The sequence below is a fragment of the Solanum dulcamara genome, chromosome 3 (genome assembly GCF_947179165.1).
Source record: "Solanum dulcamara chromosome 3, daSolDulc1.2, whole genome shotgun sequence".
NCBI classification, from domain to species: Eukaryota; Viridiplantae; Streptophyta; class Magnoliopsida; order Solanales; family Solanaceae; genus Solanum; species Solanum dulcamara.
This window is the reverse complement of record NC_077239.1, coordinates 65,787,253-65,859,341: the sequence shown is the minus strand read 5'-3', so window position 1 is coordinate 65,859,341 and position 72,089 is coordinate 65,787,253. Positions and strand designations below refer to the sequence as shown.

The following is a 72,089-nucleotide window of genomic DNA, read 5'->3' as shown; positions in this document are numbered from 1 at the left end:
AGAGTCAAGGAACACACCTGAAATTCAATCCAACAACTTATTAATGGGAAGAAGGCATCATAAGAGTCTACTAATAAAAATACAGTGGTAACTGACAAGTCTAACCACATAATCACCTACGACTATTCTGACTGAGCCCAGCAGGAATTACATAATCTGACCAAATTCCACATAAACCATCTATCAATACAACCAAAGGTACTAGCTACAAGTATAATAAGAGATAAGAGAAAGTATAATCAGACAATAACCGACCGGATGACCATACCCCAAGATGGTACAAATAATGATAAACATACCCCCAGCGCCTATAAAAATAGGGGACCACACCATAAAAATATGCTAGTGATAGGAGTAAAATCTAGTGACATCATCGATGTCTCTCAGAGATCAACAACCACAAATGTATAGACCCACCCCAGCCCCTGGCCTGCCAGGTGGTACCCATGCGACTCCCTCATCCAGTTCAGTGGTGCATTGGCAGAGGGGACCATAGGAGATGCAAAAAGATCATGTATACTGCCTGGCTCGAACCAGGTCTTACATAAACAAATAAAATCTCTATAATGGTACCGCCGATGAAGAAAGCCAGTAAACTCCCAAGGGAATGGCCTAGCTAGCAAGAGTAAACTCGAGGGCATCGGTGGGATAAGAAAGGGCATTGACATACCAAATAGCCAAGTAAAACTGAGCACATACCAGATGCCTCTAATGTAAGCATGGTATCACCGTCATCCAAACAAGATACACATAGCCATAAGGAAATACCATGTCCTAGCACATAACAAGTCAAGGGACTAATCTGGGATCCAATAGCTCCTCGAAGACCGCCTCAGGCCCAATAATAGTTAATATATAAGATGGCATCATAAGCCTACCGCTAAATAAATCAAAACAATTGAGACATGGCTATAAATCATAAAGGGGGAGAAATATCTCTAGGTACGATGCCTTACCCCAAAATAAGACATCTCAACTCCAAACCAGCAATGCTAAGACAAACCTACGACGAGCCCCAGGGTCTCAGGCACTAGCATAAAAGAGGGGTATCCTATCCATAATAAGCCCAAACGAAAGCTACGCCTAGTTAAGAGGTCAATTACCACATGATAAGGCGCCTTAGGCCCAAAGTACATAGGCACTACACTAATCAACTTAGCATAAGAACTACTAAAATAAGGGGGATTTAGGGAAATTTACCTTAAACAAAGTCTTTACTCTTAATTCTGGACACACCACTGGGTTCCCCTCGAAAACCCATGTGAAATAGCCTTTGAATTCACTCAAATCGCCTCAAAATTGAGAGAGAAATCGATCTTGAAAGTTGAAGAAATAACTGAAAATTGAACCTTAAAATGACCCTCAGGTTTTGCTTAAGTGAACACCCTCTCGTCACTTAAGCGATCACCCCAAAGAGGCGGGCTTCACTTAATGGAGGACCTAGTCGCTTTAGCGCCAACCACCCATGAAGGCCTGGTAACTTTAGCGACCTCCTGGCCATTTTAGCGGCCCTTGCTTTAGCGTACAGGAGTCACTTTAGCGACGGTACCAGACCCAGCTGGTGAAAAATAGACTTTGGCATTTCTAATTCTCTGATGGGGTGCTCGGAATTCGTTCGGAACCCCGTGCACCCAAATAAGATATGCTACCCCACTAAATTTGATATTCCAGACTCAATGGCATAGTCAAAATTTCTATACGAGGTCGTTACGACTGAAAATGGGTCCCACACCTAACAGCCATTTTGACTAAAATTCTACAACGGGCCTCGGGATTAGACCGAAAGCCTCAACAAGTAAGAGAAGGATTATTATAGACTAAACTCGATATTTCAAAACTAACGATGGTGTTAGGATTTTCATTTGAGCGTGTCTTCTAAGAATGTTGACCAAAGTCAACTATAGGCCAAATTTCAAAGGCAAAAATGCCAAATGGTCCTAAACTCGTATCGATCATCTTGGTACTCATGTATACCATGCTACTAGCCTAATTTGGCCATTTCAAGCTGTTGGAATCGTCAAAATTTCGTTTTGAGGTCATTTTCCTAAAGTTATGGACGAAGTCAACTTTTCAAGTTATAAAAGCTCTAAAACAGGAAAACGGGCATAAAACTCAAACTTACCACCGAACGGTCGAATTGTTAGTGCCATTAAGTCATAAATGACTTGGGGTCGCTGCAGGAAAGCTCTAAATGCTAAAAAGATCGGAGAATGAAGAAAATGACTGGAGGGGCATTATAATTGAATCCCCTTTTTCTGAAATGTATAGAGGGGTGACATATGTGGGTTAATTCACCCTTCATGAGGACCATTTAAATATTATATGAGCTTGATAAAAGCATCTACAAGATGGTCACATATGTGTTTTGTCACACTCCGAGTCTACATCCTGGATGTGGTCGGCACTCGAAAATTATTATTGGTCACAAGCGAACCCTTGGCATAGCTAACTCACTCAATGGAAGACTCAATTCAATAAAAGAGTAATTCAAGTGGGTGATTATAAAACATTCTCATCAATTTTTTAATAGTAATTGAAAAAATTCAATTAAAAGTATAACTCAAATCATCACTCAATAGTAAAAGTTGTAGTTTAAAACAGACACCTGAAAGACTCATAATGACTCCATTCTACTCAGTATATGAAGCCTCTACTAACTATTAAGAATTTGTTGAGACAAGCCCATGACTATCTCACAAGAACTAGCATAATAAAATAAAATTGAAAGTGAAGGAGCTCCTCTGAATACAAAGATACCTCATCAAAAGCTATAGAAGATAAATCCTTAATTGTACGCCTGTTGATGATCTCTAACACATGTATGTGCATTATAAAATGATACAAGTCGAATAATGTTAGTACATGAAATGTACGATATGTAAAATGACCGACAACTCAAAGAACTCAACTCTTAAAATAGCTCAACATCAATAAGGTATGCAATATAATAAAAAAATGCTTTAAAAGATATGCAATGGTAAGTGTAACTCACTATATTAACATATAATACTTTACTTTTTGGGAGTTTCTCTAACTGACAACCATCACCTATGAGCTAGTGATGATACAATGAAGTGGTGTCATTTCCACAACCGTTCGATATCTTACCAGGGTAGGGATATCACATCATTAGATCCATATAAAAATTCCTCTTTTGGGACTATGAGGAGTCGCCCAAATAAGAGACACGATCCTATCCTACGTTGGCTACATAGTTTATGGGGATTGATTTATCTAAACTCTTATTCAAGTCGCTTCTCAATACTACTCCCAAAATATTATTATGCTCATATACATAAAGTGAGTGAAATACTCAAAATACATCTCATCTAGTCTCATTGGACTTTTACATCAACTTTTCTTATTTCATATCTTCTCTTAAATATAGGTAACATCTCATCTCAATGATGCATCTTAAAAAAATACATCAACTTCTCAACTCAATCTCAAAATAGACATTTAAAATATATTAATACTCATGCTTGAAAGTAGACATCAAGGGGCTTCTTCAACTCAACTCTTTCTCAATTAATAATGACAATAATCATTCTTTTAACATCAATAATGCATAAATTATTTAATGCAAAATCTAACTATGGTTCATGTAAATGCAAGAATAAATCCATAACCTCAAAATTAACTCATAAAGTATAATATAATACACATACTATAATTCGATAAGTAGCTAAAGAGATACATCATGAATTTACTTTATCGAAATTGAAACTCAAACTCATGGCTTAACTTGACTATATAAACATGTAGGACACGAGGATGAACTTAATCCAGCATTTGAATAGCCTTACATACCTGGAATAATGATTATCTAGTCAAAATTTGAAGACCTTGCGCGAAAACTTTAAACCATAACTCTTCTTCTCTCCAATTTTTTCTCTCAAAAGTTCTAAGTATTAATGAGAGGAAAAACTCCTTTGGGTACTAATAAGGGACTAATTCTAGTCCCAAAATGGGTGGGGTTTAGTTTGAGAAAGATGGAGAAAATATTAGAATGCCCCTCATTAAAATAGACTAGGTCATCTACGGGCCCCTTCCTACAGATCGTATAAGTTCCTACAAACCGCAGAGGTTCCTATGGACTGTATGGTTCTCCTTGTAGGATTTGGGGCCCAAATCATGGACTTTATAGAAATTTCATAAAGGGTCTATGACCACCATTCTACGGGTCGTAGGCCCAAGGATATGTCACAGCGATAGAGGTCATAGGAAATTAGGGCACTTGCTTGAGAATATGATGTTGGGCCTATGAACCCGTTTCTATGGGTCGTAGGACTGACTAAGGACCATCCTACTAACTCGTAGGTAGGGTCCTGCACACAAGAGATGTTGAGTCTATGAGCCTCACCACGAGCCTCTCTTATGGTCCGTAGGAACTCTTATGGTCTGTAGACACCACTCGTAGGAAGGGTTGAAGAAATTAAAATATTTTGAAGTGTTGGGGTAAACTAAAAATGGCCACCTATGACCCTTAGGCTCTTATATGGACCGTAGGTGCCATTCGTGGGCATTGGGCAGACCTTTTTCTCAGGTTTCCTCTTGGTTCTTGAACTTAATCTAGGATAGAATAGCCCAGGATGTTACATCTTATTATCAATTCGCAACATACCTTTTGCGAGATTGTTAGCTCAAATTATAAGGTTAAGAGCATAATTTTCAGATTATGCAATAAAGACAATTCATCTTGATATTACTAGTGAATTTACATCTCAGTTCTTTAATGATTATTATATGTCAATTGGAATAACAGTTGAGAATTTGATTGCTTATGTTCACACTCAAAATGGTCTATTAGAATCATTGATTAAAACCATTATTAATAAGGATAAAACTTTCTCTTTCGGTATGGGGGCATGCTGTTTTGCATGCAGTAGCAATTGTGCGCATAAGGCCAATCAATTTTCATGAATTCTCCCTATTACAGTTAGCTTTTGGAAAGGAAACAAATATTTCCCATCCTATAATTTTTGAATGTGCGGTATGTGTTCCAATTGCTCCACCGCATCTCATAAAGATGGATCCCCAAAAAAGGTTGAAAATATATGTTGGGTATGAATCTCCTTCCATTAGGAACCTATGACTAGAGATTTATTTACGACAAGATTAGATGATTGTCATTTTGATGAATATGAATACCCAACATTAGAGGAAAAATATAAGTAATGGAAAAAAGAGATAGATTGAAATGCATTATCACTTCTCATTTAGATCCTCGAATAGATCAATGTGAAAAAGAGGTTGAAAAGATGATTTATCTGCAAAATATTGCAAATTAATTGTTAGATGCATTTAGTAACCGTTTAAAGGTTACTAAATCTCATGTGCAATAGCAAATGCTCCAATTTAATTTGATGTTCTGATAAAATAAACTATTAGTGCAAATGAGTCTAAACCACGTCTGAAGCATGGTAGACCAATTAGTTCTAATGATAATAATCCTCGTAAAAAAGAGGAAAAATTGATCATAATATGAAAATGGTGCTCAAGGAAAGCCTCGAAGCATAAAAAATGATGAGACTACAAGAGAGGTTCAAATACCTGAAAATAATGAGAATGAAGAGATCTCAATAAGTTATGTCTCGATAGAAAAAAGTGGAATCGAAGTGATATTGTGGTCGATAATATTTTTTCTTATAATGTTGCTATTGAAATAATGCAATAAGATAAGGATCTTGAATCAAAATATGTCAATGAATGTAAACAGAGAAATAGTTGGCCAAAATGGAAAGATGCAATTCAAGCAGAGTTGACTTCACTTGAAAAACATGAAGTTTTCGGATTAATAATTCAATCACTTGAAGGTGTTAAGACAGTGGGGTATAAATGAATTTTTGTACGTGAACAACATGAAAATGTGAAATTATAAGATATAAAGCACGACTTGTGGCCTAAGGATTTTTGGAAATTGGCATTGACTATATGAAAACATATTCTCCTGTGGTGGATGCAATTTCCTTCAGATATCTAATGAATTTGACAATTCATGAAAAACTTGAAATACGCTTAATGGATGTGGTCACTGCCTATTTATATGGCTCATTAGACCACATAATTTTATGAAAATTCCTGAAGGATTCAAAGTACCTGAAGCATACATTGATTCTCAAGAAACTTGTTCAATAAAGTTTCAGGAATCCTTATATGGATTAAAACAATTAGGACGAATGTGATACAATCGTCTTAGCGAATATTTGATAAAAGAAGAATTTAAAAATGATCCAACTTGCCCTTGTGTCTTTATGAAAAAGTCTTGATTTGAATTTGTTATAATAGATGTATATATTGATGATTTGAATATCATTGGAACTCCTGAAGATCTTTCAAAGATAGTAAAATGTATGAAAAAGGATTTTGAAATAAAAGAGCTTGGAAAGACAAAAAATTATCTTATTCTACAAATTAAACATTTTGCAAATAGTATATTTTTCCAACTTGACTGAAAATATTTTAAAGAGATTTTACATGGATAAAGCACATTCATTGAGTATCCTAATGGTTGTGAGATCTCTTGATATTAATAAAGATCTATTTCGACTTCATGAAAATTATGAAGAGCTTGCCAGTGTTGAAATATCATATTTTGGTGTTATTGGTTCATTAATATATCTTGCCAAAAATTCTAGATCAGATATAGCTTTCTCCGTAAGCTTGTTAGCAAGGTTTAGTTCTTCTCGAATACGAAGATACTGGAATGGAATTAAGCATATATTCAGATACCTCTGAGGGTCCACTAATATGCAATTATTTTGCTCAAATGAATCTATGTCACAATTGATTGGTTATGGAGATGCAAGATATTTGAATCGATAGTAGACAGACTTCTTATTTATATGTGGTAGTACATCTATATCATGACATTCAACAAAAAAGTTATGATTGCCATTTCTTCAAATCACAAAGAGATAATACCCATTTATGGAGCAAGTCGAGGATACATTTGGTTAAGATTAATAACTCAACACATTGAAGAAACATGTGGTCTTTGTTTTAAAAGAGATATTCCAATAATATTGTATGAAGGAATTGATGTATGTATAACTCAACTAAAAGGAGGATACATTAAAGGAGACCGAACAAATAAATTTCACCAAAATTCTTTTTTACTCATGAACTTCAAAATACGGGTGAAATAGATGTTCAACAAGTTCGTTGAACATCTATTTCACCTGTATTTTGAAGTTCATGAGTAAAAATGAATTTTGGTAACGACCAACAGATCACTTGCGAGGTGAAACACGTAGAGCATCAAAATGCATTTCTTATGACATTTGTTTATGAAAAATGCAAAGATACTCTTAGAAGGCCGCTCTGGGATAGGCTCCTTCACCACGCTCCCACTAACCTTCCTTGGTGCACAGTTGGAGACTTCAGTGTCATTACCTCCACTAATGAGAAACTAGGTGGAATCCCTTATAACATGCGAAAAAGCTTCGAGTTTATCAGCGTTATTGAAGCTTGTGCCCTTACAGATTTAGGGTATCATGGCTCAGACTACACTTGGTGTAATCAACAAGATATGCATAAAAGAATTTGGAAGCGACTCGATAGAGCTATGGTGTCCGATAATTGGTTAGCCGTTATGCCTCACACTTCAATTACCCATCTTCCCTCTATTGGTTCTGACCATAACCCTTTACTAATAGAGATGAATGCTAGGCGGGATTCCGCGATTAAATATTTTAAATTCTTGAATTGTTGGGTGGATAACCCTACTTTTCTCGAAACTGTAGAGTCCTGCTGGGGCAGACCCATGACATGGAATCCAATGTTGTCCTTCCACCAAAAAATGAAAAGACTTTCCTCCACCCTTAGCAAATGGTCGCGAGTGGAATTTGGCGACATTTTTGCCAAGGTTAAGGAATATGAAGAATTGGTGAAAAGTGCCGAAGAAAATCTGATAGTGTCCAATAATGAAAAGAACAGGATGTAATTGCATGCACTCAACACCGAATACATTAGATTTTTTAAAATTGAAGAGAACATTCTCAAACAAAAAAGTCAGCTACATTGGTTCAAGGATGGAGATGCTAACACCAAGTATTTCCATGCTCTAATCCGTGGTAGGAGAAGGAGACTATTCATTCACAAGGTTACCAATGAAGAGGGGGATTGGATTCAAGGTGACGAACACATTGCTAGAGCAGCATGCGATCATTTTCAGAAAATATTTACAGGCGATGAGTCTCTAATTCCAGAGAATATCTTGAATTACGTTCCTAAAATGATCACAGATGCTCAGAATGAAAACCTTCAAGCCACGCCTACCATAGAGGAGTTGAAACAGGTGGTCTTCTTCATGAATCCTAATTCTACAGCTGGTCTGGATGGTATGAATGGAAAATTCTTCCAAGCTTATTGGGAGATTATTTTGGAAGACCTACTAGCAGTGGTTACTTCTTTCTTTGGGGGGTATGCTATGCCTAAGTTCTTTTCTCATGCCTATTTGATCCTGCTCCCAAAGGTATATCACCCCAACATACTCTCTGACTATAGACCCATTAGTCTCAGTAACTTCACCAATAAGATCATATCAAAACTCATTTGCCTCAGGCTTGCTCCGATTCTCCCCGGTCTTATTTCTCCCAATCAGTCCAGGTTTGTAAAAGGAAGAAGCATCTCCGAAAATATCATGCTAGTACAGGAGATTATCCACGATATCCGAAAGCCTGTTATTGGCGATAACGTGGTTATCAAGTTAGACATGGCCAAAGCATATGATAGAGTCTCCTGGTCCTATACTTATTTGGTACTGAGAAGGATGGGCTTCGATGAGACCTTTATTGATATGATTTGGCAAATCACGTCTAACAACTGGTACTCTGTTATCGTTAATGGGTCTAGACATGGTTTTTTCCACTCCACCAGAGGGCTCAAACAGGGTGATCCTCTTTCTCCCGCCTTATTTATTTTGGGAGCAGAGGTGCTGTCAAGAATGTTGAATAGTCTTCATAGTTACCACTTCTACTATAGTTTTCATATGGAGAAAAGAGGCCCATAGATTAATCATTTGAGTTTTGCGGATGACATTATCATCTTTTCCTCTGGAAGGAGGGAAATTCTTTAGATTATCATGAAGACCTTGACTCTGTATGAAAAGACATCGGGGCAGCTTATAAATAAGAATAAGAGCCACTTCATGATGCATCCCAATGCGCTCCAAGACAATGTGGAAACAGTGAAACAGGTTACGGGTTTTACTCAGAAGCATAGTCCCATTACCTACTTAAAATGCCCTTTGTACATTGGCAGGCAGAGAGTCATGTACTACACGGACATGGTCTCTAAGGTTGTCAACAGAATTAGAGGGTGGCACTCTAAAATCCTCAGCTACGGCGGTAGAGCTACACTCGTGAGATACGTACTTCAGTCGCTCCCCATTCACCTTCTTTCGGCCATTACTCCCCCCCGTACAACTCTCAAACAAATTGAGAGAGTCACCGCTGATTTTTTCTGGGGGTGGAAGGATAACAAGAAAAAATACCATTGGGCTTCATGGAAAAAACTTTGTTACCCTTATGACGAAGGAGATATTGGGTTAAGGAGAACTATAGATGTGTGCAAATCTCTCCAGTTAAAGTAATGGTGGATCTTTAGAGCTAAACCAACATTGTGGGGTGAGTTCCTTAGAGCCAAATACTGTCAGAGAGCCAACCCCATCATCAAAAAATTCCATTCTGGCTAGTCGCTTATGTGGAAACATATGATGCACAACAAACACATTGCCGAACCTCACATTCAATGGAGGATTCACTCGGGTTCATGTTGTTTTTGGTGGGATGATTGGCTAGGTATCGGACCCTTAGGTAACTATAGGCAGGAGTTGGGAAGAGCAAGCAATGCTAGGGTGGCTGATTTTCTTATAGATGGGCAATGGAACATCGATATGCTAAATCAGTTGGCACCAGCGCAACTCATTCCTCTCATCACTTCTTCCACACTTCAGCTGCAAGGAAACACACCGGACCAGGCCATTTAGAAGCTGAATACCAATGGGAACTTCACATGCTCCTCGGCATGGCAGCTTGTGAGGGAACATAGGACCAAGACACTTTCTAACCATTACACTTAGCACAAAAACATCCCCTTTAAATGCTCTTTTTTGCTGTAGAGGGCTTTTAGAGGCAAGCTGCCAACGGAGGAAAAGATCATTGCATTCGGTCATGTTTCCACTCCATGCTATTGCTGCCACAGCCCAGGTCTAGACACCATAGAGCACATTTTCAATACGGGCCACTTCGCTATGAATATTTGGCGCTACTTCTCTGACTCCCTAGGCATAAAGCATGAAGCCACACCCCTCAAACCTCTTGTTATGAGTTGGTGGCTTCACAAGTACCGCACAGAAACTCATAAACTTATCCTTTACTCCACCCCAATATTTATATGTTAGAATTTGTGGAAGAATAGGTGCGCAAGCAAATACGGGGGAAAGATTTCTAGCCTGGCGAGAGTGAAATTTGCCGTTTTCAAAGACATCTCTAATCTACTTAGAGTCGCGTACCCCTATATCCATTGGCCTTCGAACTGGATCCATACTATTTCCTGCATAGATAAGTGTGCTCATGAAATGAAGATCACCCGAGTCTCGTGGACTAAGCCACAACTCGGTTTCGTTAAGTTGAACACTAACGGAAGCGCATTGGGTAATCCGGGGGCAATTGGGAGGTGGCATCTTAAGAGATCATATGGGTAGATTCATCTTCGCCTATGCCATACCGTTAGGGGAGGAAACCAACAATCAAGCCGAACTAGAGGCGGCAGTTTATGGGCTTAAATGGTGCATTCAACAGGGCTTTCAGCACGTTATCCTAGAAGTCAACTCGGAGTTGATCACTAAATAGATCATTCATCAGATGAAACCTCCGTGGAGCCTTCACCGGGTAGCTCATGACCTTGTTGTTATTTCTAAATTATTTGTTTTCTTTTCTTGCAGGCATGTATACAGGGAGGCAAACTTCACTGCGGATGCTCTCTCCAAGCACAGTCATACTCTTACCACTCCAGGCTACTACACCACCCTCCAGCAGCTACCTCAGGGTACATGAGGATACTACATGCTAGATAGAGCCGGCCTACCTAGCTTTAGACGGAGGAAGACCAAAAGGATTAAGAAGCCTCCATGATCTACTACTTGTGTTGCAACATTGGATTGAGCGCCCAATTGCAGTGTTTGTCTCCATGTTATATTTTTAGCCATGTTATTTGATGATCCTCGTTGATGCCAAAATTTTGTTGTATATAGCTTTTATGAGGATTCATCCCCAGTTTTATTTAGATTTTCCCTTTATCTTATGTAAAGGGCGAGTCTCCCTTATTTATGCTTTCCTAGTTTCTTTGTATTGAGAGGAGTCCTCTTCTTTAGGTGCATAGTTTCTAGGTTTCCTTTTCGTGTGCTTGTATCGGGGATGAGTTGGCTGACCTTAGTAGGATGGCCGACTTATGAACCACCATAGGAGTGGAGGTTAGGTTTATGTCCCCCTCCATGTATTTTTCTGTTTTATGTATAATAAGGCTTGGGGGTGTGCAGCTCAACCCCTGGCTGTGCACGAGAGGTGGGAGCCTCGTGTAGGGTCTGTTCCCATTAAAAAAAAAACAAGTTCGTTCAAAGTGATAATTTAACAGATATGTTTACTAAGGCATTGCCAATTTCAACCTTTGAGAAACTGAACTACAAATACAAATGTTTTGTCTTCGAGTGGACTAATCGATGTTTTCATCAGGAGAAGTAAATACGTGTTACACTCTTTTTTCCTTAATCAAGATTTTTGTCCTATTGGGTTTTTCCTGGTAAGATTTTTAAGGAGGTAGCAAACAATGCATATTAGGAATAAATATATATACTTGTTCTTTCATTAGAACCTTTTTTACATAGACATCTAAGGTGGAGTGTTGTAAAATAATATTATATGTCCATGGAATCTATTACTATATTAGTGAGATACACCACTATAATTTGCTTCCACTATTAGTTGTTTTCAGTATAATTTATTTCTTTTTAGGCCTATAAATGGTCATTGTTATAAGTAAGGAGAAGATGTACAAAAAAAAGAAAAGATATTTCCTTGTTCTCTCTCCTCTCTTCTTAATTTAGTTTGTTATCTTATTTATAACAACAATAAATTTTTATATAATATTTGAACTCCCAACAAAATTCATAAAATTAGGAATTTTGGATATGATGAATCCCACATAAAATATGATGAAAAATATGTCAATGGTGGTTATTTTATTACTGACTGGTAGTCTTTATTTGAAGGGAGTTTTGGAATATGAAAATTCAAAGTACTTGTAACTTGTGTTATCAGTAACTATTTCGGTGAAAATTGTTGTTGCTTGTGTTCAAATAATGAGAGTGAGTTTGAACTCTGTTCCTCATGATTTCATAACTTGGTAGATTTATGTGATTAGTAATCTATCTCGGTGATATGCATGCAAAACTAACGATATGAATTCAACTAAAGTATTTTGACTTAATTAGATGAATGGTGTGTTATATCCTGTGGCCTATAAGTGTGGATGTATTAAATTTCATTAATGTTTTTGGATTGATTATCCCCGTGAGAGTTCAAATCATTAAATAAGGATTAGTAGCCTCAAATATTTGTTGCTAATCTCTTTCCTAACCTTTTACTTCTTTTTAAGCAAGTTAAATATATGACGAGTTCTAATACTTCCAATCGTTATAAATTAATCAAAGCGAAGAGATTAATACTGTCACACCCCGCTATTAATAGGGTGTGATGGACACCTGACCCTATGCTTGGAGCTGAGTGAACCCGTTGCTTCATAGTACATACTTAATCTCTTTAGAGTTTTACATCAATAAGAAATGAAAACCATAGCTAAGCTTCTCGAATCTTTTTTTTTCCAAAATCTATCATCCCATAAAACTCGTGACGTACGACATAATAACCTATCGACTGGTGACACCACTTACAAAGCTGACACTCTATACCCACGACTCTGTCTGCAAAGTCTCTAACTTTGAATGAAACATCATAGCGCATAAACTCTGACTCGACAGCACTCCAGAACAAGTGGAGTTTCTAACCTCGCTGGAACATCTTCTACAATAGCTTCTACTCATCTGGGTGTACCTGCGCGGCATGAAACGCAGCCCCCGAAGAAAAAGGGGGTCAGTACGAGCTTTGTACTAAGTATGTAAGGCATGAATAGTAACATAGTAAGGAATAGAAACATGAATAATAACATAATAGAAATATAGAACACATCATGAGGTAGAGAAGTAACCTGTACATATGAGTGCCTTTTAGGTCGGATGCCATGCATGCTTGTCTTATCTTTACAAATATTTCTTTTTCATATACATAGAAAATAAAATTCATATCACCGAACAATGTCGGCTCGCCCACATATGTCCCGCGTCCGAGATGAAAATTACTCCAACTGATCAGGTGGGAATATGTCTATAGCACCACATATACACCTCCCCATATCCCCCATATACATATACATATACATATACATATACATATACATATACATATACATATACATATACATATACATATACATATAGACAGCATGCACGAGAGCCCAATGAAAGTCGTGTATTTATCGGAGTGACGGAAGGTCGGTAATCTCCGATTATATTATAGACTAACCATGGTCTCTTTATCTCACCTTGAATGAACAATTATTATAAGATGAGACTATAAATGAAGGATAATATTAAGAGAACGTAGAATAAGGTCACAATCTCGTAAGGCGCCAAATCGTATACATATACATATGCACATAGGACCAATTTTCAAGACTCATAGAATAATCGGAATGAGCTATGATTCAACAATCAAGATAAGAGTCATGTCAAGTACCTTTCAAAAATTACCATGGATTATATCAAAATAAAACTTTTGAAATCATATACACGTATCTAAGCACGAGAAAATATTCTTTGAAAAACTCAAGAAAATTGGCCATCCTAGTGGCTTTACGAATAGGACTTCCTTGAAATTGTATAAAATGTCATATACTTGTTTCATAAAACCCATGCCAAAAGAAAGAGTAGCTCTATATACTTATGTTAAAATATGCCAAGAGAAAGAAGAGTAAACCTTACATACATTAAGCCATTCTTATCATAGCCATCATAGACATATTCTCATCCTCGACATCATCAATGTCATTGTAAAACATATCCATCGTTATTGTCATAAAAGCTTGTAATACTGTAAACCTTTGTTTTGGGAAATTATAGATATTTTGGAAAACATTGACGGGTTATAGGAAAAGTAGTCATTTCCTTGGGACCATTGACACCTATCTTTTGAAAACAAATAAAATATGGAAGCACTTATGAAACCATAACATTGGAATCATGCCTTGAAAGAAAAGGGTAAGCCTTACATACTTATGCCAAATACATGCCAAAAGAAGGAACAGTTTGCTTTACATACCTGTGCCGCGCCTTACTAGCTACACTTATGTGTCCAACTTGTTTTTCTACATTCAAGAGAGTTGACATAGTCATTAGATTCACCACCATATACTTGTCTTAATCCTTCAAACAAATTAATTTCCAATCTGCTGAAATTTCAGCAGCATCTCCCCTATAAATACACCATCCCCGAGATCTCAACTCAGACACCATGTCAACAACCATATCAACAACAACAACCAGAAGTATATATACAATCAAATCACCTCAACTTTACACAACACAAGCTCCAAAACACTAGCATAAAACTACGATACCAAAGTAGAGTTTTTAACCTTTATTTTGTAAAATCTTTAACCATACCAACCGGGGGGTCATGTGGCTGAAACTAGAAGCAACCACACACTTTTTAAAACACTTTAAATCCCTGCAACACGCAACCCAACCAGCTTCAACCGCAGCACCACAACGACAACACACTACGCGACTTAGATTTAACTACTACGACTTTAATTTAGTAGTTTCTAATATCAAGCATCCTTATACAATTTCTCTACTTCCAGACATATTTAGGACATGTAATACACCTCATAACAACATCATAAACTCCAACTTGAAAGGAAAACCCTTATCTTGCCCAAAACTCGTCAAACTCGTCAAAACTTGCCTCGGAAGCTCTCCAAGCGCGGCTAGAACTTTGAGACTGCTTGGTGACGTTTTGGTGCTGCTCCAAACCATAAATTTTTATTACCAATACCTTCAAAACATCATGGTATATCCTATATAATTAATTCACGGAACGAATTTGGAAAACTTACCTCTTTTCTCCTCCAAATCCGTAGGTCTTTCTCTTTAGTCTAGAGTTTCTCTTCTTCTCTTCTTTTATTTTCTAGACTTTTCTTGAAAGAAATGGAACTTATGAGATATTGATGACTAAAAGTCATCAACATATATATATATGCTACTTTAAGGGGGTGACATGTGTCAACCCCTAAATGGTGACACATGTCAAGTCCTAAGTCGTGACACGTGTCAATTCATCATTGGGCCAACACATCTCTCTCCTCCAATGGCGGGCTTCCATGTGGCATGTGGGTCTCACCCCTACATGAATTTTCTTGAACACTTTGTGAAATTTCCATTTTACCCCTAGCCTTCCACAATATTACCATAGGCCACTTTGCAAATTTTCCTTTTTGCCCTTAGCCTTTTCCAATATTTCCACACTACTAATGTTCATAAATAATATTCATAACCAACTTGTATATAAAAACAAAATAGAAGATGGTCATTCTCTTAACCTTACCATGGCTACCTTGAAATATCCAACCGTATAAAATACGGGATATAACAAATACTATATGCAGTTTCATCGTTCAAGAATTACCAGTTTGTTTTAACCTACGTTCGTTAATGCATCATGGTCATGCTTGCAAGATTCAGATCATAGGACTTAAAAAGAATTCATTCTAAATAACTCGCAAGAGATGAGTAGAAGAAACAAACTTGTATTAACCATAAAACAATTCCAAACTTGTAGCAATAACATCCAAGAATCAAGAACAACGATTAGTGTTTCTTCCTTGACTCAAACTGATGTTACAATATCCAAAAGACTAAGTAACGTGTAAAAGAATTCTAAAATAGGTATTTATAAACATCATTCCTATTCTACACAAAATAGAAAAACTTAGGTAGCGGTAATAATTCACAAACCACCATTCAGATAGATGGCCCATTGATTGTAGGAGTCAACCGTGGTTCTGTCTTCTAGGTTTAATCTTCATAGAGGTTCATGAGTCATTTCATGGTCCGAGAAATCAGTTAACGGGTCATTGATTGGATCGTGATCTTGAGAGTCATTTTGCTATGTTGAGAATCTTTGGTTGACTAGAGACAGGACGGATCGTGCACTGATCCCATGGCCCATCAAACCACCCATATATTGAAAGTGCCCACTTTTTGCTCTTTCTCATGATCTAAAGAACGGTCCATGGATGGCTTTCATGGCTATTCAAACATGATCATTGATCAATCACTTGGTCAATTTAGCTCAAACTCCATTTCTTATGTTGACGATCTATTTTCTTGCACATAGACATAAAGTAACATCATATCTCATAAAAATAAGAAATACAAAATTCTTCATTAGAAAGCGTCAAAAGTGCCATGAAATCCCGACATATCAATGTCCTAAACTTATAATCTTTGCTTGTCCTCAAGCAACTAAAACAAGACTCAAATCATAAATCGATATATGATTTTGATTTGATAATTATTTCATTTTGATGAGTATTGATGAGTTTTGGAGTTGCACATATTTTATCTCAGTGCGTAGATAATTTGAATAAGCGTATGGACATTTGGTTCTCCCAACAGGTGTTGTTAGCGGGTGTCAATCACGTCTAGAGGTATTTTGGGATGTGCCAATAACTTTTAATGTTTACATATATTATTTCATATTTGAATTTGTAAGATGACTAAAAAAATTGACATGTGTTGTATCTTTTTGTGAGTTTTTAATATATTTTCCTAAGACAATGTCTTGAAGATGTCATTGTACATCTTATTTTTTTAATTTTATTTATTCAAGTGTCTTTGAGATGCCATTAAATAATATAATCACATGATCAAGAGAATAACCTTCAATTGAGAACTTCAAGTACGGATTAAATCACACGATCAAGTAAACAACCTTTTCAATTTGATCTCTTTTTCAATCATAGTTAAATTATAAAAAAATTGAAAAAACAGATAAACCTGATGTTAGATTGAGTTGGTTTGATTTGTTTGTCATGCCCCGGGAGGGTACCCTAGACGTGACCGGCACTCGAAAGCCATTTTTGACCTCCAAGCGAACCACCTGGTCCAGTCATACATTCATTCAATCATATTCTCTCATCGGAAGACTCAATCAATGAAATACTATTCATAAATTTGGGCCAAAGGCCAAACAACTATCGAATCAACAACAGTTATGGAAGAACTACTCAAAAGAACAATCCAACATTTCTACACTCTGGTCTATGAAGCCTCTATCAACAATCTAGGAGGTACCAATGACAAGCCCATGGCTACCAACAATCAAAATAAAGAAAACAATACAAAACTATACAAGAAGCTCAACATCCTTTGGAAACTAGGAGGACACACCAACTAACTGGGAGTGTGTGGATCTTCAACGGTGCGCCGGTTGATGATCTCTAGTACCTGTCTCTGCATCATGAAATGATGCAGGCCAAATGGTGTCAGTACATAGAATGTACGAGTATGTAAAATGGCCGAATAAAACAATATCAGAAAAGGATCAACCAACTCAGAAATCTCAACTCATAAAGAAGTGACACTCACTCAAGGGTCCTAAGTTTAACAAGAAATGGTTTAGATGGGACCAATTTACGTGCCACTCAACTCGACTGACTCGGAGCACTATCAAGACCTAAATGGGAGTTTCTCTTATCCGACAACCATCACTTATGAGCCAGTGATAGTACAACAATCAGACGTTGTTGCCACGTCCGTCCATACCTTGCTAGGTCATGAACGCCTCCCTAATCAAGGATTCCATCGATTAGTCAAGTCCTATCATTTCAGGATAATAAAATAGGAAACATTCGACTTTAACGGTTCGATCCCACGGGAAGCATCCGACTTTAACGGTTCCATCCCTACCTACGTTGGCGGTGTAGTTTCTGGGGTTCAAGTATAGACTATACTCTCACCCGCTTCGGTGCTCGATACTCCTCCCATGACTCTATGCTCATAAAACTCCATCCAATCATCTCAAACAAGCCCTCACGGCTAGTTTTATTTAGGACCTTGCCAACTCGTCAACTCTATCCTCAATTTAACTCATTCAAGTCACAATGACAAGTCTCGTTTAGGACCTTGCCAACTCATCAACTCTATCCTCAAATCAACTCATTTAAGTCTAAATTAGATATGCATTTATAACATCTCACAAATATAACAAAGCAATCTTCTCCTCATTTATCACCTCCTTAGGACTCATCACAACTCTAAGAAATTTAAACCAACAATTCAAGAGGAATAACACATTTAAGGGAATTGACACATTCAACATAATCACATGGTTAAGGAAATCAACCGAGCATATTAACAAACCATCTCCATCAACTCATGCTAACATAAAGGTTTTAGAAATTCTTAGCTCAACAACTTCAACACAATAAGAATCAAATTAATAGGGACAAGACTCATTCAAACATAAACCATATCAAGAAACTCCATTCTCAGGGACATCTAACCTCAAAGAAGAGTAGAGCACATGGGTGGACTCAACCCATGCTTTGAGTAGCCTTACATATCTTAGAATAGATTCTTGAAGAAACCTTATTATTGGGTCTTCAATGGAAACTTGGAGTCTTGAAGCTCTTGGAACAATTCCTTGTTGGAAATGGAGGAGAAGAAAAGGAAGAAGAAGAAGAAGAAGAAGAAGGAGAAGAAGAAGAAGAAGAAGAAGAAGGAGAAGAAGAAGAAGAAGAAGGAGAAGAAGAACAAGAAGAAGAAGAAGGAGAAGAAGGAGGAGAAGAAGGAGGAGAAGAAGCAGAAGAAGAAGAAGGAGAAGAAGAAGAAGGAGAAGAAGGAGAAGAATAAGAAGAAGGAGAAGAATAAGAAGAAGGAGAAGATGAAGGAGAAGGAGGAGAAGAAGAAGAAGAAGGAGGAGAAGAAGAAGAAGAAGGAGAAAAAGGAGAAGAAGAAGAAGAAGGAGAAGAAGAAGGAGAAGGATAAGAAGGAGAAGGAGGAGAAAGAGAAGAAGGAGAAGAAGGAGAAGAAGAAGAAGGAGAAGAAGGAGAAAAAGGAGAAGAAGAAGAAGGAGAAGAAGAAGAAGGAGAAGAAGGAGAAGGAGAAGAAGGAGAAGAAGGAGAAGGAGAAGAAGAAGGAGAAGGAGAAGAAGAAGGAGAAGAAGGAGAAGAAGGAGAAAAAGGAGAAGGAGAAGAAGGAGAAGAAGAAGAAGAAGAAGAAGGAGAAGAAGGAGAAGAAGGAGAAGAAGAAGGAGAAGGAGAAGAAGAAGGAGAAGAAGGAGAAGAAGAAGAAGGAGGAAAAGAAGGAGAAGAAGGAGAAGGAGGCCAAGGCCATATTTTCTGGGTTGTAGAAAATAGGCTTGAAAACCCTGCACACCTCGTAGTGGCGCGTCGCGCTAGGGCCCAAATTACTGAGGCGTGTTCCTGGCGCGATAGTGGCGCATCGCGCCACTGCGGCGCCAAGCCTAGATTCCCAGCAGTTGCAACCCAGGCCTAAAATTCATGTCGTGCTAGTTTGTCTTAGGATCGTCATATCTTTTGACTCCGAACTCCAAAAATTACATTCTTGGTGGCATTGGAAAGAAGACTCGACGACCTTTAATTTAATAGGTCGTGGGCCACCCAGATTATCATCTTTCAAAAGATAGGGTCGTTAGAAGTCGACCCCTTAAACGAACTCATCCAAAAACTTAGCCACGACGAACCTTTTGGACTTAGCTTGGTCCTAGGGGTCCTTTGTGACCCAACATCACCTCCAACACTCTTCAATTACTCAGGGACTCATCTTAACTCAAGCATATCCTTCACAATAATAGAGTTCGACCCTACCCGAATACAAGAAAGGTCCGAATCTTTAGGGAAATTTTTTGGAGGGTGTTACATTATAAGTTTAATAAACTGATATAATTAGTTTAGTTATTTTTTAATGAAAAATCAAACCAAACAACACATAGTGATGACAATAAATATATTATTTGTATCATTTTAAAACACACGTGTTTTCGAAAAGTAGCTCTTTATCAAAAACATATATGGTCAATCAAGTTTACAAGCTGAGTGATTGATACAACCTGCCGGAAGCCGCCCTTTATGAAAGAAAAGTGTTTCCATGTGCAGTTTTTCATGAAATGCATCCACACACTCACACAAGTCTTTCCATCATTCCAGCAGCTTACTTTGTTTGTTTCACAAATATCTAGATGGTGGAAGCTTTCCTTCAAGTTGGGCTAGACAATCTCACTTGTTTCATCCAAGGTAAACTCGTATTATTCTTCGGTTTCGAAAAGGAATTTGGAAAGCTGTCAAGCATGTTTTCCACAATTCAAGCTGTGCTTGAAGATTCTCAGGAGAAGCAATTGAAGGACAAGACAGTAGAGAATTGATTGCAGAAACTCAATGGTGCTGCGTATGAAATCGATGACATATTAGACGAATGTAAAAGTGAGGCGATAAGATTTGAGCAGTCTCGATTAGGGTTTTATCATGCACGGATTATTACTTTCCGTCACAAAATTGGGAAAAGGATGAAAGAGATAATGGAGAAAGTAGACGCAATTGCTGAGTAAAGAAGGGAAGTTTCATTTCCTTGAAAAATTTACAGAGAGACAAGTCTCTACGCGTGAAACAGGTCTGACTACCAACGAATACCTAAGTTTATATATATTCAATTTGTTACGTGTGTTTGCGGTGACGAATTTTTTTATAGATTTTATCCGCATGTTTGTTGATGATTTTTATACCTCATCTATACATTATTCCATTTAAATATCTAAAATTGCCTCAATTAGTGCATTTGATACAACTCCATTTTACTTCTTTTTTTAAAAACGTATCAAGTGGCACTCCATGTGGCTGATTTTGTCCAGCTAATCTAATTAGGAGTGATTTTAATTTAATGGGGGTAATAGTTGGGGGGGGGGGGGGGTTAAAAATCAAAATGAGGGTTCTAAAGTCAGAATTAAACGGGTAAAAGTGGTCAACCTTGATTTTTTTCTGAATTTAACCTTCAATTTCAGCCTGAATTTAGGTTAACTTTTGATTGTTGTAAAAAAAATTCTAGGATTCTATAAAATTCGACGGTTGCGTAAAATTTTAGAGTTCATTGTAGGATTGTGTATTATTCTAGGGTTCATGAGGAACAGGGACGAAAATCTGAGAAAAGTGAAGAGGAAAGGGGAAGAGTATCTTAGAAATGATAGAAATGTGAAGAAAAAAAGGGAAGAAAAGAAGATTATAAAGGAAAATAGAAAAAAAAAACTAAAAAAGTTATTAAGCTCAATTAGTTGTTATAGATGCCGTGTGGACCAATCATTACGGGGTTTTAAGCTCCCCCCCAGTCCCCCACACCCCTATTCGAGTGATTTCAAAAATGCTTTAATATAAACGATGTGATAGTTAAGGTGGAAAAAGGGAGTAATGAATAGTTTGGGCATAAAACTCGCAAAAAAATGATAATTTAGTTCCATTTTTAGTTTGCTTTATTTTGCAAAAATCTTTTATATTTCTTACTGACTCCTACTAATGAGATCAATTTTAATAAAATTTTCCAACAAGTTTTGTTTTGACTGAACCAGAAGTCTATGAAAGGGACAAAGAGCTGCATGAGATAGTGAAAATTCTGATAAACATACGATAAGGTGATATAATGGGCCATTTTAAAACCATGAATTCATTTGAAATACTATTTGAAATCATGAGACTTGGCCAATGCAATATAGGAACCATTATCAATCATAAAAGAACTTAAACATTATAATAGAAATCACGAGTTATTATAGAAAACATATACTTTGAAAATATCATGAATTGTCACGAAGTATATGTAACACTCCGGAATTGTTTTTGCAAAGACTTGAACATTTCTCCACGTGTGTGTAGACTCGAACCAAAGGAATTGTAATTATATATATGAGTTAGGATTAATTCCTAAGTATTTGAAGTGTGTTAGATGTGTTTATGGGTCATAAGGGATCTCTAACACCAAATTGAGTCCAAAGAATTCCAATTGATTAAGTTTTCGGATGAGTTAGTATAAGGGTCAACTTAAAAAGACCATATCTCCTAGAATATAATGAACTGGGTGGCCCACGACCTACCAAATTAAAGGTCTTTAAGTCTTCTTTCCAACTCCACAAAGTTTGCAATTTTTGGAGTTCGGAGTCAAAGGTTATGACCATTTTACTACAGACTAGTATTGCAGGAATTTCAGGCCTGGGCGACCACTGCAGGAAATTTAGGCTTGGTGCTCCAGTGGCGCCTGGTGCCACTATAGCGCCAGAAAATAGCCTCAGTAGTTTGGTCCTTGGCGCGACGCGCCACTATTAGATGTGCAGGGTTTTAAGCCTATTTTGGCTTAGCGCTGGAGTGGCGCGACGCGCCACTATAGCGCCAGCAAGATTTTTACCAGTTTTCCAGATTTTGAAGAGGGGCAACTTGGATATTTTCCCTAAACATATATACACCAACATATGACATTTTGGGATCATTTTTTTCAGCCTTCCCACCTCCCAAAAACCCTAATCTTCATCCCCTCTTCTCTTCCAAACATCTCCAACAAGAAATCCTCTCAAAAGCTCAAGGATTCAAGATCTTCAAGTCAAGTCTTGGTTTCCGGTGAGATGATCTTCAAACAAGGTATGTAAGGCTAACCTAAAATATGGATTGAGTTCTTTCATATGCCCCATAGATGTGTTGGATGAAAATGGTGAAAAGCTTGAACCTTCCATGGAGGTTTTCTTGAATTTTTCCCAAAATTATAGAAAGATTTTCATTTTACTAATAATTGATTGATGATTTTCATGACTTGAATTACTAAATAGTTATGTTTCACATTATTGACTACAAATGAATTTTTGTAAATAAATTCATATGTATTGATGGTGTTCTTGAGTTGAGTTTTGTTGAGAGTATGAATTCATGTATTCATTCACATGAACCCAAGATGAGATTTGTTTTGTCATAATTTATCTTGAGGGTGAGATTGATAGTTTTTATGTATAATAAAAACAATATTATTTTCATAGTGAAATGAGGTATTCTTTTACATGAGTTTGATGAAATTGATTTTTTTGAGTTATATGAGAATTGTGATAGTTATGAATGTGAATGACATAAAAAGAAATGAAACATTGGTAGAGCTAGAATGTCACTTTTGTTTCTATTAATGGAATACAGAATTAAATAAGGATTTTGGAGCAAGATGTTTGATAATGATGTGGATGATGATGTTTGACAATGATGTGAATAATGATGTTTGATGATGATGTAAATGGTGATGTTTGATGATGATGTGAGTGATGGTTATCTTTAAACATATGTAGAATGATTGATGAAGAGGTATGGTGATGATGATGCTTGAGGTGAAGTGGATTAGAGTTTAATGTGATTATGTGATATGTGATTTGCATAATTTTATTTGATTGGAGTCTTATGAACATTTTGAAAATGAATGATCTTTTGAGAAGTTTTAAATAAATGATTTGTGAACATTTTTGCATAAACTATTTATACACTATTTTGAGTTTATAGAGTGATTATTTTCATCTATGATTTAAAAAAGAGTTTAAGCATGAGTTGAGTTTGAGAAGTCTTTTAATTATTTTTGAACATGCGTATTTTTAGTATAAACGAGTTGAGTATTTTTACATAAAAATGTCTATTTTGAGTTTGAGTTGAGGAGTTGAAATTATGTTTTAAATGCATCTAATATTTTCTGCATTCATTGAGTTGAGATGGTATCGAATTCAGAAAGAAGAGTTTGATGATTGAAATGAGTTGATTGTGAAAGCAGGTCCAATGAGACCAGATGGATTGAGTTTTGAAAAGAGTCCAATGAGACTAAATGAGTTGATTTGAAACTAAGTCCTAAGAGACTAAATGAGTATTTTGAATATTTTACTCAATTGATGGATATGTGCATATTGAGTCTTGGGAGGAGTACTGAGAACCGAATTGGATAAGAGTATAGTCCATACTCTAACCCCATAAACTACGCCTCCAACGTAGGAAGGGATTGAACCGTTAAAGTCGGATGCTTCCCATGGGATCAAACCATTAAAGTCGGATGTTTTCTATTTTATTGTCCTAAAATGATAGAACTTGACTGGTCGATGGAATCCATGATTGGTTGATTTTTTTCATGCCCTGGCAAGGTATAAATGGACGTGGAAACGACGTGGCTCATTGTGCATCACCTACTTATAGATGGTGGGATTATTGTCGGTTAGAGAAACTCCCAAATTGAGTGAATTGTGCATGATTTGATTAGTTTGATTGAGCTTGTTGATAATTGAGTTGGATTATATCACATTACTAAGTTCTAATTTGCATATTTATTGAGTTGAGTCATTTGACTTGATTGTTGAGTTGATGGTATATGATTGGATTGGATTGGATGATATATGATTGGATTGTGTATGATTGGATTGGAGTAGGTGATATGTGGTGGATTGGATTAAACGATATGTGATCGGATAGTGTACGATTGGATTGGATTGAATAGAATGATGTGTGATTAGGTTGAATAGAGTGATATGCGATTGGATGGGATCGAATTGTAAATGATTTGATTGAACTGTATTGTACATGATTGGATTGGATTGTATGGTATATGATTGGTTTTTGTCTAAAAATATATCCTTACTTTAGACTTATGACACTTTGATTATTTCTCTTTTATCTTTCTGAGTTGAGATATTTGAACCAACATTACTATTCCTTGAGGTTTGTTTCATTCTTCCATATTACATACTCGTACATTCCATGTACTGACGTCCATTTGGACCTGCATTATTTCATGATGTAGAGACATGTTTAAGAGATCGTCAATAGGAGCATCATTGAGGATCTATACACACTCAGCGTATTGGTGAGTCCTCCCCTACATTCGGAGGACACCACTTATGTTATTTTTGCATCGAGTTAGCCCTTTTTATTTTGATTTGAGGTAGCCATGAACATGTCATTGACACCAATTAGATAGTAGTGATAGAGGCTTCATAGACTAGACAATGATGGGTCGATTGAGTATTTTCTTTCCTTGAATTATTCTTGTCAAACTAATTTAAATGACAAAGATTGGAGTTGATTTGTTGGGCCATGACCTTTATTTCTTGAGTTAGAATCGTTGATTTGGATTGCCCACTAAATTATTTCTTTATTTTAAACTTTCCACTTATTGATTGATATGAACAGATGTGTGATTGGACCAAGTGGTTCGCTTGGGGACCAACAATGGTCTTCGAGTGCCGGTCACATCTAGGGTACCCTCTCAGGGCGTGACAGTATACCATAAATCCTTTGGAAGAAACCTTTAACCTTGTGAGAGCACATACTTTACATTGTGAGAGATACCGCTATAGTAAAAAATACCTTAAACATTTTGTGAGAGAAATTTTACCTTTTTGTGAGAGCAACCGTTAACTGACATAAAATATGTGAGCTATAACATGGAGTTCCAATGTTACCCCTACATCGGAGGAAAGGTGGAGACTACTTGCCAAGGTAAACTCCTATATGCCTAAGTGGATCCACTAATCGGTTGTGTGAACCAGGTACTCACCCCTAGTTCTTAGACTCAGGTACTCACCTCCAAACCTTGATATTTCGGATACTAACCTCTTAGAGATTTGGGTTTTTACCTCTAATCTCTTTGTATCTATGGTGGCACGTAGTTCTGGGACATGGGTATTCGCCCCAAGTCCAACTCGGTGCTAGGTAGGCTCTCAACGGAATAGATAAATCATAAAATATAAAGTCAACATCATGTGGGAGGGGTCATATCAACTACCCGTCCACCATTTATAAAAACATAATAATAGAATAGCTCCTTAATCATTAATTAGGTGAGAGATCCTCCACCAACATTTTTACTTAACTTGAATTTCATCATTCTTTTATTTCATAAGACTCCCTTTTTTATCATAGACATTGCTTTCATAAATATTCATTTGGAGTCAAAAGCTTTCAAATCAAACTTCATTGAAAACATAGTAGATCTAGGTGGGTTCTACTCAATTCATATTTCAAATATTCTTTTCAAAAGAACTATGCATGCGCATTATCAATTGAGTCAATTCAAAACATACTTAAAATAACCCGCCATTCATTTCAAAGACCCATAATTGCTTGGGATAGAAATTACTTGAAATTCAATAATTTATGCAATTGAGTAGTAATATAAGCTTACTTGAACATAATATCAAATAATTTGAGCCATAATCTAGCAATTTGAGAAGATTGAACAATACCCATTTGAAAATTTATAAACCCAAGATAGAAAATTAGGGCATTCATAAGTAGAAATCAATTTCATGCAATTGGAGTCAATAACCACAATTTCAATCATGTTTCATGCTAGTAAGAAGAAATTAGAAGTACCTATAAAGAATCAATACTTGAATTCAAGGGAATTAGTTGAAAAAGGTTTTGGGCTCTATGGGTGGAAGAACCCACATACCTTAGAGTAAAGCTTGAAGAAATCTTGATGCTTGATCTTCAATGAGGAGCCTTGAATCCCTTGAGTTACAGAGGAAATTTGTAGGGAATGATTTGGAAGAGAGGGGAATGAAGTTTAGGGTTTTGTGTAGGCAAAAGAGTGGAAGATGACCCCAAAATACATCCAAGTCCATCTATATATGTTCAGGGAATTGTCTAAGTTGTCCTTACTTGAAACTGAAAAGTTTTTCTAAATTTGAACTAACTGGGAATAGGTCCGCGATGCGGAAGTGTTCCACCACAGTTTATTTTTTTTCGAAATTAAAATTTGAACCAAGAATGACCAAATCTGCGACGTAGACTTGGCGTGTACCCTTCTGGTTAAGAGGACATAACATTTTATTCCAACTCTAAATAATACAATCTAGTGGCGTTGGAAAGAAGAATCAAAGATCTTTAATTGAATAGGTCATGGGCCACCTAATGTTTTATATGCTAAGATATATCGTTGTTTGAAGTTGGCCCTTATACGGACTCACACGAAGACTTAGCCGATAGAAATTCTTTGTACTCGGCTTGGTGTTAGAGATCCCTTATGACACTACACCACATCTAACACTCTTTAAACACTTAGTAATTGATCCTAACTCATATATACAATTTGAATTCATCGAGTTCGACTAAAAGTCCTCTAAAGGCATTTCCCCCTATTTCACCTTATAGTAGCACCTTCCATCCTTCAAAACACACGGGACCTTACAATATCCCCCTCTTAGAAATGTCCGTTCTTGAATGAGATCCTACTAGAATAGAATAGACACGAAAATAGGACTAGCAATTCAAGATGAATGCAATAACACTTTGAAATGCATAGAACACGAGATTTTCAAACATAGCATAAAACATGACCTTTTAAAAAAATTAACTTCATGAACATGCATACATGTAATGAGATATAGAGAGGTTAGAATGTGGGAATTTGGATGATTCGAGCATGAATAGCTAAATACACTAGATCAGAATGGAAGAAAAGAGATAAGGATATCATTTCATCATGTTCGCTTCTGCTTTACATGTAGCGCTTTCAACTACTTGGGTTCTCTGCAATACTAATGGAAGCAATCTCCTTGTTTCTCAACCTTTTATTTTACGGTCCAAAATTTCAACCAAAACCTCCTCATAAGTCATGTTTCCTTCAACACTCATACTACCCAAAAGTACAACGGACTTTGGGATAACCAACACATTTCCTCAATATTGATACAGGAATTCCGGATGAACAGAGGCTAAATCCAAAGGCAAATAAACTTCATAGGCCACCTTACCAATATACCTTAGGATCCTACACCTCCATACGCAAATTTTATCCCAGGAGTACTACTACTCACCACCACATTTAATCAAACCTCGAGACCTAATCAAGAAGCACCCAATGCACCGCACACTCACCCATGTGCCATCAGCACCATTCAAGCCTAGTTCTATAACTACTCTAATACACTCACTTGAAACCCTTAACAAGAAGTGATCAATAGCCTACTACAATCACTCATATATCTACAAACATGCATTCAAGCCTACCATTTTGGACACTTTATAGCTCTCTTGAAGTCATCATCACTTAAGAATTTTCAACTCTATAATAGCATCTCTACATCTACATTTGCATTAACTCCTACTAACGAACACATCAATATACTCTTACCTATATATTATACATAACAAGATCCATCTAGCTCTTCCTCCATGTGTATAACCTTACATTGGGTAAGCATGCCACAATTTATCACAATAAGAAATAGCCACTCTCTCTCTCTCTATCATAACTCGTCTACTATCATTTACATTGGAACACACAACCGATCTTGATAACTAGGTACTTGATCTCCCCCTTGTGACAGAACTTCAACCTTCTTATCAACCACTAATTTCTTTAATTTAGCTAATAATGGATCAAGGTCTTGTTTTTACTTAACATCCACTACCAAAGACAATTCAAACCCAATTTGCACCACCACAATAGGAACCACTCAACCTCACCCCCAATATAGCCAATCGATGAACATCCCTTATAACTCTCTCTTCCCTTCATCAACCTGAGCCACGCTCTCCATAAACACCATACTAAGTGCACCGACCACAATATTGGCCTTACCCAGATGAGAATGCACACTCATGTTATAAAACTCATTAACCACGGGATCAAACTCAAGAGAAGGACTTTAGAAGTTGACATCCCTAAACCACAGAATATGATAAATGCAACCCTTAGAATCAACTTCCGGGCCTTAAGACAAGAAATGTACCTACCCTTAACTACTGAATCATGGCCCTTCCATTCTAGAATAGAATTATTTGGGAATTGAAACTTGACTCACTAAGTTCTACAATCAAGAGAAGCATAAGATGCATGCAACCAATCATTACCATTTCAAAAAGGGAATTCACATTTACTAGATGAAGTACCACACTATGTTTGGGGACCCATAGAAGGGTAGGGATGGGACCTTCAATGAATATCCTTATCATTCTTAGCAACCCGTGGACAATGCCTCAACTTATGATCCTTCGCACCACAACCAAAACATACACCCGAACAAGCTAAATAATCTCCCGGATGGTACCTTCCACACTTTTGGAATGCGAGAAAAGTTTGACCACTAACATTGTCACCTTGAAACCTAGGGTTAGACACCCTATCCCTGTGATACTTAGGCACTGAGGCACTATCAAAAGATGATCCATCCTCAATCCGGGCCTTCTTAGTCATCCTAACAACCTCCTTAAGCTTTTTCTCTTCAATTTGCTCAACATGAGTCATGAGTCTAGAGATATTTATTTTATTTATTAACATGGACGTCTTACAGTCTTTAACAGCCAAATTCGAAACCCTTGATATAAACTTAATCATTCAGGCATGGGGGTCAGACACCAAAGTCGGAGCATACTTGGACAACTTTATGAAGTTGAGGGCATACTCCCTCACACTCACACTCCTCTACTTTAAGTTGATAAATTCCATCACCTTCGCCTGCCTCAACTCTAAGGGAAAAAAATAATCAAGAAATGCAATCTATAGGACCTCATTCACTATTTCGGCCTTCCATTAGTTGTACCACACTTGAGCAACACCCTTGAGTTGGTAGGCCGCCAACTCTACCTTCTCCTCTAATGGTACCCCCATAATAGCAACAATCTTGTGTACCTCATCAATAAAACCTTGTGGATCCTCATCCACTTTGGACCCATGAAACATGGGAGGGTTTATTCTTCTATAGTCCCTAACTCTTGTTGCCACCAAACTCACATTTTGAACTACCTCTCCTTGATTGTCTTGTGCCATCACAACTTGGGCTAGCATTGAGATAACCATCCAAAATTCACCACGAGTCACTTGCTTGGCCAAGAGATCATTGGGGACTTAAGGTGCTTGTCCCTCATTAGTGTTGACTTCTTTTTGGGCTAGAGCTCTTCTTAGAGGCATCTTTTGAAAGTTGCAAAGAACAATCATTAAGAAAAGAACCTTAGGGCACAACTCTGTCGTATGACATAGATCATGAAAGATATGAAGATTTACTAAAATGCCTCATAGCCTCCTATTCATAATTGTGGCGCACTTCACAACCATGAACAAGATCCTATTCGACGTGGTATGTTGGACTCCAAGGACTATTCAAAACCTCGAGCTCTGATACCAAGTTTGTCACAACTCAAGCCTAGGGCCTAGATGTGACACGATGAATGAGGAATGTAAAGATACCTCACCCAAGCCTTTTAGCATTAATTTATCCTTTCATAGGTAATGACAATTAAATAAAAGGCAAAAACAAGGGAAAAGAGGGACTATGGGAAATCATCATAACAAACATCAATAGTCAAGATTTTTCTTACATTTATCCAACAATATCTCTAGTCTTAGACTTGGCGAGGGCTAAGACATGTCCCTAGCTCACCCTAAAATAAAGTGACAATAAAGTACCATAGTAGATATCTAAAGTTATTTAACATAGCATAAACTAGAAAGGAAAAGAAGTATTGTTCACAAAATATGGGAACTCTCCCAAAAGAAACCTTCAAGTAATGCCAAATAGCCACATGGAGAAGAACGAGGGAGAGCATTGGTTCCTACATGATGATATCATGTAGGCAAAATAGTATGCGTTAGTACTTTGAATGTACTAAGTATGTGAGAAATACAATGTATATCATCATAATATACAATTGATCAAGTTAGAAAACATACTAAGTAAATCATAAATCATGATAGTAATTCATGAACAACCTCAATGAAATTTGGAAACCATAATGGAGTCACGTGAAAACATAAACACTATAGTGATAATCATAAGCCAATGTAAGAAGTCATTTGCCTTAAAGAATGCCATGATACGATAAGGTGATACAATGGGCCATTTTAAAATCATGAAGTCATTTGAAATACTATTTGAAACCTTAAGACTTCTCCAATGCAATATAGGAACCGTCATGAATCATAAATGTTAATGTTGCCCAAGAACTTCCTATGTTCCCTATAATTGGTATGGGGGACTAGGAAAGATGACACTTGCCCAAATGATCTTCAATAATGAGAGTGACTAAGCATTTCAATCCTAAAATATGGGTTTGTGTCTCAGATGATTTTGATGATAAGAGGTTGATAAAGACAATTATAGGAAATATTGAAAGAAGGTCTCCTGATGTTGAGGACTTGGCTTCATTTCAGAAGAAGCTTCAGGAGTTATTGGATGGAAAACGATACTTGCTTGTCTTAGATGATGTTTGGAATGATGATCAAGAAAAGTGGGCTAAGTTAAGAGCAGTACTAAAGGTTTGAGCAAGAGGTACTTCTGTTCTAGCAACTACTCGTCTCGAAAAGGTTGGATCAATTATGGGAACGTTAGAACCATATCATTTGTCAAATTTGTCTCAATATGATGGTTTGCTGTTGTTTATACAACATGCATTTGGGCAATAAAGTGAAACACATTCTAATCTTGTGGCTATTAGAAAGGAGATCGTGAAGAAATGTGGTGGTGTGCCTTTAGCGGCTAAGACTCTTGGAGGTCTTTTACGCTTCAAGAGAGAAGAAATTGAATGGGAACATGTGAGAGATATGAGATTTAGAATTTGCCTCAAGATGAAAGTTCTATTCTACCTTCCCTGAGACTGAGTTATCATCACCTTCCGCTTAATTTGAGATAATGTTTTGCGTATTGTGCAGTGTTCCCAAAGGACACCAAAATGGAAAAGGAAAATCTAATCACTCTCTGGATGGCACATGGTTTTCTTTTATCAAAAGGTAATTTGGAGCTAGAGGATGTGGGTAACGAAGTGTGGAAAGAATTATATATGAGGTCCTTTTTCCAAGAGGTTGTAGTGGATGAATTTGGTAAAACTTATTTTAAGATGCATGACCTCATTCATGATTTGGCTACATCTCTGATTTCAGCAAACACATCAAGCAATAATAGCTGTCAAGTACGAGTAGGAGAGGAAAATATCATATTGTCCATTGGTTTTTCTAGAACAGTGTCTTCTTACTCTCTTTCACTCCTAAAAATATTTGTCTCGCTAAGGGTGCTTGATATGAGTTACTCGAGAATATATCAATTATCATCTTCTATCAGGAATCTAATACATTTAAGGCTCCTGAACCTGTCTAGCACTATAATTCGTAGTCTTCCCAAGAGGTTATGCGAGCTTCAGAATCTCCAGACTCTTAATCTAAAATCTTGTCTCTCACTTTCTTGTTTGCCAAAGAAAACACATAAACTTCTTCTCTTTTACTGTCCATTGACTTCTATGTTACCAAGAATAGGATCGTTGACATGCCTTAAGACTCTAGATTGCTTTGTTATTGGCAAGAGAAAAGGTTATCAACTTGGTGAACTACGAAACCTAAACCTTGGTGGCTCACTTTCAATCACACACCTTGAGAGAGTGAATAAGGATATAGATGCAAAAGAAGTCAATTTATCTGCTCAAGCAAATCTCTACTCTTTATGTATGCATTGGGATAGGTCCAATAGATATGAATCAGAAAAAAATTGGATGAGAAAGTGCTTATAGCCCTCAAACCACACCCCTATCTGAAATCTTTAAAAGTAACTGGCTTTAGAGGTCTCCGTCTCCCTAACTGGATGAACGGTTCTATTTTGAAAAATGTTGTCTCTATTGAAATTGATAGCTGTAAAAACTGCTTGTGCCTTTCACCCTTTGGAGAGCTGCCTTGTCTAGAAAGTTTATGCTTATTTGGCGGGTCTGTGGATTATGTTGAAGATAATGTTCATGATTGTGGAAGGTTTCCATCCTTGAGATGACTTTTCATAAAAGGCTTTCCTAATCTGAAAGGATTGCTACAAAAGGAAGGAAAAGATCAATTCCCCATACTTGAGGAAATGGAGATTCATGATTGCCCTATGCTTATTTTTCCAACCCTTGCTTGTGTCAGGAAATTGGAAGTTTGGGGCAACATAGATGCAACAACTTTGAGCTCCATATCTCATCTTACCACTCTCACCTCCATGTGTATTAGTCATAACGTCGAACAGACTTCACTCCCAGAAGAGATGTTCAAATGCCTTACCTATCTGGAGTCCATGAATATTTCATCCTTCAAAAAACTTAAAAAGCTGCTTACCAGTCTATCCTGTCTAACTGCTTTGAAGCATTTAGACATTCGAAGTTGTCATTCACTAGAGTCTCCCCGAGCAAGTACTAGAAGGTTTAACTTCACTCACAGAGTTATTCCTTCAAGATTGTGAGATGCTAAAATCTTTATCAGAGGGATTGCAACACCTAACAGCCCTGACAAGACTAGTAGTTGCTCTTTGTCCAGAGATGGTGACCTTGCCTTTTGGGATTCAAAACTTACTCTCTCTTCAATCACTGGTGATCTGGAATTTCCCTCGCCTGCAATCACTTCTATCTGGCATTATGGAAACAAAGAATCTGTAGGCATTGCGAATTATTTATTTTCCAGAACTGGCAAAGCGCTGTGAGAAGGGGATAGGGGAGGACTGGAACAAAATTGCTCACATTCCAAATGTGTATATCAGTTAGTGTTATTCGTAATTCTTCTATTATGGTTCTTTTTCAGGTAAGCCTTTCATACATTTGACATAATCTGTGATGCAGGGGATTCGAATATCTTGTATTAACTAAAATCTTTTGGCACGCGTATCTCGTGCATCTTGTATTAACTAAAATCTTTTGGCACGCGTATCTCATGCATGCTAGACTTATCAATAAAAATGCTGTTCATTCTCAAGACTGTTGTAGTACTAGCATTATGTAGCACAATTCTATGGTGCATGGGTATGTTGTTGTCAATACAACCAACTATATTTTTGTCTGTAAACTTTGAAACAGAGAAATACATTAATGTCTTTTTTCTTTTTTGGTTTTACAAGCTTTGTGAATTGAGTAATAGCTCTAACTCAAATGGAGATAATTTCTATGTTTGTCCATGTACAGATTCTTTCTTTTGGTCTTACTTTGTGAAGGATATGTTTCTTATAATACCTAAACAAACATAAGAAGAAAAAAACATATATCTTCCTTGGCCATAGTTGGCCAATTTCTAAAACAATCTAACGCATGAAAAAGAGACAGGTACATACATATCCCATTTGTAAGTGACAAAAAATTAAAGAAATGATATTGTATGCTGACTTCTATAACTTAAAGAACAACAATTCTCATGAACCAGGTGTTAGAATATATGGTAATATAATCTGACAAATTGTAACAAATTGTATATATTTAGTTTCCATATATAGATAGTTAGTTTCCTTGTATTAGACGCTTGTATTAGGTGTATATATACTTATTATGTTAATGAAATAAAGAAAGGGATTAATTTCTTTCATCCTGTCTAGGGCAAATTCTCTCCTTCTTCTTCTAGGTCTCCCGCCGCCACAGCCCCCCTCGCCTTTCTCGTCCTCGCTTTTTCACCATGTCTACCTCCAAATCTTCCTTTCATCCTGCTCTTGCTGTCTCCAACATCAAGAACCATGTTCCCATCACTCTTGAGATGGAGAATGTCCAATATTCCACTTGGGCGAAACTATTTAAGATTCATGCACGATCCCATCAGGTAATTGATCATATTATTCCTCCGGCGGCAGAAACGGAGAAATGGCCTCAACAGAAGGAGGACAAAGAACTGTGGTCCACCCTTGATGCCACTGTTCTCCAATAGCTCTACGCTACTATCTCTCATGATCTGTTGCATACAATTTTAGAACCTGACACCACAGCGATGGAGGCTTAGAATCGCTTGCGTGATATCTTCTAGGATAACAAACACTCTCGTGCTGTCACCCTTGAGTATGACTTCACTCATGTCGACATGGACGATTTTCCCAATGTCTCTGCCTATTGTCAACATCTCAAATCTTTGGCGGATCAACTCAAGAATGTTGGCTCTCCAGTGGCTAACGATCATCTAGTTCTTTAATTTGTCTCGGGCCTTATCGAGCCCTACCAAGGTGTGGTGGCTCTTATTCGCCAATGCGACCCTTTGCCATAATTTTATCAAGTCCGTTCAATGCTCACTCTTGAAGAAGCTGGCCGTGCTAAGAAAGCAGCCCAAAGTTCCTCCGCTGCATTAGTTGCTCGCTCATCCAAAGGTCCCACTGATGTTCAGATAATTCCTCTTCCCACCGCCATAATAGTGGTGGAAAGAGGTACCACAACCGCAATAATAATGGAGGCAGATCTCGCAACAGCCATGGCAATCGTGGCGGTGGCAAAAAAGCTGGCAGCAACGGCAGTCCTGCTGGCTGTAGTGATCAGCTGGGTGGCAGCAGCAATCGCGGCAGCACTGGGCAAAATTCAACAGCACAGCACTCTTCATAATTTTCTCCTTGGTCTGGCGGACAGCAGTGGCCATGACTGGCCTCTTGGGGTCCTTGGGCTGTCCCACCATGTCCCTATCCGTCAACCACTTGGTCCCGACCCACTTATGGACAGCAGCAGCCACCAAGAGCGGGTGTTCTTGGCCCTCGACCCCAGAAGGCATACATCGCAGCCCCTACCCCTACGGACATTGAGGCCGGAATGCATACTCTTGGGATCACTCCTCCGGATACAAATTGGTATATGGACACTGGTGCCACTTCTCACATGACATCCAATCAAGGTAACCTCACGTCCTATTTTAATAAGAGCATTAATCGTGGTATTATGGTTGGTAATGGTAACTCTATTCCAATTCACAGCTATGGTCACACAACTTTGTCTTCTCTGGGTCCTTTCTTGCACTTAAAAAATATCCTCCATGCACCTCATCTAGTTAAAAATTTGGTGTCCATCCGCAAATTTACCACTGATAACTCTGTTTCTATGAATTTTGATCCCTTTGGGTTTTCTGTGAAGGATTTTCAGACGGGAAGGCTGGTAATGAGGTGTAATAGTTGGGGAGAGCTTTATCCAATCACTAATCCAGTCACTTTACCATCTACTTTTGCGGCTTTAGCACCTTCTCTTTGGCATGATCGTTTGGGTCACCCGGGCGCACCTGTGTTGAATTCCCTTAGGAAGAATAAATTAATTAATTGTACTCAAAGTAGCGATGCTCATATTTTTCATTCGTGTCCTCTTCGAAAACATGTTAAGTTGCCCTTTTATGTGTCAACTTCTTGCACTTTTATGCCGTTTGATATTATACATAGTGATCTTTGGACGTCACCCATTTTGAGTTCCTCCGGTCATCGATATTATGTCTTGTTTATGGATGATTATTCTAAATTCTTGTGGACATTTCCTTTATCACATAAATCACAAACCTTTTCCACATTTTTAAATTTCAAGACATTTATTCGAACTCACTTTGAATGAGATATTAAGAATATACAATGTGATAATGGCAAGGAATTTGATAATGGCCCTTTTTGGGACTTTTGTAAAATCAATGGTCTGTCGTTTCGTTTGTCTTGTCCTCACACGTCCCCTCAAAATGGAAAAGACAAAAGACAAATCCGTACGATTAATAACATTGTTCGTACTTTATTAGCTCATGCTTCCCTTCCTCCTTCCTTATGGCATCATGCTTTACAAATAGCAACTTACCTTCTCAATATTCTTCCTCATAAATTGTTAAACTATCACTCTCCTCTTAGCATTCTTTATCGAAAGGATCCCTCTTATTCCTATCTTCGTGTCTTTGGGTGTTTATGTTATCCTCTTTTTCCCTTAACACTAATAAATAAACTTCAACCCCGGTCAACCCCTTATATTTTATTAGGATATCCGTTACATCATCGTGGGTATAAATGCTATGATTTGTCCTCTCGAAAAATCATCCTTAGCCGTCATGTACTCTTTGATGAGACGTAATTTCCTTTTGCCAAGTTACATACCCATCAAAATCACACATACCAATTTCTAGATGATGGACCCTCTCCATATGTGGCTCATCATCCCGCTAACCCTACGAACCCACCGGCTCCACCCCTTCCTACCGCACTGCTGCCAGCCCCGCCGTGTCCAGCAGGCGAATCTGCCCCCTTACCTGGGCAGCTTCCTTCCTCGCTACCTGGGCAGTTTGCCCCGTCTTCCATTCTTCCTCCTCTCTTTTCTCCTCGACCCACTCCCGTCTCTCCCTCTAGTTTACCCATCGGTCCTATTACTAGGAGTAAGCATGGGATCTATAAGCCTAAGAGGTCTTTTAACCTTCTTACATCCATCTCGAAGTCTCCTTTACCCCATAACCCTGTGTCTGCTCTTCGAGACCCGAATTGGAAATTGGCTATAGATGATGAATATAATTCTCTTATTAAAAATAAGACGTGGGTGTTGGTGCCCCGTCCTCCTAATGTTAATATTATTCGGTGTATATGGATTTTTGCTCATAAAGAAAAATCTGATGGTTCGTTTGAGCAACATAAAGCTCATCTTGTAGGTGATGGTAAAACCCAATAAGTTGGCATGGATTGTGGTGAGACAGTTAGTCCGGTTGTCAAAAAGGCGACTATTCGTATGGTTCTTAGTCTGGCTCTCTCCAAGGCATGGCCGATTCACCAGCTTGATGTCAAAAATGCCTTCTTACATGGCGAGCTCAAGGAGACTGTGTACATGTATCAACCTTTGAGTTATCGGGATCCTGATCGGCCTAATCATGTCTGTTTGCTGCAGAAATCTCTATATGGACTGAAATAGGCTCCGCGGGCTTGGTATAAACGATTTGCTGACTATGTCCATACTCTTGGGTTTTCTCACAGTAAGACCGATCATTCCTTGTTTGTTTATCGTCGAGGTTCATCTATGGCGTATCTTTTATTATATGTCGACGATATTATTTTAACTGCTTCCTCTGATAAGCTTCGCCAGTCTATCATATCACTTCTTAGCTCCGAATTTTCTATAAAGGATTTGGGCCTGTTGAGCTATTTCTTGGGCATTGCTATCACTCGTCATACAATCAGTTTATTTTTATCTCCAAAGAAGTATGCAGCTGAGATTATTGACCGTGCTGGCATGTCCTCGTGTAAGCCGTCTCCTACTCTAGTTGATACAAAGCCGAAGCTTAGGGCTACTACCAGAACACCGTTTGCAGACCCTTCACTTTATTGGAGTCTTGCTGGGGCACTGCAATACCTAACATTCACAAGACCCTATATTACCTATGCTATGCAACAGGTGTGCTTGTTCATGCATGATCCACGGGATGAGCACATGCACGCTCTCAAGCGCATCGTGCTCTACCTACAAGGTACGTTGGAGTATGGTCTTCACCTGTATCCCTCTTCCACAACCAACCTTGTCTCGTATACTGATGCTAATAGGGGTGGGTGCCCCTACACACGGCGTTCAACGTCGAGTTATTGTGTCTTTATGGGTGATAACTTGATCTCATGGTCTGCCAAACATCAGGCTACTTTATCCCGTTCGAGTGCCGAGGCAGAATATCGAGGGGTTGCCAATGTGGTTTCTGAGTCCTGTTGGTTATGAAATTTTCTTTTGGAACTTCATTGTCATATTCCACGAGCTACTTTGGTTTATTGTGATAATATTAGTGCCATATATCTGGCTAGTAATCCTGTTCAGCATCAACGCACTAAGCACATTGAGATGGATATATATTTTGTCCGGGAGAAGGTGGCTCATGGCCAGGTTAGGGTACTACATGTCCCCTCTCGTTATCGGATTGTAGATATCTTCACCAAAGGACTTCCGTTGGTATTATTTGAAGACTTTCGGGACATTCTTAGCGTTCGGCGACCTCCCGCTTCGACTGCGGGAGTGTGTTAGAATATATGGTAATATATTTTGACAGATTTGTAACAAATTGTATATATTTAGTTTCCATATATAGATAGTTAGTTTCCTTGTATTAGATGCTTGTATTAAGTGTATATATACTTATTATGTTAATGAAATAAAGAAAGGAATTAATTTCTTTCACCAGGCATGTGAATTTCCAACTGCATGAGAATTATATATGTGAACTTGAGGGAAGAGGGAAAGTAACTTTTTAAATGAGAAATTTATGTATTTTTATTCATATTATACCATTTCAAACACTACTTTTACCTCTTTTTATTTACGTGTTTGCCTGAAAGTGAAAACGAAGTTAATTGCAAGAAAATCATCTTATATCGCAATCCCTTTTTACACATCTCGTTCCTGGGAAATAATTGTTAGGAGAAAATAGTGGTGGCAAAATCAAATTCAACTCATCCAATTCATTTAAGTTATGTATTATCCCAATCCAACCCATTTTACCCCATTAAAAAATGGGTAATCCAAATTGACTAATGAGAAATCTTGTCAAAAATATTTTTAGAAAACTTTATTTTTAAATTTGTTATGTTATATATAGCCATAAAAAAAATTTAGACACTAAAATATTTTTTAAAAAATAAATAAAATAATTAAACTTAATAAAATCAGGTTGGGTTGGGTTGGGTCTTGATCCGTTCTATGACCCATTACTTGGCCCATTTTGAGCCAAGCAAATTTGGGTTGGGTTAAGTCTTGACCCGTTTATTGTCTTAACCCATTATGACCCACTCAAATTTAATCCAACCCGTCTAATTGTCACCCCTAGAAGAAAATGTTCACTTCTTTTTCGCCAGGTTTCATTCAAATTAGTTGTGGATTAGATGATGGTTTAGTAGAGGAAGCCTTCTTTCCTCCTATAATCTCATTTTCTCCATCCTTGATGATGAAATGTCACGATCTCTTTTATAAAAGAAAGAGAAAAGTATTGAAAACACCTCTAAACTTGGCGTGAATTATTAGTTTCATCTCCAAACTATTGACAAGCTTTAAAATATCCTTTTACTTAATTAACTGAACTTAAATACATCCCGATCTTTCAACATGAGTGAAATACACCCCTAAATTCTTATCAAGTTTAGGGACTTTTTCAACACTTATCTCGATTTTTTATTAAGAGTCTCATGCTCCCACAAGAGTTTAAGACCACTTGCTATGTCATGTGGCAGACCGGGGATGTATCTAAGTTTAGTTAAGTAGAGGGGTGTTTTTAAGCCTGTCAATAGTTCGGGGATGAAACTAATAATTTGCGCCAAGTTTAAGTGTGTTTTCAATACTTCTCTCTAAAAGAAACCAGGAAAAACTTAAAGCTGAAGGGGAGGGGAAACCATCCTCAAATGAGGTCTGTCCAAGTCCAAGAACTCAGAGATAGAGCGGCTGTTAACAATAGACCCTCGGCGCAATATAAACACAAGCTAGAAAAAAAGTAACAAAAATAAAGAAAGCAACACAATATTACAAAACAACATATAGTAGTAGAACAATGCTATAATAAAATAATATTATAATCAAACTACATGAAGCAACATATAATAACAAAAACTTGAAGAACAAGAAATAAGAAATACTATGACTACTAGAATGGATAGCAAGTCAATACACTCCTACCTACTAGTATGGAAACACTCCTACCTACTACTCTTCTACTCTAATATATGTCCTCCACACCTTTTTGTCTAAGACTATGTTGTTAGTTAATTACAATGTGTCATATCTGGTCTAATCACTTTTCTTCAATACTTCTTTTGTCTACCTCTATCTCTCTTGAATCCATCTAGAGACAACCTCTCACACCTCCACAATGACATCCATACATCCTCTCATCACATACCCAGAATAACTCAACCTCACTTCTCATATCTTGTCTTCTACCGAAGTCACCCCAACTTGTCTCGAATATCCTCATGTTTAATGTTATGTCTTCTAGTATACCCACATATCCATCATATCATCCTTATCTCCGCCACTTTTATTTTTCTGAATGTGAGAGTTCTTGATCAACCAATACTCTGCCCTATACAATAAAGCAGATCTAACCATCACTTTGTAGAACTTGCCTTTAAATCTTGGTGGCTCCTTCTTATCACACAAATTTTCATATGTGAGTCTTAATTTCATCCACCGCACTACTATGATGAGTGACATCCTCATCAATCTTCTCATTTTCCTGAAAAATAGACTGAAGATACTTGAAACTAACTCTCATTTGGATGGCCTATGTATCAAGCCTCACTTTTACGTCAGCTTTATATACCACATCACTAAACTTTCGCTACAAGTTTTCTGTCTTGGTCCTGCTCAACTGAAACCTTTAAACTCTAAGGTTTGACTCTAAACTTCCAATTTAGCATTAAATTATTTGAGAGTCTCCTCAATTAAAACTACATCATATGCAAATAACATACTCCAAGATACCTTACTTTTAATATGTTGCATACATCCATCACCAAGGAAAATAAAAATGGACTAAAGGTTGATCCCTAGTGTAACTCCATTAAAATGGAGAAGTTCTACGAGTCTTCTCCCATTGTCCATACTCATGTCTTGACTCCATCATACAAGTTCTTAAAAGATAAAAGTGCATGCCCAGGAACACCTCTAGCCTTCAAGAATCTCTTTAGGGTCTTTGTCGTAAGCTTTTTCTATGAGATGAACACCATATGTATGTCGTTCTTCCTCTCTCTATACCATTCCACCAGTTTCCTTACTAGGTGAATGACTTCTTCAGTCGAGCGTCCCCACATAAATTTAATCTGGTTCTCAAAAATAGTCACTTCCTTCCTCATCCTCATCTCTACCACCCTCTCCCAAAACTTTACAATGTGACTTAGTAGCTTGCTATCCCTATAGTTGTTGCAATTTTGAATATTACCCTTGTTTTTGTAAAAACTAATCATGTGCTCCATCTCCATGCTTTGGGCATCTTTACCGTCTTGAACGACAGTAAACAACTCAGGCAGCCACTCCAAACCTTCTCTGTCTGAGCTCTTTTAAAACTCCACCGGAATCTTGTCTAGCCCAATCGCTCTATTCCTATGCATTCTACGAACAACACCTTTCACCTCCTTAAACTTTATACGTCTACAATAACCATAATCACAATGCCTCTCTAGGTGCTCTAAATTCCTTAGCACGATGCCTTTTTCCATCTCTTCGTTCAAGAGTTTATCGAAATATAACTATCATCTCATTTTAATGAGTGCTTCCTCCACCATTATTTTGTCGTACTCTTTCTTGATTCACTTCAATTGGTCAAGGTTATATGCCCTTCTCTTTTTTATCATCTTGGCTAACTTGTATTACTTTTTATCCACGCATTTATCCTCTAATTTTGCATACAAGTGCTTAAAATTTTTTGTTTTTGTCGGTGTAACCTCTAACTATGACTTTTTCCTAGCCATCTACACTTTTCCTCCTCATCCTCTGTAACACCTCGAATATTTTTTTTAAGCTAAGACTGAGTTATCCTTCATATGTGCATGGGGTTGTACCAGATGATTCATAATTGTGGGCATGTGTGGAGGTTAATTATTTAGTGAAAGAATATATTTGGAGATGGATTAAGGTCATAAGGATCCTCTATCACAAAGTCGAGTTGAAAGCTTCTTTACGGATTGAGTTTTGGTAAAAGATTTTACTTGGGTCAACTTCAAACGATCCTTCTCCTAGAATATATAAAATTAGGTGTCCCATGACCTATCAAATTAAATACCTTTGAGTCCTCTTTCCAACTCCACCAAGTTTTCCTCATTCCAAGTTTGGAGTGAAAAGTTGTGACCATTTTACTAGAGGCTACCAGAACATAAAAAGTTATGACTCAACTCTACAACCAGTAGAGTTTTCTACGAGTTGTAGAAGTTAAATCCTCAAAAAAATCCTGCACGTCCTCCAGGGCTATTTGGTCCTTTCCCAAGCTTTTTAGACCTATTCTAAGTCATTTTTTAGTGTTTTAACTGAGTATATCATCCAACTAACTTGTTTTTCTCTCATAATCATCAATCTAAACCATCTAGTCTCAAGAAACTGTCTCAAAACAAACCTAGGGTTCCTCTTCTTCATTAAAAACCCTAAAGCTTTCAAGTCAAAAATTTAAGAATCAAAGAGAAGACCTTCACCCAAGGTTTTCCCAAGTTCTTCCACTCTAAAACTTTTATAAAAGAGTTTCTTTTCTCGAGATCAAGCATCGAGGTTCTAGGATCCCAAGAAAGCTATTGTTCTTCGAGTTTCGATTGTAATATCAATCTTTCAAGTATGTAAGGCTACTCATAACGTGGATAGAGTTCATCCACGTATCCTACATCTAATTCTATCTATTGTTGAGAATGAGTTGAGTCTAACCTAGTTTCTTGAATTCCGATTAAGTTAATTCTTCATATATTGAGTTCTGTATAGTTATGTAGTGAGATTATTGTTGTTTTCTACCTCTCAATTGATTGGAATTATTTTTTATGGTTACTTTCTCGTGGATCCTAGTTGATTTGATAGTCATGACTTTTACATACTTATTTGTGAGTAAAGATGATGTTTTTTATGAATTGATGAAGAGAGTGATTTGAACAAATATTATATATATATACATACATACACACACACACTTTATTGAGTCTAAATGAGTATGAGGGTCGAATTGATTGAAATTGAAAAAGAGTTTTGACGGGATGTGAATGATTTGAAAGTATATTTTATTAAAAGAACTTGATGATTTGAACATGAGCATTGATTTCAAATGAGTTTGAGTTTTACTATGAATTGAGTTCTTGAGTCATTCATGATTTTATTGAGTCTTAAAGCATAACTTATGAACGTCTTAAATAAGCACGAGTCGAGCGTGAGTTGAGTTTGAAAGGTTCTTAAACTTCTATTATTTTGAATGTGAGTATTTTGAGTATAAATGATTGTTTGAGATAGAGCTTTGAGGAGATTTGATTGAGTTTGATAGCATTTTTAAAAAATGAAAAAGCATGATGATTTGAGATGAGACTGAGTTTTGAAAACGGTCCAATGAGACCATATGAGATAATTTGAATATTTTATCTGATAGGTATGAGCATCATATATTTTGGGAGTAGTATTGAGCATCAATTTGGGTAAGAATATACATAACTCAAATCCCATGAAATGCATAGCCAATGTAGGATGCGGGTTAAACCTCTTAAGTCCCAAAATGATGGACTTTGATTGATTATGGATCTAATGATAGTAATTTGTCCTTTATGTTGGCAAAGTATTGGATGGGTGTGACAACACCACCACTTCGTTGTACATCACTCACTCATATGGTGATGGTTGTCGGTTAGAGAAACTCTCTAATAAAATGAATGGTTCATTTAATTGAGTTGCATATGATTGAGTCTAATTTTAAAACATTTGCTTATTTTTAAACTTGCATCTTTATTGAGTTAAGTTATTTTCAGAGTTGAGTCCCTTGAGTTGAGTTGAGTATCTTTGAGTAAGTTTCATTTCATCTATATTACATACTTGTACATTCCATGTACTGAAGCCATTCAGCCCACATTATTTCATGATGCAGATATATGTATTAAAGATACTCAACAGGCGCATTCATTGAAGGTCACTTCTACTCTCAGCTTTTGGTGAGTCCTCCTTGCATACGAAGGCACTCTTGTTATTATCTTTTATTTTGAGTATTTTCTTTGGGTTAGCCATTAGCTTGTTATTGGCACCTTCTTGATAGTTATAGAGGCTTCATAGAAAGATAGATGATAGTCTCTAGTAGATGTTTTAGTTTTCAAAACTATCCTTATGATATGGTGTTGATTTGCGATTTATTTTAAAGACATTATTATTCTCGAAATGTTGATTTAGTTAGCCCACTTGAATGTCTTTTAAATTCATGTTGAATCTTTCATTGAGTGATTGAATGTGTGATCGAATCAAGTGGTTCGCTTGGGGGCCAGCAATTGTCTTCGAGTGTTGACTATGCCTAGGGTACCCTCTCGGGGTGTAACATCCTTACTCTCTACCAACTTCATGTATGCCAATTTTTTCCCTCCACCTTCCATTGTATTTCTCCATTCTACCATCAGTCCCTTGATATCACCATATCGACCTCTCGAGACATCCAACTCCTCTCTAGCCACTTCCCTAATTCAACTAAAATTCTTATCCCACATGCATCCGCATTACTTACCCATGCCTACATAGACATCAACTTCTCCCCTATCTTTAGGGCACTTGTCATAGTCAAGCTACCACATTTGATCCTTGGTTGGTCATCCATAACCCTCTTCTTTCTCTCCTTCCTGATCTTCAAATTCATCACCAAATGCTTATGTTAGGTTGTGAAACTTTCACTCGGAATGACCTTACAGTATTTACAAGGACTCTAATCAGCTTTCCTAAGGAGCAAAAAATTAATTTGAGTTTTAGCACCATAATATAAAAGGTAACCAAGTGTTCATCCTTCTTAGGGAAACTCAAATTAGCTACCACCAATCCAAAAGTTCTCGTAAACTCCAAAAGTGCGGCTTCACATTTTTTCCTTTTCTTGAACCCAAAACCTCCATGCATATTGTCATACCCCCTTTTTGTTGACCCGATGTGTCCATTGAAATCACCTCAATGAATAGCTTCTTAGTTAGTAGTATACCTCTCACCAACTCGTCCAAGTCCTTCCAAAAGCACTTTTTTTCTTTTTCATCCACGCCCTCTTGTGGGTGTAAGAACTAATAATATAATGTTCATCATCATCATCATGTCATTGACCCTCTTAACGTCTAACACCTTATCATTTATCTTTCCATCAACTAAAATGTTTACTCCATTCATATTCCTCAAGACTCCTGATGTTACATCTCGCACTTTTGCACATTTGGAAAAAAAAATTGACTTGCAAGGGAAGAGGTTATGATTTATTTTATTTAATACCGGTGTAATGTTCAAAAAATAATTGAGATGGAGGTACGAAGGAGGGCTGATGGAAAATTTATGTGGAAATTTTAAAAATTAGTTTTGGAAATTACAAAGTAAGATTCATAAGTTTGGGCTAAAAAAATAATAATGATAGAAGAATTGAGGACCAACACAAGAAATGGCCCAAGTTTGGAAATTAGTTCATTAACTAAGAAGGCCCATTACCCATATACTATCTATATAGATATATCCTCTAGTTTGCTAGAAACTTCAAGAAGTAGAGAAGTCAAAAGATGACTTAGTAGTCATCTTGTTTCAATTCCTAGAACTTTCAAGAAAGTTGGAGAAAGAAAGAAGGGAAAAAAATAAGAGAGGAAAATCAGCATAGCTAAGGATTTTATCCCTTGAAATCTTGTTCCAAAAATTATCTCTTCTAGTATTCCAAGCAAGTTGAAGGCTCTAATCAACATAGAGGGATTGTTGGGACAAGAAGACTATTCATTCTTGCAAGGCACAATTCTAGCCAAGTTGAAGAACTAAGTGGAAAAGGTAAGGTTTCAATCTTCTTTATATGTTATGGACGGTTGGTATATATTGTAGAGTGAAGAAATGGATGAAGTATATAAAAATAAGTGTGTTGGTGTTGGCCGTGTATGTGTGATGTTGTGTAGAGAGAATGGGTTAATTTTATGTAGTATGTGGTTGTTGTTGTAAGATATAGAAATGGATGACAAATTCATTAAAATATGCATGTAGTTGTGTGGCCAAATATGGGGGTGGTTTGACAAGTTATGGTGAATTGATTCTATTTAGTGTTTTAGTTGTTGTTATGGATTCTATGTTGCTAATAAAAGCTTAAGGATCCTTATAAAGTTGTAGTAGTTAGAGACTTGTTTTAGAAGTTTGTAAAGTTAATATGATGTTCTTGCATATATGGAAGCTAATGTTGTTAGTATGATGTGGTTAGTGTGTAAATTATTGGGTTGTCCTAATTGAATTTGAAAGAAGGGATTAGATTGTTATTGTTCTTATGGGAGTTGTAAGGTCTTGGAGGAAGCAGTATATTGATTTGGTATTGTTGTTGGTAATTTGACCGAGTTGAATTCTCAGATTGTTGTTGATAAAATTGGCCGAGTTAGATTCTCGGGGATGGTGTATTTACAGGGGAAGTGCTGTCGAAATTTCGGTAGACAAAATATTAGTTTAGGATGAGGTTCTTGGATATCTATAGCTATTGTTTGCATTCGTTAACCTTGTTATAGATTTTGGAAAGGCCAAGAGTTAAGTGGGATTGACTAAGGAAGCGGACAAGGTATGTAAGGTTTACCCTTCTTTCTCTTGGCATGTTTTGACATAAGTATATAGAGCTACTCTTTGTTTTGACATGGATTTTATGAAATAAGTATATGACATTTTATACAATTTCAAGGAAGTCCTATTCGTAGAGCCACTAGGATGGCCAATTTTCTTGAGTTTTCAAAGGATATTTTCTCGTGCTTAGATACGTGTGTATGATTTCAAAAGTTTTATTTTGATATAATCCATTGTAATTTTCGAAAGGTACTTGACATGACTCTTATCTTGATTTTTGAATCATAGTTCATTTCGATTATTCTACGAGTCTTAAAAATTGGTCCTATGTACATATGTATACGATTTGGCGCCTTACGAGATTGTGACCTTATTCTACGTTCTCTTAATATTATCCTTCGTTGATAGTCTCATCTTATAATAATTATTCCTTCAAGGTGAGACAAAGCGACCATGGTTAGTCTATAATAAAATCGAAGGTTATCGACCTTCCGTCACTCCGATAGATACATGACTTTCGTTGAGCTCTTCTGCATGCTGTCTATATGTATATGTATATGTATATGTATATGTATATGTATATGTATATGTATATGTATATAGGGGATATGGGCAAGGTTCATATGTGGTGCTATAGACGCATTGCCACCTGGTCAGTTGGCGTAATTTTCATCCTGGATGCGGGATAGCCGGACGCGGGACATATGTGGGCGATATGACATGTTCTATTTTCTATGTATATGAAAAAGAAATGTTTTAAAGAAAAAACAAGCATGCATGGCATCCGGCCTAAAAGGGCACTCATATGTACAGGTTACTCTCTTATCTCTCTTTATGTTCTAAGATTCTATGATAGGGTTGCTCATACCTTATGTTCTTTATTATGCTGATTTTCATGCCTTACATACTCGGTACATTACTCGTACTGACATCCCTTCTTGTGGACGCTGCATTTCATGCCACGCAGGTAGGCAGGCAGACGAGTTCGTTCCTTAAGAGCTCCACCAGCAGTACACCGAGAGCGCTCCAGTTGTTTCGGAGCTTCAATTTATCGGTACTACTTTTATGTATATATTTGGGCACGGCAAAAACCGACCCTCTTTGTGGTCATATGTATCTTGTTTAGAGGCTCGTAGACAGATATGTACAGTTAGATGTTTTGCACCTTTGCCCGTTGTTGTATAATATGTTAGCAAAGTTTGTGACACATGGTTATAATTATTTTTTTAACAATGGTATCACTCATTCGGCCCACTCAATAGTAAAAATAGGATACGTTATAGTAGGTGCTCGGAATAACACTTTCGGGTACCCATCGCGGCCCTAGTTGGGTCGTGACACCTGATTACCATATCTTATAACCATCCACATTCCACGCCTTATTTCCTACCTATCTGGTTTCCTGAACACATACTATATTAATCTTTCTCTTCTTGAGAATCTTCACTAGCTCAATGGACTCTTCTGATAAAGTCTCTCTATACCCAGATAAATATGACAACACAATCAAGTAACAATCTAACGACAACTAGAACTAGTAAGACAAGAATGATGACTAAAGGCAAGTAGAACTAAATACAAGAATCTTCATGTAGGGCTCAATAAGCAGTAGTCATTACTACCAGTTAGAAGCAAATAATTGAAGGAAAAAACATAGAAATACAAAACAGAATTATACGAGAAATAGATAACATGCATGTAAGTAAGCTAACCAAGTATCAAATTAAAAAACTAAGTTTATGTTGGAAATGGCTATTTACCCCATAAATATAGAATAACTATTGCCTTTTTTAGTGATTTGACTTCACACCACACAGAGAGTTGGTACTTTTTCAACTTCTTCATTTGGTTATCAAAACATTGTCAGCGGCGTTATGCTCGTAAAATTTCATTAATGAATAATTTGTATCTCATAATCTCATCAAAGTTGTTTACATGCCCGGTGTCCCTCTAAGAAACCATAAACATTAGTGTTTGGTATGAAGAAAAATGTTTTATTAAAACACAAGTTGGTTTCTAACATATTTTTCAGGTTTGGTTAGTGGAATATTTTGTGAAAAAGTTTTTCTAATATTTGGATGGTGAATGAAAAAATATTTTCTAGAAAATATCTTTTATTTTAACTAGAGAGTAGAAAATACTCTTTAGGAAAATAGTTTCTGATCCGAAAACCAACTCTGATAACCCATCCGGAATCCGACCCCAACATCCAAACTAGGACACGGCCCCGAAGAATGATCCAGAATCTGACCCTGACATCCGACTCCCGACCTAACCCCAACTCCTAACTCGAGACCCAACATTCGAATTGGGACCCAACTCCGACATCTGAACCAGGATAAGACTCCTATGATTGATCCAAAATCCGAACTCGAAATCTGACCCAAGACCTGACCCTAACTCTCAACCTGGGACCCGAGACCTGACATTCAAACTGAGACTTGACCATAACCGTGACACCCGAATTGGTACATAACCCCAACTAGCTATTCGAGACCTGACCCAAGACCTGACCCCTACTCTAGTCCCGAGACCCGACATTCAAACTAGGACTCGACCCAAACCCTGACACCCAATCTTAGACACGACCCCAACAACCGATTCAGAACCTAATCGCGACTCCCGACCCTAAACCTAACATTTGAAAGACCCGACCCTAACCTTGACACCGGTACCCGTCCCTAACTCGACACCTAAATTGAGACCCGATATTTGAATCAGGACCCGACATCCAAACCAAGATTCGACTCGACACCTGATGTGGGATCCAACTTCCAAATTGAGATCCGACCCAAACTCCCGACCCAGGACCCAACTTCTAAATCAGGACCTGACCCCGACACCCGACCTGAAACTTGGCTTTCGAACCAGTATTCGACTCCGACGCCCGATCTGAAACTCGACTTCTAAATTGGAATTTAACCCCAACACCCAATTCCAACAACAGATCTGAGACTCGACCCCAACTCCGAATCGGGACTTGATTTCCAAATTGGGATCCGACTCCAACACACAACCTCGACCCTGATGACCACACCTGACTTGGGACCTCACCTCGATTCTCGACTCGAAATCTGATTTCGATTTTCAATTCGAGATTCGGCCTCGAATACGGACTAAATGGAATACAAAACAACATAACTAGTAAAGTCCCACAAAATAGACGAGCAGAGTGTACGTAAATCTTACCCATAGTAGCGAGATGGTTTCATATAGACCTTGGCTCAAGGAAAAAATATGGACTAAACTGGAAAACAAACTCAAAATATGGGCAAAAGTTTGTAAATATTTCTCCAATGGACATAAAACGTATTTTTCTCTTTATACCATTCATTCAGTAACTTGTGGTTCCTACCACCAAACAAGAATTACAAGCTTTGAATATTGGAGAACTGTGGTGTTGTTCTTGATGAAGAAGAAGCCTATTTTTGCAACAAACCGTAATAGCTAATACATTGAAAAAGTCCAATTCATAGTTCAGTAAAATAAACCTCACCAGGGGTCATTCATAAAGTTCACTTGCATTGCAACAACCTTGCAATTAGTTAATACAAAAGTCAAAAAGTAGCTAAACAAAGGGAGAACTTATTTTATTGTGGACTCATTTTCATCTCTTTTTCGTTTTCCCCGTGCCTTCTCTCTCGTCAGTTTATCCAAATCGTCAGAAACCATCTTCATTGTTGGCCTTTCACCTGGATCAACACTCATGCAACGGCAAGTCAGCTTCATGATAATCAGATGCAGTTTGATCATCAACATCTTCGAAGCATTTATGAACAAAAGAGCCAGGTTTATAAATATCAGGAACAGAAGGATGAAATAAATCAAGCTTCGTTTTGGTTATCAACTCCATCAGTAGAAGACCAAATATATAAACATCAGATTTCATCGTCCAATCTGCAATGGTCCAGGAAAATAAGAATACAACTACTTTTTAGCAGATAAATTATATGTCCACAATATGCACATGCAGAAACAGCAAATATGAGTAAACTACACCTGTTAAGTTGGGAAGTTATTACAAGAGATAAGGATATTGGAGTGATAGGAATCCAGAATAGCAAGTTGAAAAATAACGCCCTCTTAAGCAAATTAGCTTGGAAAATCTTTAAGAACCCTGAGACATTATGGGCTTCAACACTCCTAGGCATCTATATTAAGAACTCAACCAATCAAGATTACAAGAGACACCAAAAAAGACATAGTAATACTTGGAAGAATATACTGACTGGATGGCAAGAATGTCAAAATTGCATCCACTGGGATTTAGGAAATGGAGGAAGTATTAATTTTTGGACTGACCATTGGATACCAAACAACGACACATTAAGAGAAACTGTTAGCGGCCCTCTAGATGAACTTGAAGAAAATAGAACTGTTAGCAGTTTCATAAGCAATGGGGTATGGGACCTTAGTAACCTAACTTACGACCTACCACACAGCATTAGACAATAAATTCCAGGCACGGAAATAATAAAAGGGACACTCCGATCTGGTCGCTAAACAGCACAGGGGCCTTCACTTCCTCCTCCTACCATAACCAAAAGAAGTACCAAAACAATAGTCTATCTACAGACAATAGAGACTTCAGGTTGATTTGGAAACTGAAATGTCCAAATAAAATTAAATTCTTCATGTTGCTATGCAAGCATGAGGGAATACCAACATGCAAGTACCTGTATGGTCTTGGTATTGATATTAACCCCACCTGCATAGTATGTGGCTCTATAGAAACAGCAAAACACATCTTTTTGGAATGTCCCGTATTCAAAAATACTGGGAGCTACTAGGTATGTTAGATAACATTAATAACATCACTGACTCCAACGAACATCATTGGCTTAGTTCTATTAAAAGTTCCAAGAACTTCCACTTCAATCAGAATTTGGACTGGGGAACGACATTTCCTTTCTACATTGGGAACATATGGCTGCAAAGGAACCATAATTACCATCATAATAAGGCCATGGATATTCCTATAACTCTCCTGTACCAAAGATCCATGGAATACTATCACTTAACCAATTCACCAACGCACAATACTAATATTACTGAGAATCATATTGTGACTTGGGAACCATCCTAGCAGGTCTAAAATAAATGTTGATGGATCCTTTGACTATGGATCAAATAATGGAGGAGTGGAAGTGGGGGGGGGGGGGGGGGAGGGGAAAGGGGTGTAATTAGAGATAATAGGGGAAATTGGGTAGTTGTTTTTTCTATCAAGATCAATGTACTAAATGCCACCCAAGCGAAAATCCTAGCTGTCTACTATGGGTTAAGACTTGCGATCACAATGGACTTAACAGCCATCGAAATAGCATCTGATTCAATGGATACCATAACCTTAATAAATGGAGAAATGGAATCGTGTACTAATATTGTTTTGGAATGCAAGAAATTAATCCAGCCGCTGGAGAACCCGCTGTCAAGCATAACCTTAGGAAGAAGAACCAGGTGGCTCACCTACTAGATAAGAAGGGATAAGGTTGGAATCAAATGGAAATTTTGTGAAATGGACAACACCACCATCTTTTGTAGTCAAAGCAATGAAAGCAGACAAAGGGAACATTAATTTTTTTAATCTAGAAAAGGATCCTCGGCATGTAATATATCTAGTAGTATGTCTGATATTTGTGTTAATGCTAGCCTTCAATTAGTAGGTTATGTAACCACCTGGTTTGTACGGATGCATATTTAAGTATATATAAAATACTCCTTTTTACCAAAAAAAAAATATGAGTAAACTTCTCCACACTGGGAAAGCTCAAGATTAGTCTGTTCTTTAAAACAAATTTCTTCTTTTAGCTAGTTCCTACTTCCAGTAAAAAACATAAAAATATGAGACTTGGCATTCTAAGCTGAATCTTGGCTTAATGTCACTAACGAACAATGTAAAGGAAAAAGGTCCACAAAATGTTGTGAGCATATTCAAAAGAAATTATCAGAACTGGGATAGTAACAACCTTCAGCAAACATCAACATACTAGTTTCTTGATACGTGATTAGTGGTATCTATAAAACTAATCAACAGTGGTGTCCAACTATTCCTTCACAATACAAAAACTAATTGATTATTTTTTGTGAAAGTCCACCACAAAGGTCCCTTGCAGAAAAATATGGTGCACAATCAAATTTAATCATGACAAAACACAAGCTTTCGAAATCATGTATCATCCAATTAGTTTTTTGGGGGTAGCGGCATAGCAATGTATATTCGTATCAATTGACAATTTCAAGATGCAACGGAGGCTTCATTACTTAAGCAAATAATAAGATTTTTTCCATGAAGCAATTAAACTATAAATGAGTCATTATAAAATATGCAGTAACTTTGAATTTGAATAAAACAAATTTGCATTCAAGGTAGTATGCTCAAAAACGAGAGGAAACAGCTCTATTAATAACCCAAAAGAGTAGTATGAACAGATGTCTATTGTGGCTTATCAGAAAAGTCACAACACTTCATTAAAGTCATAACTCATCAAAAAAGTCACAACCCTTCAATGTAAAAAAAATGTCTACTTTTAATATAATATAAATAAAAAAGTAAATAAATATAAATATAAATATAAATATAAATAAAGAAGATATATTAAATTGGGGGTGTTATAATAATTTAACATTCAAGTACCCAATTTCATGTTTTTAAGGTATATATATATAGAGAGAATATAAGATTGTAAGAGATGATATCTAGTTCACAAGATTACAACATAACATAAGTGGAAGCGAAAAGTTATCTCTATTAAAAAAAAAAAAGGCAATCTCAAAGGAAGATCTAATTAAAAGAATGGACCAAAATGTTGATTTGCTCAAGAAAAATAGTATTTTATGGTATCGATACTAGGAAATGCAACAAAGCAGATTTCAAGGATGTGAAATGCGGTGACAAGTTCTCCTTGCCTCAAGTTACAGATATATTTTCACATTTTATATTCTCTCTTTCATTTCAACTTCCATAGCTGACCATACGTTCTAGCTTAGCTTCCATATAGAGAGATTGTCTTGTCAGACAACTAACCCTAACTTGCTCATATTGAGATAGTAGGAGAAAGAAAAAGGGAAACTGCAAAGAAACAGAAAAAACGAAGTGGCAGGCTTTAATATAAGAAATCTGGAACCAAACAACAAAATAGATGAAGTATTACGTACCATGCATTATGTTGACGATTATAGGAAAGCTTTGATGTATAATATGAAACATCAAAGATGATGATGATGGTGGAGTCTAAGTAAACATGCCTCCTGTTGTATCAACTTCCTCAGGAAACCTACCAACAATATACTCAAGAGGAATTACAGAATTCTCGTTGACACGATTGAGAATGTAACCAAAGTCAAACACTTTAATATTCCTATCCTGCAAGACAAAACAATGTAGTAACTCATTAAGAATCTCCAGATTTCCAAAGGAAATATAAAGTCAAGAAGACAGCAAAATGCTTTTAAACTCAACCTTATCTATCATAATGCATGAAGCAGTGATACTGTCAACAGCAATTTTCTTTTTTTGCAACCATGCCAACAGGTCTGGAAGTTGAGTTGCCACATTTATCCGCTTATCCCACCCAAAGTCATATGACGAACAAGAAAAAGAAGAAATAAAGAATGTGCAAAACCATACAAATTCACACTAAACAGCCATCCAACATGATACTTGAGGTAACTTAATTACCAACCATAAGCACATCAGACAAAACTGTGTGGTAAGAGCAAGATAGTCAAAACGCGTTTTGAACGCGTAGTCAACAAAACGCGTTTTGAACGTGTAGTCAAAAAGGGAGGTTCAATACGCGGATTTTACGCGTTTCTAGTTTCCTATAAATAGAGGACCTCTTGCCCTCATTTAAATCATCTCAGAAAGTGAGAGTAAAAATACAAAAAGAGTTATACACCAAGATAAATATTGTAGTCTTGAGTGTCCTCTTTAGTAGTTGTTCCTTTTACAAGAGAGAAGTGTTAATTGTTGTTTTCTTCTTGTATTTGAGAGTTGTGTACTCCATATTTTAATAGTGAGATCCTTCTACCCCGTGGTTTTTCCCCTCTATCAATTAGAGAGATTTCCAATTTATTTTTATACTAATTGTCATATCAAACTTTAGTTATAGTGCTTCCTCCCCCAATAGTGGTATCAGAGCCCTCGGTTATTCTGTCTGTTTTATGCGAAGGTACTATTCATGAATAGTAAATTTTCGTGAATAGTAAAATTCAGTAAATAGTACTATTCACGTGAATAGTAAATTTTGGTGACGGTACAGTTTATCACGACTGTTCGCAAAAATATTCAAAAATAATCTAGAAGGGTGTGAAGCAAATAACAATGTCAAGTACAATAAAGTTTAACGTTGAAAAATTCAATGAGACTAATTTTTCATTGTGGAAAATGAAAATAAAAGTGATATTGAGAAAGGACAATTGCTTGGCTGCAATTGAAGGCAGGCCCACAGATTTTACTGATGATAGCAAGTGGAATGATATAGATAGCAACGCAGTTGCTGATCTACACTTGACACTAGCTGATCAAGTGTTGTCTAGTGTAGTGGAAAAGCGGACGGCGAAGGAAATATGGAATAGTCTTACAGGGTTGTATGAGGCCAAGTCTTTGCATAATAAAATCTTCTTAAAAAGAAGATTGTATACTCTTCGAATGGCAGAGTCCATGTTGGTTACTGAACACATCAATACTTTGAATACTCTGTTTTCGCAACTTACAATAATGGGTTGCAAAATAGAGGAGACTGGACGTGCAGAGCTTCTACTTCAAAGTTTGCCTGACTCGTATGATCAACTTATAATCCACCTGACGAACAATACAGACAGTCTAGTTTTCGATAAAATTACAGCCGCTATCTTGGAAGAAGAAAATTTGCGCAAAAATAAGGAAGACAGACAAGCAAGTTCGCAGCAAGCTGAACCTTTGATGATGGTGAGAGGAAGACCAACAGAACGTGGTCCCAGTGGGAGCCATAATCATGAAAGATCTCAATCAAGAAGTAAGAAGAATATCAAGTGCTACAACTATGGCAAGAAAGGGCACTTCAAGAAAGATTGTCGGTTCAAGAAGAAGAGTGAACACCCTGAGCCATCAAATGCTCAAGGGAATGTTGCATGTACCTCGGATGATGGCGATATTTTATGTAGTGAGGCAATATCAAATAATGAAGGTAAAAAATATTTGGCTGATGTTTGGATCATGGACACAAGAGCAATATCGCAGATGACTTCCAGGAGAGAATGGTTCCATCAATATAATTGTAACACCCCCCAAAATTTTTCCCTAAGATTCGGACCTTTCTTGTATTTGTGTAGGGTCGAACCCAATTATTATGAAGCATGTGCATGAGTTAGGATGAGTTCCTAAGTAATTAAAGAGTGTTAGAGATGATGTGGGGTCATAAGGGATCTTTAGAACCTAGCTAAGTCCAAAATAACTCATCTTGGGTAAGTTGTCGAAGGAGTTTGTATAAAGGTCAACTTCTAACGACCATATCATTTGAAATATGATGAACTGGATGGACCACGACCTACCAAATTAAAAGTCATCGAGTCTTCTTTCCAACGCCACCAAGAATATAATTTTTGGAGTTCGGAGTCAAAAGATATAACGATCTTAAGACGAACTAGCTCGACAGGAATTTTAGGCCTGGGTTGTAACTACTGGGAATATGGCCTTGGCGCCACAAGGGCGCGATGCGCCACTATCGCGCCAGGAACATGCCTCAGTAGTTTGGTCCCTGGCGCGATGCGCCACTATTGGGTAGCAGGGTTTTTCAAGCCTATTTTCCAGAACCCAGAAAATATGGCTTTGGCACTGTAAGGGCGCGATGCGCCACTATCGCGCCAAGAATGTGCCTCAGTAGTTTGGTCCTTGGAGCGGCGCGCCACTAACTGATGTGCAGGTTTTTAGGCGTAATCAATCTGGCGCCTCAATGGCGCGATGCGCCACTATCGCACCAGGAACATTTTCAGCCTATTTTTCAGAATTTTGGAGAAAGGGCAATTTGGGAATTTTTTCCAAATTATATATGTATCATCCTTGGACGTTTTGGGACTATTTTTCAGTCCCTCTCTCTATCTCTAAAAGCCCTAATATTTTCCCTCTCTTCTTCTTCTTCTTCTTCTTCTTCTTCTTCTTCAAATCCTTCTCCAACAAAGCGTGCCTTCAAGATGCTTCAAGAATTCAAGCCTTCCATTGAAGACCTAACATCAAGGTTTCTTCAAAGTCTTCAAACAAGGTATGTAAGGCTAACCTAAAATATGGATTAAGTTCTTCCATATGCCCATGTATGTGTTGAATAGGAGTTGTGAAAGATTTGAAACTTCTAGGAAGGTTTTCTTGAAATTTTCCCTAAACCCTAGGATATCTTTATATACTAGAAATTAATGGATGATTTCATGACTTGAGTTACTAAATAGTTATCTTTCAAATTATTGACTACAAATGTATCTTTATATATAGATTTATAGGTATTGATGATACTCTGAGTTGAGTTTTGTTGGGAGTATGGATTCATGTTTCATTCACATGAACCCAAGATGAGATTTCTTTTGTCATAATTGTCTTGAGGTTGAGATGGATAGTTGTGTGTATATATGTATTGATTGGAATGGAAAGAATGAATTGGATAGTTAAGAATGTCCCTTTGTTTCTATAATTTGAACATAGGACAAAAATGAAGATTGTGGAGTAGATGTTTGATAATGATGTGATGATAATATTTGACAATGATGTGATGATAATATTTGATGGTGATGTGAATGGTGGTGTTTTAATGATGGTGTAATAATGATGCGAATGACGATGTTTTGATGATGGTGTGAGTGATGATGTGAATGGTGATTATTTAATATGTGTAGAATGATTGATGAAGAGGTATGTTGATGAGGATGTTTTGTGATGAAGTGGATTGAAGTCTAATGCGATTATGTGATATGTGATTTGCATAATCCGAGTTGATTGGAGTCTCATGAGTATTTTAAAAATAAAGGATCTTTTGAGAAGGAGTTTTAAATAAATGATTTGTGAGCATTTTTGCATAAATTATTTATACACTATTTTTGAGTTTAAGAAATGATTATTTTCATCTATGATTTAAAAAGAGTTTAAGCATGAGTTGAGTTTGAGGAGTCCTTTAATTATTTTTGAATACGAATATTTTGATTATAAATGAGTTGAGCATTTTTACTTTAAAATGTCGACTTTGAGATTAAGTTGAGGTTGTATAAATTTTAAAAAAGAGAAGAGTTTGATGATTTGAGATGAGTCGATTTTGAAAGAAGATCCAATGAAGCCAGATTTAATTTGAGTTTTGAAAAGAGTCCAATGAGACTTTCCATTTGACTTGATTGAGTTGAATTAAGGATAGAGTTGAGGAGTTGGCAAAGTCTTAAATGAAACTAGCCGTGAGGGCTTGTTTGAGATGATTGGATGGAGTCTTATGAGCATAGAGTCATGGGAGGAGTATCGAGCACCGAAGCGGGTAAGAGTATAGTCCATACTCGAATCCCAAAAACTACTCCACCAATATAGGTAGGGATGGAACCGTTAAAGTCGGATGCTTCCCGTGGGATCGAACCGTTAAAGTCAGATGTTTCCCATTTTATTGTCCTGAAATAATAGGACTTGACTAATCGATGGTATCCATTATTAGGGAGGCGTTCATACCCTGGCAAGGTATGGACAGATGTGGCAACAACGTCTGATTGTTGTACTATCACTGGCTCATAGGTGATGGTTGTCGGATAAGAGAAACTCTCATTTAGGTCTTGATAGTACTCTGAGTCAGTTGAGTTGAGTGGCATGTGAATTGGTCCCGTCTAAACCATTTCTTGTTAGACTTAGGACACTTGATTGAATTGTAAAATATTGTATAGTTTAATTTGCATATTCATTGACTTGAGTCCTTTGAGTTGATTGTTGAGTTGATGGTATATGATCGGATTGGGTTAGACGAATTGTGATTGGATTGTACATGATTCAATTGGTTATGTGATTGGAATGGATTAGATGATATGTGATTGACTTCGAGTTAATGGTATATGATTGAATTGGATTGAATGATTTAATTGGATTGTATCGTGCATGATTAGACTGGATTGGATGGTTTATGATTGGTCTCTGCCTAACTGTGTTCTTACTTTAGACTTATGACACTTTGATTGAGTCTCTCTTATCTTTTGATTTGAAATATTCGGACCGATGCTAGTCTTCCTTGAGGTATGTTTCATTCTGTCATATTACATACTCGTACATTCTACGTACTAACGTCCATTTGGACCTGCATCATTTCATGATGCAGAGACAGGTTTAAGAGATCATCAATAGGAGCACCATTGGGGATCTATTCACACTCAGCGTATTGGTGAGTCCTTCCCTTCATTCGGAGGACACCGCTTATGTATTCTTGCATCGAGTTAGCCCTTTTCATTTTGATTTAAGGTAGCCATGAACATGTCATTGGCACCAATTAGATAGTAGTGATAGAGGATTCATAGACTAGATAGTGATGGGTCGATTTAGTATTTCTATCCTTGAGTTATTTTTGTCAAACTATTTTTAAATGACAAATATTTTAGTTGATCTGTTGGCCCATGCCCTTTATTCTTTGAGTTGGATGGGTGATTTGAGTTGTCCACTAAATTATTCTTTATTTTTAAACTTTCCATTGAATGAATGAAGGAACGGATGTGTGATCAAGCTATGTGGTTCACTCAGGAGTCAGAAATGGTTCCTGAGTGCCGGTCACGTCTAGGGTACCCTCTCGGGGCATGACAATAATTCTATCTCAGGAGGGTCTGTGTTCATGGGAAACGATCATGCTTTGGATGTTATTGGTATTGGGTACATCAAAATAAAGATGTATGATGGCACGGTACGCACCATCCAAGAGGTACGACATGTAAAAGACTTGAAGAAGAATCTATTGTCTTTAGGACAACTAGATAATAATGGATGTTCATATAAGACTCATGGTGAAGTCATGAAAATATCCAAAGGAGAACTTGTAGTGATGAAAGCGGAAAAACAAACTGCAAATTTATATGTGCTTAAAGGTGAAACACACCAAGAAGGAGAAACATCAATTGCGTCAACAAGTTTATTTGAAGAATCAATGATGATATGACATCGTAAACTTAGCCATATGTCGGAATGAGGTTTGAAGATTCTTGCTGAGCAAAAGCTTCTTCCGGGGCTCGAAAAGGTTTCACTACCCTTTTATGAGCATTATGTTACCAGTAAGCAAAATAGACTGAAGTTTAGCAGTTCCTCTGCTAAAAGCAAGGAAATATTAGATCTGGTCCACTCTAATGTCTAGCAAGCACCGGTGGAGTCCCTAGGAGGAGAAAAATATTTCGTATCATTTATCGACAATTATTCTAGGAGAAGTTGGGTGTATCCAATCAAGAGAAAGGCAGATGTTTTTCTGATTTTCAAAGAATTCAAAGCTCAGGTGGAACTTGAATCTGAGAAAAAGATCAAGTGTTTGAGGACAGATAATGGAGGAGAATACACTGGTGATGAATTTAATAACTTTTGTGAACAAGAAGGTATTAAACGGCAGTTCACAGTGGCATATACTCCACAACAAAATAGAGTAGCAGAGTGGATGAACAGAATCTTGTTGGAATAGACAAGAGCTATGTTGGCAACTGTAGGGTTGGAAAAACCATTCTGGGCAGAAGCAGTCAAAATTGCCTGTTATGTGATCAATCGGTCACCATCAACCGCAATTAATCTGAAAACGCCAATGGAGATGTGGAAAGGAAAACCAGCTGATTATTCTCGCTTGCATATATTCGAAAGTCATGCTTATGTTATGTACAACACCTAAGAAAAATTGAAATTGGATCCAAAATCCAGGGAATACATTTTCTTAGGGTATGCTGATAGAGTCAAGGGGTATCGCTTGTGGGATCCCACAGCCCACAAGGTGGTAATCAGCAGGGATATTGTATTTGTTGAAAATAAGATACAAGCAAAACAAAGTAGCACTTCAAAAGAAAAATCAGAGACTACTACAGTTGAAGTTGAAGAAATTGAAGAAGTTCCAGTTTCTTCTGAAGCAGCACCAGAGCACGAACAACAAGAGCAAGCTGAGATGGAAACTCCACAAGTTCGAAGGTCAATTAGGGAGAGAAGACAACCATCTTGGCACTCATATTATTCTATGGAGAGCAATGTTGCATACTGTCTATTAACAGAAGATGGAGAGCCTTCAACTTTTCACGAGGCTATGAAAGGCCAAGAATCATCTCTGTGGGTGGCAACAATGCAAGAAGAAATTAAAGCTCTTCATAAAAATAAAACATGGGATCTTGTTCAATTACCACAAGGAAGGAAGGCCATTAGAAACAAATGGGTCTACAAGATCAAACGCAATGGTAATGATCAAGTGGAGAAGTATCGTGCAAGATTGGTGGTGAAAGGATTCGCTCAGAAAGAAGGTATAGACTTCAATAAGATATTTTCTCCGGTGGTTCAACTCACAACAATTTGAGTGGTCTTGACGATGTGTGCTATATTTGACTTGTACTTGGAGCAGTTAGATGTCAAAACTGCATTTCTTCATGGAGAACTTGAAGAAGAAATTTACATGCTCCAACCAGAAGGTTTTGAAGAATAGGGAAAAGAGAACTTGATTTGCAGGTTGAAAAAAATCTCTATATGGTCTCAAACAGGCGCCGAGGTGTTGGTATAAGAGATTTGATTCCTTCATTATAGGCCTTGGATACAAAAGACATAGTTTAGATCCTTGTTTTTATTATAAGAGACTTGGTGATGACGATTTTGTTATTTTGCTGTTGTATGTTGACGACATGTTGGTAGCAGGCCCCAACAAAGATTGTCTTATAAATTTAAAGGCACAATTGGCTAGGGAGTTTGAAATAAAGGACTTGGGACCAGCAAACAAGAGTCTAGGAATGCAAATTCACCGAGATAGAAATAATAGGAAGATTTGGCTTTCACAAAAGAACTACTTGAAGAAAATTTTGAGACGCTTCAAGATGCAAGATTGTAAGTAAATTTCTACCCCACTTCCTATTAATTTCAAGTTATCCTCAAGTATGAGTCCTAGCAATGAAGTAGAGAGGATGGAGATGTCTCGAGTACCATATTCATCAACAGTGGGAAGTCTAATATTCGCCATGGTATGTACAAGACCTGATCTTGCACAAGCAATGGGAGTGATCAGTCGATACATGGCTAATCCTGGTAGAGAGCATTGGAATACTGTTAAGAGGATCCTAAGATACATCAAGGGTACCTCAGATATTATAATGTGTTATGGAGGATCAGACTTTACTGTTAAAGGTTATGTTGATTCAGATTATGCAGGTGATCTTGATAAAAGTAAGTTCACCACAGGTTATGTGTTTACTCTTGCTGGAGGAGTTGTAAGATGGGTTTCAAAACTATAATCTATCGTGGCTACATCTACGATGGAAGCAGAATATGTAGCAGCTACACAAGCTAGCAAAGAGGCAATATGAATGCAGATGTTACTGGAGGAGCTCGGGCACAAACAAGAGAAGGTTGCTCTATTTTGTGACAGTCAGAGTGCTTTGCATCTTGCAAAAAATCCGGCATTTTGTTCAAGGACAAAACACATACGAGTTCAGTATCACTTTGTTCATAAGAAGGTAGAAGAAGGAAGTGTGGATATTCAGAAAATTTACACTAATGACAACCTGACAGATATGTTTACGAAGCCGATCAACAGTAACAAGTTCATATGGTGTCAATCTTCTATTGGCCTAGCAGAAATGTAACATTGCAGTAGTTGGGTAGAAAAGATGGTGTGAAGACTTAATTAATTCTCAATTAAATCTTCAAGTGGGAGAATGCAAGATAGTCAAAATGCTTTTTGAACGCGTAGTCAACAAAATGCGTTTTGAACGCGTAGTCAAAAAGAAACAAAATGCATTTTGAACGCGTAGTTAAAAAGGGAGGTCAATACGCGGATTTTATGCGTTTCTAGTTTCCTATAAATAGAGGACCTCTTGCCCTCATTTAAATCATCTCAGAAAATGAGAGTAAAAATACAAAGAGAGTTATACACTAAGATAAATATTGTAGTCTTGAGTGTCCTCTTTAGTAGTTATTCCTTTTACAAAAGAGAAGTGTTAATTGTTGTTTTCTCCTTGTATTTGAGAGGTGTGTACTCCATATTTTAATAGTGAGATCCTTTTACCTCGTGGTGTTTTTCCTCTATCAGTTAGAGGGGTTTCCACGTAAAATTCTCGTGTCCAATTTATTTTCATACTAATTGTCATATCAAACTTTAGTTGTGGTGCTTCCTCCCCCAACAGTGAGTTCCTCATCATAAACAACTACAAGACTCCTATCACAACAGTACCTGGATAACTTTGCCAAATATATCTCAATTTCATCCTACAAAAAATCCTTGACATCATCCATTCAACCCAAAATAATAGATAAAAAAATCAAATTAAAGCGTATCTACACATACACAAAATTTAGATGGACGATAAGCATATGTTTTGTCCAAAGGAATTAAAAAATCCTTTATTTTTGCAATCACTGATCATTTTTTGGATCCTTCAGCAATGGTTCCACGAAACAATTTGTCTGATTGTGTAGTCTGAATCATGTTAACTCATAGTAGCTGCAAGGATTCACCACACCATCTATCACCGCCAGAATTGGGATCTTGTAGCTGCATTTGCAACCAAAAAAGATAGTCAGAGAAGAACCCCTAACATTGTGGACGTGTAGCTTGAGAAGTGGAGTTAAAGAGAAAGCTAAAGCAAGTAATCTTTGGTTTTAGACACTGGACAAGGTTCTGGTCGGTCGCTGTATCTAGTTGGTTGCATCGGTAGGCGTGAATATTTTACACAAAAGAGATAAGGAAAAACTATTTGGATCTTGAAAAGGTGATTCTTTCATCAAAGCCTAACTATTATTTAGTTTTGATGATGAATAAATTATAGGACATGTTACACGGCTGTGGTCGACCTGGTCCGATGAGCAAGTCAAGTTGCAGACTAGCCAGTTATAAAACTGCCATTCTTTGCTGTGGTTGGTAGAACCAGCAGAGACAGCAGACCTGAAGCCAATCAAATGTATCCTAGGTTGTGGATCTCCAAGGTATATACAAAAACCTTGGACAACAAAGTCAGTTAGTTTTTCTCTCCAAGATTTGACAATCAAAAATATGTGTTGGTGCTCTCTCAACAAAAGAAGAACTTCAACAAAAAATGCACGGAACCTAATAGATTTGCTTAAGATACTCTTCGATGTAGCTGTATTGTAGTTTTGAGTCTTATGTGTAATATTGTAAAATCAGTTCCTGATGTATAAAGGGATCTTGATTATTTGCAGATGTATTATTTTACTGTGACTTCATTGCTAGAGTTAGTTTTGGAGTGTGTTTGAAAAGTCTACATCATTGAGAGGTAGTGGTGTAGTGGGCAATAGTGACACTGCTTAGGCTTGAGGCTTGTAATAGTAGTGTTGCAAGCAAAGGGGTGAAGATGGTTAGCAATTAGGTACAATAGGTTGTAATAGTTTACTTTGCTCTTACACCTTAGTGAAGATTGACAGCTAAATCCTGAGGGTCAAGTCGTGGTTTTTCCTTCCTTGAGCAATGAGGTTTTTCACGTAAACATTGTGTGTCATTTTACCTTCTACACTTAACTTGAGCATTTTGTTGACTGACTGTATCAAGGGACCTGGTCTCTTGACTCGTGTGGTGGACTCATATTTTCTAACAATTGGTATCAGAGCAAGTATTCTCTATACGGCTAACACCGAGAGAAGATCTTGTGGACTGAAAGATGGCTGCTCCACCTAATCTTGAAGAGGGATAATCTACTACTAGGACGCCTAGATTTAATGGTCAGTTCTATGGATGGTGGAAAACTCGCATGCACAATTTTCTCATGGAAGAGGATAGCGTACTATGGGAGGTTGTTCTGGATGGACCCTACATTCCTGTAAAAGAGGTTAAAGAAGGAGAAGTTACTCGAGTTATACCAAAAACTCAAAAGGATTATGACGAAGCTGACAGAAAGAAGATAGAGAAGAACTACAAAGCAAAAAAACAGTTGATCTGTGGAATAGGACCTGATGAATACAACTGAATTTTGGCATGTGAATCTGTCAAGGAAATTTAGGACTGCTTAATGATTGCTTACGAAGGAAGTACTCAAGTGAAGGAGTCAAAAGTTGACATGTTAAATACTCAATATGTAAACTTCATTATGAAGGAGGGAAAGACTATTCAGGAGATGCATACCAGGTTCACCTCTATCACGAATGAACTTTGGTGTCTAAGTGAACCCATCCATCCTAGTAAACAGGTTAGGAAAATTTTCAATATCCTTCCTAAGTCCTAGGAAAGGAAAGTGGATGCCATCACAGAAGCAAAGGATTTGAAGATTCTTACCATGGATGAGTTAATTGGAAACCTTCAGACCCATGAATTAAATAAGCAACAAGATTACTCCAGAAAAGACACAAAGTAAGAAAAAATCCTTATCTCTGAATATACCTCAAGGTGAGGATTCTGAAGAACATCAGGATATGGCATACTTAACTAAAAGGTTTCACAAAATTATGAGGAAACATGAAGGGTTCATGAAAAGGGGTAACACAAGCAGAGATGCCAATGGCACCGACCTGTGTCATGGTTGCAGAAAATCAGGACATTTCATTAGAGACTGTCCTATGCAGAAAGGAGAATACAGGAACTACGACAAGTTTGGGGGTGACAGAGACAAAGGAAGGGACTAGGTTCCTGACAAATTAAAAAGGAGAGCTGCAACTGACTATGTTGTGAAGAGAGCACTTGTTGTATGGAGAAACTCTTCAAGCGACTCAGAGGAATCGGATCATCCTGAAAATACATCTATGATGGATGTGAAGGATGATGATGAGATGTTCAATTCCATGTTTGCCTTTATGGAAAAACCTGATGATGAAGCAGACAAAGAGGTAACCTTACTTGACCATAAGGAAAATATCAATGCTTACTCTTTTAGGAAACTCAAAAAACTGGCCTATGTTTTGATTGATTCATTATGTGAATTAACCTCTGAAAAGGATTTTCTAAATAATAACATTGACATTTTTCAAGATGAAAAAACTACCTTGGCCATTCAAATGTCTAAATTAGAAGAAAAAATTATGTCATTGGAAGCAGGGGCGGACCCAAGGCATGTTGAGGGGGTTCATCCGAACCCCCTTCGTTAAACAATTACACTGTATATATAAGATAAAATTTTTAATTTATGTGTATATATTTAACATTGAACCCCCTGAGCATAAGCCAAAGGACTAGCTCAGTGACAAATAGGGTTCAATATTTCGCTTTAGCTTGTCTCAGCTCGCGAGTTCGAATCCGAATAAGCACATTTTTTTTCTATTAGCGTGTTTAATTTTTTTTGAACCCCCTTCATAAAATTCCTGGGTCCGCCACTGATTGGAAGCTGAGAATAGTGTCAAGGAAATGATGGGATGCATTCCTGAAGAAGACGTAAAGCTGTAGGGTAAAGCTAATAGAGTCGAGCTGGAACTTGAAGAAATCCTTAAAAACACTGAATTAAAATTATCCATGGCCCTAGAAAGAAATCTCCAACTAGATAAGGACCTAGTCTGGGTCAAGAAAGAGCTAAGTAAATCTCTCAAGTGGACCACATCGTCCAAAATACTTGAAAATCTGACTAACCAAGGTTATAATGGTGGAAAGGGTCTTGGATGTAAAATGATAGATTCTCCTTTTAATCCACATAATAAGTATGTGTCCGTATCTGATAACTTCCTATGCATTCATTGTGGTAGAAACGGTCATCTAAAAGAGAATTGTGATGCATGAATAAAATCTAAAAAGGGTGTTTCAGAGTATCTCCTGCATAAAGATAGTCAGAAGAAGGCACCTGGTCTATATAAACCGATGAGGAGGGTGATGCTGCCTTACTGGGTCCATACTCTCAATAAAACTCAACCCAAGAACATCATTCATACATATGAATTTATATACAAAAACTCAATAGAAATTATAGATAACCCAAGAACTCAACTCATGGAACCTCAAAACTCAATTCAAATCAAATTAATGAAGATGTAGGTCATGTGGATGAAATCAATCCAATATTGTGAGTAGCCTTACATACCTGTAATGAAGATTATCTCACCAAAAATCAAAGACCCAGCTTAAAGATCTTGAATCCTAACTCTTCTTCTCCTTCCACATCTCTTCTCTCAAAAGCTCTAGGGGTGAATAAGAAGAAAACACCCCTAAGATATGATAAGAGGCGGATTTTAGCCCTAAAATGTAGTGGGGAAAGGTGGTAAAAATGCCAAAAATCCCCTCCCAAAAATATGAAAACTTGCAGAAGTTGAAGCAAAAACTGGCCAAGTCCGCGTCGTGGACTTGGCGCGCACTTCTCTGGTTAACTGGACACAACGTTTTACTCTGAATTACAAAATTGTAATCTTGATGGCGTTGGAAAGAAGACTCAAAGACCTTTAATTTGATAGGTCATGGTCTATCCAATTCATTATATTCTAGGCAATATGGTCGTTTTAAGTTGACCCTTATACGAACTTCAAAAACTTAACCGATAGAAATTCTTTGGACTTTGCTTGGTGTTAGAGATTCCTTATGAACCTAAACCGCATCTAATACTCTTAAAAGAGTTAGGAGTTGATCATAACTCATGTATATAATTAGAAGTCATTCAGTTCGAGTCTATACGCATATGAAGAATGATTCGAGTCTTGGCGGAAAATGTTTTTAGGGTGTTACACATCCTATTCCTAGGCAAGTTACTTTTAATTGAACTGCAAGGACCAGATGAGACAGTCACTATTAACTTAACTGGGAAAAAAGAAGAAGAAACAAACTCTTTACTTGAGACCTATTATCAAGGCTGTTCAGAAAATTGAAAATATAGAAAAGTGCCATGGTACTTGGGATTACAAGCAACCCGAACTTTAAAGTCATCGCATGCCACTATTATGCACATATAAATAAAAGTACTAGATTTATCATGAAATTGGCTAGTTTTATATTGGCTTCTATGTGAAGTCCCAAGCTATTTTAATGCTCCTTAAGTTGAATTAATACTCATTTGATGATTGATGGTCATAAGGGAGGATTAACTTCCTAGGGATGTAAATAGGACGGGTTAGAATGGGGTGGGGCGGGGCATGCCTTAACCTATTAGCATTATGACCTGTCCTATCCTATCTTGTTTAGCATTTTTCAAAAAAATTATCCTGCTTTGCCCCGCCCCGTTAAGCTCTACCCCACCCCGCCCCATTTGCAACAACAATGTGAGATCAAACTAAACCCAAACCTCTCAAGTTACAATACTTTTTAGTTGTACTCAATCTTCCTAAATCTAGGAAATTTTGATGGGTTGGTAATTGCTAGGTTGATTTCAAAACGATTTTCATCACAAAAGTGATTTTTCTTATTCCTGTTAATTTATTATTTTATTTGTTTGAATCAGAGCAAATATATTTGAAGTGATGAAAGCAAATAGTTGCTAACTGCAACAATGAGAAAATTGTATTGTTGCTGTAACATTCTTCAAGAGTGAAAGAGCATGCCATATTTATGTCACCTGACTGTTTAATTTCTTGATGTTATCATCTGCAACTTCCATAATTAAATTTGATGGTGATAATTTAGGTATATTTTTTTACCACTAACTCAAATAATAATGAAATCACAAAAATAAAATCAGAGTGAAAGTCATAGCAAAAGTTTCACAATTAATTGAGTAAACAGAAAATAACACTAACAATAGATTAAAAAGTAGTCCTTAAAAATTAAATCACAGGTAATCACTACAATACTAAAGTTGATAATTTTATCTCAGAATCGATAAGTACTAGTAATAATTATTAGCAAATTGTGTTGATAAAACTAACATGATTTAGCGAGATTGAAGCAATTAGCAGATTTCTCAATTTTCTTCAAGAATTCTGCTCCTATAGCTATCTCATTCCCATTTTCAGACCTTGCCCTGCCCTAACCCATTAAAAATTTTCAAAAATAATAATTTGCCCTCCCCTGACCTACTCCGCCCTGTTTAAAGCTTCCCGCCCCACCCCATTAAGGGTGTGCCCTGCTCCGCCCTGCCCTGCCCCGATTGCCACCCCTATTTCTTAAGTCTTAAAACTGCATATTGGGCTTACAAGGATACAAGAGCAATTAATAATTAAATAAGGAAACTTACATAAATATACTATATTAAGAAAATATTTATCATTTATAACAATAATATTTTTCTTGACTGGTCAATTAAAATACATTTATAATATAGTTTTAATACAATTTTAATACATATTAGCGAAAATAATTTATAAAACACATATAATACAAGTTTTATTCATTAATAATATATTTATCACGCACTTTAATACACTTATAATATATTGTGTCAATTTCTTACCAAACAAGTATAATATATTTTAAAATACTTATAATACATTTATATTTCATGCATAATTCATTTTTAATACATGTCAGATATATCATAATATTGCTATAAATGGTAATAAATAAAAAGTATTTTTAAAATCAGTAATTATTTATTAAAATGTGTTCTATGGTAAGTTTTTCTTAAATAAGCTACTGATGGGCCGAAAACCACCAGAGATTGGATAAATGATGCAATTAATGAAAGGGAAATTTACATAAATGTATAACATTAAGAAAATATTTACTATTTATAGCAATAATATTTTTTTTTCCTCAACACTTATAATACAATTTTAATACATATTAGCGACAATAATTTATAAAACTCATATAATACAAGTTTTATTCATGGATACTTAATTTATCATATACTTTAATACACTTATAATACATTGTGTCAATTTCTTACCAAACAAATATAATATATTTTAAAACACTTATAATACATTTATATTGCATGCATAATTCACTTTTAATACATAGTAGATATATCATAATATTGTTATATATTGTTATAAATGGTAATAAATAAAAAGTATCGCCAAAATCAGTAATTATTTATTAAAAAATGGTTTTTCTAGTAATTTTTCCTTAATGAAATAGGGTTTGGAGAGAAAATACTCCTTCCCAGTTCATGACTTGTGTGAGCAGGGAACAAGTGAAATTAAGATCTTTACAAATTCATCAAATAAAGAGGTATAAATATCCAACATGACTTATGCAACTTATAGAGTAACAAATTCATTTTTTCATTCTTACTTTTATGGAATTAGAGGTCAATATGATCGTCTACTACTTGGATGATGCCCAAGTATATATATTTTTCTAACTAACCAGATTGTCAAACGAAATCCTATATATCATCTATTTCTAATTCTAAAGCAGAAGCAAACAGGATTTGATGGCTGCAACTTCCACAACATGACTTTAGAATTAAACTAGGAGAGAGATTAAGACTTAGAATTAAAATAATGGTTATCTAAGAAGAGTAAATGGGTGTAAATTATTATCTAATATGCTACAACTTGAGTTGGCTATACGTGAATAGTCCAGGTAGTACTCAATGCCATTAAGAGTTCTTGCATGACCTTTGACTTGGAATTGAAAGCATGCCAACTAAGATTATTGATTTAAGTAAGCAATTGCATATAATTCATTTCTTAGGGAGTATTCAATCTCTATTCTTTACAGTTGAGAGGAATATTTTATGAACTTAGTTTTACCAATTCTTTAGAACTCCCAGGTTTAAATTGTTCTTAAGTTTTTGTCATGCTTATATAACAGTTCATGAATTAATTTTAGTTCTGGTTCATATCTGTTTGAGATATGGAACTTTAAGGCTTAACTCAAGAAAGGTGAATTGAGCTTAATAGTTACGACTTGATATTGTCAAGTTATATTATTTGTAGATTGACATTTGTGAGCGTGCTATGAACGTTGGAAGTGCCTGCTAAATACTTTGGGGCTAAGTTAAGGCTTACTCTCCTAATAGGAGATTCCGTTAGAACACTCATGCTCCATAGATACGATGATATCCCCACGTTATGTCTTCTTGTGGTCAAGCACTTAGTTCACACCATCATTCTTATTCAGTGTGACTATATATGAAAACACAATGATCTTGGGTGAATATATGTGTCCATGTGCCTTGCTTTGCCCACATTTAGTAGTCGTTTTGAGAATATCTTATATCTTAATTGTTGTGTTTTGGATTGAATGAATGATAAGTGTGCACTAAGGTGTGTGATTAGTGATTGCAGGAATTTTGGAGGAAAGTGGATCACTCAAAAGCAAAAAATTGCAATGGTACAAGCTGATTGGAGCAAGAAGGAAGATCAAAAGGAAGATCTGGGATGGAGCGCACTGCAGGCGCGCCGCCCCATCACTTGAACTACAGAATCTAGACACGGGTGCACTGCAAGCGCACCGCGCCAATGCCTGAACTACTGAAGGTTTGGTCGGGCGCACTGCAAGCACGCTGCCCCAAAGCTAAAACTACTGAAGGGCATTTATGGAGCTATCTGGGTGCGCTGCACCAATATGTCCCCAAAGAAAAATTCTGAAATTTTAATTAATCTGGGTCCCGCAAGGAAAAAAAGATTTTTTCCCCAAACCCTATAAATAGACCCTTAGGGCTTTTTGACTAGAAAGGCACTCTATGGGAAGGATAATGTCACGCCCCGGGAGGGTACCCTAGATATGCCGACACTCAAAAACCATTACTGGCTCCTAAGTGAACCACTTGGCCTGATCACACATCCTGCATTCATTCAATTAGCGGAAGACTTAAAATAAAGAGATAATTAGGTGGGCAATTCCAATCAACAATCTAGCTCAAGGAGGAAAGACCATGGGCCAACAAATTGAACTTCAATATATGTCATTAAAATAGTCTGACAAGAATAATTCAAGAAAATAAAATACTCGATCGACCCATCACTATATAGTCTATGAAGCCTCTATCACTACTATCTAATTGGTGCCAATGACAGGTTCATGGCTACCTAAAATCAGAATGAAAAGACTAAACTCAATGCAAGAATA

General features: G+C 37.0%; 1 protein-coding gene and 1 pseudogene across 1 annotated transcript in view; both read left to right on the top strand.

The window, feature by feature from the left end:
• The first annotated feature begins 20,381 nt into the window (after nucleotides 1-20,381).
• Nucleotides 20,382-35,077, top strand: LOC129883613 (putative disease resistance protein RGA4; annotated as a pseudogene).
• Nucleotides 35,078-65,668: 30,591 nt separating this feature from the next.
• The window catches only part of LOC129883612 (uncharacterized), a 14,038-nt gene continuing 7,617 nt past the window's right edge, over nucleotides 65,669-72,089 (top strand). Inside the window, exons 1-2 of the mRNA XM_055958239.1 lie at nucleotides 65,669-65,811; nucleotides 65,866-66,046. Of these exons, the coding sequence (XP_055814214.1) occupies nucleotides 65,669-65,811; nucleotides 65,866-66,046 (324 nt within the window). The remainder of the gene's footprint in view (nucleotides 65,812-65,865; nucleotides 66,047-72,089) is intronic.